Source organism: Meles meles, chromosome 15 (assembly GCF_922984935.1).
Source record: "Meles meles chromosome 15, mMelMel3.1 paternal haplotype, whole genome shotgun sequence".
Classification (NCBI taxonomy): domain Eukaryota; kingdom Metazoa; phylum Chordata; class Mammalia; order Carnivora; family Mustelidae; genus Meles; species Meles meles.
This window is the reverse complement of record NC_060080.1, coordinates 10,056,033-10,128,121: the sequence shown is the minus strand read 5'-3', so window position 1 is coordinate 10,128,121 and position 72,089 is coordinate 10,056,033.

Below are 72,089 nucleotides of genomic sequence, written 5' to 3'. Positions count from 1 at the left end.
AAAAAAAAAAAAAAACCCTTAGCAATAATTACAACAAACTCCCATAGAACTATAACAACCGATAGAATCATTCCCATCTAGAACTGCACTGGGGCCAATATATAGCAACTAGCTACATGTGGCTATTTAAATTTACATTAGTTTAAATTAAGTGAAATTAAATATTTACGTCCTCAGTTCTAGTAACCATATTTTAAATACTTGAGATCCATAGGGGTTCGGGGACTGTCATACTGGATAGCACAGATATTAAACATTTCCATCATCACTGGAATTTCTACTGAACAATACTAAGCTAGAATATTTATTTCTAAATTTTCTGTCATCTTTCATTGTTTCACAGAAATGTAAAATGAGAAGGCAAGAAGTCAAGTCTTTCATTTGACCTCTAGGTGCCTTCTCATTTGACTTCTCCAAGATGACATGCATAATTCAGTGAATAAAATGACTTCTCCAAGGCCACATGCATAACTCAGTGGTGGAGACAATGTAGGATGCATTCATTCAGCAAGGGTATATTGAGTGTCAATTTGTGAAGTTTCTTTGGCTGCATAAACAACTTTATCGTCTCATTGCAGAAATATAATAATTATACTTGGTTAAGCTTTGGGTAGGCTTGGGCAGTTAGCTTTGGGATATACTAAAATGAAAGGCTGCTAAATGAACATATGGTCAACTCACCCCCAAATTAGTGAGTAGTATGTCTGCTAGTTCCTGGTGGACTGCTCCAAGGTGGGTACTGAGAGCAGCTGTAGTAGCTCTATTGGTTGATGGAGACTTTAAGATCTCCAAATTATTACGTTACAGTCACCTGGGAATTATGGCATTCTTATTGACAAAATGCACATTACTGTTTCAAACATCAGCTGAAAATACCCAGGAGCAGGTTTTAATGCATGACGTATAATTTTGTGATTATTTAATACTATATAAAAATAACAACAGCAACAATACTACACTCCACTAAGATTATCTGCAAAGACCTCTGCAGTTGTGCATGCCAGATGAACTTACAGAATTGAAAAGATAAGGCAATATTTATCAGTTAGGTAGGTATCAGCTGTATTTCTCTTCCTTCATATTACTGATTTAGAAGAAGAAAATACTTCCTCAGACTGTGGGGAAGTATGCTAACTAGTATGAAGCATGCCCTTGGAATCAGATTCTGATTTAAATCTTTGCTTTGCCTTCTCCTATCAGTCTAACCTGGGGCAAGCTATTTACTTTTTCTACGGATTAAATGAAATCATATACCTAAAGCTTATCATACAAGTTAATTTAATAGAATATTTTGAAGTCTATATAAAGAACATATAATATTTTGGATATTCCATCTTTCTCTAAGGTGAAAATGTGGATGTCTTACATTTTCTAAAATTGTTCTCTATATGTTGATAAGTATTTAAGTATGTTTGATAATGTGCTTCTCATTCACCTACAGGGAGGAATGAGATAAAGTCAGAGCTCTCCTTGGGCACCTCGGTGGCTCAGTCTTGAGGTTAAGCATCTACCTTCAGTTCAGGTCATAATCCCAGGGTCCTGGCATAAATCCTGGCATCCTGCTCAGTGGGGAGCATGGCTCTCCCTTTCCCTCTGCCTGCTGCCCTCCTTGCTTCTGCCCTCTCTCCCTCTGTCAAATTAATAAATAAAATCTTAAAAAGAAAAAAAAGGCAGTGAGCTCCAAAGAAATGGGAGCTACTATGTTCACTTACTTGTGAAATTTATCTGAATTCAACAACCACATGAGGATTTCCTAAATATGCTAGAATTCTGAATTCGTTCATTTTTTCATGTTCCTCCAATTTATCTCTATCCATCATCCATTCCGCCGTTCATAATGTGTTTCATTTCCCTTCATCCTCAATTGACACTGGCAATGTTATTGATCTGCTTCTTCAATTTCATCTTCGAACGAAGTCCCAAAAAATCTTTTAACAAATTGTGTATCAAAAGTGCAATTTTTGAAAGAAGAGCTACTAGTGGTTGAAAGGTAGTGAAGTTAAAGAATATATGACTTGATTCCCAAAAACAATAAACACATGACTGGGAGTAACTTTAAAAGCAATGCCATAGATCAGTTTTGTCCCATCAGTTGGAGTTAGAAATACAGATCTTCCTCACGTCAGTTGTCATCTGAATTTACGACACACGTAACACCTATTACAAAAATGGCACATAATAGAGCAGAATGTAAAATCTGATGATACTCACATTCTCCCCTTGGAAAAACTCAAGTATGTCCTACAGTGACCAAGGAAAACTATACACAGATGTTTATGACGAAGATAGGGTGTCTAATCTTGGTTTCACAAATACAGAACTGTAGACCTAAAATGACCCTGATAGAGGGCAGTTGCTTTTAGAAAGGTTTTGGCTGCAAGGTTAAAAGAAATAGGCGTGCACCATGGGTTTTATTAGGAAACACATTAATTTTCCTTTTACACTAATTTTAAAAGTATTATTAATACTGCTGTTCTTTGTATTTTTAGGGTTATCTTGGGACAAAATTTATCCCAAGAATAGTGAAGAAAATGTCAAGCATTATGATCCCCATTTTCACTTATTGTGTGTGCGCTCGCTATTGTCACTGTTTTTGTTTGTTTGTGTTTGTTTCTGCTTATTTTTATGGATTCGAAGAGGTAAATCAGAATAAAACACCATTAAGTCATCAGTCAAAATAATGATTCTTTCCAACATTTTTTACATTGTGTCTTCACCCATGAAACTTTTTTTTCCTCTTTTACAGCTCCACATTCAAACTTTTAAAGCTCAGTCCCAAAGCCACATACTTAATAATAAAAATTGCCTAAGCAAATAAGACCCCCTCCTTAGAGCTTAGATTCCAGTCTCTCACACACCCAAGACACACATACACACACACATACACCCATATGTATGTTTATCTCATATTTGCTATTTTTTTCAGCCTTTCTCATGCCCTTTAATCTTACATAGACTGAATTATTCTGGAAGAAAAGAAGTATTAGTTGTTTTTGTTTGTTTGTTTTGGGTTTGTTTGTTTGTTTGTTTTAAATCTCTGAATACCCTTTCTAGGACCTTACATCTGAAAGATGTTCAGTTATTATTTACTAGAGTGGCCGGGTGGCTTAGTCCATTGAACACCAGACTCTTGATAGCTCAGGTCCTGATCTCAGTGTCAGGACCCTCTTCAGGCTCCATGCTCAACAGGAACTCTGTTTCTCTTCTTCTCCCTCTCCCTTTGCCCCTCCCACTACTTGCTCTCTCTCTTAAATAAATAAATAAATAAATATTTTAAAAAATGATTTACTGACTTAAAATTTTGAACTGGAAGGACTATCTTGCTCTTTTGGGTTAGTGGTATTTAAACCAATTTGTTTGAATGTACGCTGGTTGGATTAAGCCCTTCAAGATTTTTCTCTTTTTGGGAAGGAAAAAATGAAACAAGATGGGATCAGGAAGGAGACAAACCCTAAGAGACTCTTAATCTCACAAAACAAACTGAGGGTTGCTGGGGGGAGGGGGGTAGGGAGAAGGTGGTGGGGTTATGGACATTGGGGAGGGTATGTGATATGGTGAGTGCTGTGAAGTGTGTAAACCTGGCGATTCACAGACCTGTGCCCCTGGGGCAAATAATGCATTATATGTTAATAAAAATAATCAATAATTTTAAAAAAATTATTTTTTATATTATAATTAATAATTTTAAATTATAAAAAAGAGTCCTTTCTATGGACTCTTTTTTATCAGTTATATCAAGACTTCCTTCTCCAAAATGAATATTGATACCTAAAACATAAAAGAGATAATGAAATAACCACAGAAATCATACAGCCCATATCCATCAGAACCCAGTTATAAGGAATGCATGTATGAATTATTATTTTCTACATGCAACTTAAATGCCAGCTTTTACTGAGTAATTGAAATTGAACTTGGATTTGATTCATTTCTAGGTGTGTGTATGTGTGTGTGTGTGTGTGTGTGTGTGTGTGTGTGTTGGGGTAGCGATGGTGGCAGTTGATGTTACTTCCAAGATGCCAGAATAGCCAATACAAATCCAAAGGATTGTGTATATACACGTTATACCACATCTTCTTTATCCATTCATCTATCATTGTAACTTGGGTGATTCCACTTCTTGGCTATTGTAAATAATGCTACAGCTAATGCAGGGATGCATATATCTATTCCAATTAGTGGGGTTTTTTTCTCTGTGTGAATACCCAGGAGTACAATTATTGGATCATATGGTATTTCCATTTTTAATTTTTAGGAATATATAGCATAACATACAGAGCTGTCGAATCGCTACGTCGTACACCTGAAACTAGTGTGACATCACATGTCAATTATATTCAAATTTAAAAAGCCAAAAAACAAAGAAAACCCCACAAAGGATTAAATCAGTCATTTGATATGGTACACCAAATAATGATGATATTTCCAAATGACTAGTATGTTTTGAGATTTGGGTTGCTTAATTTTTTTTTTAATATTGTAAGAGCCATACTGACAAAAACTGAGTTCCAACTTCAAAATGAGTTTATATTCAGTCTTCCATGGCACAGAGTTTCCTAGGTAGCAAAACTGTATCTTTCACATAACTTTAGTATAATAATAACATCAGAATTTTCTATTGTCTGTAAAGTATTATCCGTAATATTATGACATTCCAGCCATTTCCTACCACTTTTGAATTCCTTTATTGTTCTTAATGAAGCCAGTGCAAGTAAGCCTATATAAACATTAAGGGTCTTTTCCTTTCACCAAATCAGGTGAGGTATTACTTTTCATACTTTAGGTTTTCTTGTGGTTTTATTTAAATGAGGTAAACAAAGATTAATATAAATATTTTTAATTTTTAATTATTTTTAAAATTTTAAGTAATTTTTAAATTATTTTTTTCTAAATAGATACTGATACAAAATCCTTTCTCTATAATTCTGAAATACAAAAACTCTGAAATCCGAAAGTTTGATTTTGGCAAAAAATGTTACAAGAAGTACATAATATTACAATCTTTATTCCACTAAAAATGAATATTTGTTTGTCTTTAGAAATATCAGTGTGTTGGGGTTCCTGGGTGGTCAGTCAGTTAAGCTTCGGACTCTTGGTTTTGGTCATGATCTTGGGGTGGTGACTGGAGTCCTGTGTCAGGCTCCACACTCAGTGGGGGGTCTGCTTGAGACTCCCTATCTCTACCCTTCCCTCCTGCTCATGCACTTGCATGCTCTCTCTAATTAATTAATTAACTAATTTAAAAATACCAATGTGTTTTGTTATGGTACACTGGTCCATTGTGATAGAATATATGGCATATTGACTATGTTATCTTCTAAAATATTTATATGTATGGTCTCAAACGTGTATCAATAAGATTTCAGATAAGAGTTCCAGAACCTACATAACACTGACCAGGTGCAAATGGATGCTAGGTTTCAGTGACTTTTCTCCTCAGCTCTTTCTTTTTTCTTGTTGTTCCACAATGACTGATATTCCAATAACCAATCTCCTAGGTAGAAGGGAATCTTGAGTTGCATTAGGGAATGTATAGATCAATAAATCCATATTCACTGGCATCAGGTATATCAACAGCTTCTCTGGTTTAGTCCCAACATGGTTTCTGAGGATCTCATAGGCAAGCATTCAAATGTCCCCGGTAAAGTTACTAGTCAGTGTAAACTTTAGTATCTCTACAATGGCTATCAGGCAGGAAATCATTGTGAATCAGTAATTGATGAGAATTTAGGTAAAATATATTTGCCAACTGTAGAGCTGTTTGGCATTAGTGGGTATCAACATCCTGCCCCATTCATTTGCTTAATAAGTATTTGTTGTGTATCTACTGGGTGTCAGTCTGTGCTAGGTGGTTGGCCTACAGTGGTGAACAGGGAAGCTGGTTTCTGCCTTCAGGAATCTCTATTCCAGTGAGACAACAGATCACAGGGAAGTAAGCAAACTGACAAACAGTTGAATTATTTATTTTTAATGAAATAAAAATAAAATTGATAAGCAAGTAAGGTCATAAAAGAGGTAGTTTGATCTGAATGCATGCATGCATTCAGACTGATCCCTGAGACGTGAAAATGAACCTACCCATTCACTTGAAGACCTTTGTTAAAAAAAAAAAAAATACTCCAGCATGAAGAAAATCACATGAAAAAAAATCCCAATATCTGAGGTTTCTGGAGGAGCTCAAGCAGCCATAATGTAGTAAATTAGGAAGAGAATTATTATGAAGTTAGGTTGATGCATAGATCTGATCAAGATGCTTGCAGGAGCCTTCTAGAATAAAGTACCATGCGTGATTGAATCTTATTCAAAGTGCAGGGGAATTACTGCAAGCTTAGGAGTGAAGAGGTTTAATTTATATGTTAAGTACATATGTTTCAAATGTTATATGAAGTATTGGTGGGGGATAAGAATGGAATCTGAGGGATTTAAAATTTTTCCGTAATTGAAATGAAGATGGCTTGGATTTGGATTTTTGCATGGGGGACAGGAAGTGATGTATTTGTTATGCTATTTGGAGGAGATAAAACTGAGATATGGTTTGGAGGTGAACATTCAAGATAATGGTGATGGATTTGACATGAGGGTCATGTCATATATATCAAAATGATTACCACAGTAAGTCTGCTTAACATCCATTACCACTTAAAGTTAAAATGTTTTTTCTCATGGAATCTTTTAAAATCTATTCCTTTAGCAAATTTCAAATATGCAATATCGTTAACACTAGTCACCATGTTGTACTTTATTTATTTTATTTTATAACTGGAAGTTTTGACCAATTAATTATATATTTTTAAATGATTTCCTCCGTGTTCCAAAATTTCTCTAGGGCTTACAATTGACATCTTTTTTTTTTTAAAAGATTTTATTTATTTATTTGACAGACAGAGATCACAAGTAGGCAGAGAGGCAGGCAGAGAGAGAGGAGGAAGCAGGCTCCCTGCTGAGCAGAGAGCCTGATGCTGGGCTTGATCCCAGGACGCTGAGATCATGACCTGAACCGAAGGCAGAGGCTTTAACCCACTGAGCCACCCAGGCGCCCCACAATTGACATCTTAAGTTATCATAATCTACTTCTGTTTTTTATTGACTCAGTTTTAGTGAAATATATTAACATTATTTCTATGGATCTCCACTCCCTCCTTGCCAAATTTGAAGTATGATTTTTATAAATATTGCATCTACTTATATTAAAAACCCCAAAATACATAGTTAGTATTTAATTATCACTCTAGATGATCTTATCAAAGAAGCTAAGATAAAAAGAACAACTCTTGGCTATTGTCTGCTGAAATCCAACAAGCCCTTGAATTAGCATTAACATGGAGTGTAGCATATCCCCTACAGTTAGGCCAAATAAGCATCAATTCCTGTTCTGCCACTTAATTAGTTTTGATGTGGTAGGAATTATTAAACCCCTTCGTATTTAATTTATTTACATATTGGAACTAATAGTAGTACTTGCGTCACAGGGTAGCTGTGAGGATTACGTGATTTAATATGTATAAATTGCTTAGGAAAGTAATGGGCGTGCAGTAAGCTCTCATTAATGTTAATAATTATTGTCATTTCTCACAAAAGTGAAATTTTCATGTTTCATTTTCTTCAGTCAATGTCATTATCATTCTTTTTTTTTTTTTGCCCATGCTAAAGACTTGAATAACCAGTGAAGCCTCATCTTCCATGATCTCTCAAATTTAAATAATCTGCCTTAATAATTCCTGCTCATCTCCTTCTGAGAGTCACTCCTCTTTTTCAGTTTCTCCAGGATCAACGCGGTCCTTGGACTATGCACCTAGATTAGTAAAATGGGTTCTTCCTTCCTGCCCATACCTTGTTCTTACTAGAGCAGTTATTCTAAAGAACCAATATAATTACACTATACTGTTATAGCCCCAATAATGGGTCCATGATTAAAGGAGCGAGACTGATATAAAGCGAAAGTCAAGCAAAGCTTTATTTCGCGCCAAGCATCAAGAATCTAACCAAACACTCCTGGCCGCACCTCTTACAAGAGAGGGCAATGCTTCTCTGTTTCACAGACTAGCTTTTAAGGGCAAAGGCCATGTGGTGGGGCCTGGCCACGCACAGGTGACCAATGAGATTGTAACACACACAGGAAACTCCACAGTGATGCTAAGTGACCAATTGAATTACCATTTACCCTGGTAGACATTAGAACCAGCCTATTACACCTTGATTAGGATTGGCACCAAAAAGTCTCCCAAAGGGCAGGGGTCCCTACTCCTTGGTAACCAGGGAGACTGGTTTCTGGGACTTGTTTTTAAGTAAATCCCCTGGGGGGAAGGGGAGCAGGGACAGTTTAAGAGTCAAACAAGGTTTTTGTTTAACTTTAATGAAAGTCCCTGGCTAAAATATAAAAATATAATAGGTCCTTACAATACCTTGCTAGTTTGCCATGTTTTTTTTTAATTGCTTACTGATTAAATTTTATGCTTTTTGATACCCAAGACTTCATAATTTGAGCCCAACCAGTTTCAGGATCTGATTACATGTCACTCTTCTCTATATAATTTTCAATTTTTGTTAGTTCCCATAGTCATGACTTATCACTAGAATAAAATAACCAGTATAAGTGTATTTTTTCTTTTCTCCCTTCTCTTTTATTTTTTCTTTCATTTTATGTATTTATTTTTTTAAATACAAATGCCATGTTTCTACCAAGATGCACTAAAACACTGAAACAAGATCTCCATGGTTAGGTATGAAAAATCCCTGATGCCCCTGTTGATCAATGAGTGTGGAAATGTAAGGACCTACTCAGCAGGAGGCTTTCATTAAAGTTAAACTGTCCCTGCTCCACTTCCCCCAGGGGATTCACTTAAAAACAAGTCCCGGAAACCAGCCCCAGGTAACAAAGCCTAGATACAAGGATGGGTCAGGCCTGGTGGAGACATCTGATCAGTGGGGGGGATGCATACTGTTTCCCTGGTGACCAAGGAGTATGGGCCCCACCCTTTGGGAGCCTTTTGGGCGCCAATCCCAACCAAGGTGATAGGCTGGGTCAAATGTCTACTAGGGTAAATTGTAACTTAATTGGTCACCTAGCATCACTGTGGAGTTTCCTGTGTGTGTTACAATCTCATTGGTCACCTGTGCGTGGTCAGGCCCGACCGCATGACCTTTGCCCTTAAAAGCTAGACTGTGAAACAGAGAAGGGTCGCCTTCTCTTGAAGAGTTGCGGCCCCAAAAGTTCGGTTAGATTCTTGATGCCTGGTGTGAAATAAAGCTTTGCTTGACCTTCTCTTTATATCAGTCTCACTCCTTTAATCACGGATTGGGGCATAACAGAAAACCACCATTCTCGTGTGACTTTTTCTCCAATGTGTCTGAAGAATATCTTCTTTGTCAGATGTTAATACAGATAATGAAGAAAATAACACTATTCTCAAATAACTTTGTGAACTGTTTCAACAACATAGAATTATAGAACTGCCTTTCTACTTCTTAATAGCAGAATATGTTCTCTAATTTTCTTTGTTTTTAGAATGTCAGGTATGTGCCATATAATTTCAAGTAATTTTCCATTTTATGTCGCTATTTAAGTCCTCATAATTTTAGGACACTGTACACATGAGAGGAAGGGCTATGTCCCAGTGATTTTTATGTGCCACCCTTGTCCACAACTTCCCTACATATGCTGCCTAATCAGTGTTCATAGAAAGAATTAAAAAAAAAAAAAATTGTGGCCAAAGCTCTTCAGGGCTCAGGAACCTAAAAGTTATCTTCTGTGGGCAGAGATTCATTCTCCTGTGTGTCCCCAAATGTCCCTGTTGAACTTTTACTTAGGGTATTAATTCTTTTTATTGAACCCCCTTTTACCTAAAGATAAGACATCATCATCACCATCATCATTTTTAAGCTTCTAGTTTTAATTCCAGTATAGTTAACATCCAGTGTTATAGTGGTTTCAGTTTTACCATATAGTGAATCAACAATTCTATACATCATTACTCAGTGCTCACCGTAAGTGTACTCTTAATCCCCTTCACCAAAGATAAAACAACTTAATGAATATTGATGGAATCCCTACTCCACCCCAATCTTCATATTCATTCACACGACTAAATACATTCCCTATCTGAAGTATATCTTCTGGAAACAACAACTACAATTAAAAGAATTAAACCAATCTCGTATTTTCAGAAACTGTAGCTCATTTTAGTGGGCATTTGGAGTCTTCCATAGCATATGAATTAATTCTGTGCATTAATTTTTACAGAATCCCCTCTTTTTCAAGGAAAAAAAATCAACATATTAAATTTAAGTCAAATTCATGGTAGAAGAGATGGGATGAATATAAATTATTTAATAAATATAATTTTTAGAAACATTTTTCTTTTAGGATTAAAGTTTTATATTAAGTATGAAAATTCTCTAGCCATAACAAGGAAAATTATGTTCTCCAAAATTTATGTTTAAAAATACTAAAGGGGTGCCTACGTGCCTCAGTTGTTAAGCGTCTCCCTTCGGCTCAGAACATGATCCCAGGATCCTGGAATTGAGCCCTGCTTTGGGCTTCCTCCTTGGCAGGAAGTCTGCTTCTCCCTCTCCCATTCCTCTGCTTATGTGCCCTCTCTCTCCATGTCTCTCTCTATCAAATAAATAAATAAATTCTTAAAAAATAAATAAAACACTTCAATGAAGGGGTGCCAGGTGGCTTAGTTGGGTAAGTGTCTGACTCTTGATTTCGGCTTAGGTCATAATCATAGGGTGGTGAGTCTGCATGGGGCTCCACAGTCTGCTTGAGGTTCTCTCTCCTCTCCCTATACCCTTACTCCTCTCAAATAAATAATTAAAATCTTCAAAAAAGTATTTGGACATCATCTGAACTTGATACAAGAATGTGTTTTTTTTTTTGTGGAGGGCAAAATTTAAGAAATAATCTTAATGTAATAATGCTGCATTCTCTCTCCTCCACTTTCCATGCCCCCCCCCCATTTCTGCAACATTATCTTTGAAGTTTCTATTAGTCTGGAGTCTTATGACTCATCTTAATGTAGTTTAATGACTATGTACTTTGTAGCAAATTAAACCGTATTAAATGAGAATTTTAGGATGAAAATAATACTTCCATTTAAAATTAGCACATCTGATTTTTACATATCCTTAAATCTCATTATAAAAGCTTCATATTTTAGTTCCATGTATCTCATTTGAATGTGGAACTACGCACATTAAAAATAGAAAGATTGCTTTAGAAACCAGGGAATTGGATATGTAGGCACAAATTTAGTAGAGAATTTAAAAGGCACAAATATTTTTGGCATTTATTGCGCGCTGTTGGACTGCATCAATGACTCATTAAAGTTCATTAAAATAATGCTGGAGTGTAATGAACTATTTGAATGTTCCTATTAGAGACAGGATACAAATATACAAATTTTGTTCTTTTGCTTTATTTCTGAGAAATTCTGGACAAGTGCAATTTCTTTCCCTAACATTTATACTATAAGTCTTTGTTAAGTAATAAAAGATCACTTTTTACTTATGCCGATTAATCTAATGGACAGAAAAAAATTAGAATTTACTATCAATTGCCTAATTTATTTATTGAAGTCACTTGGAATGATATTGTACTGCATTAATCTTTAGATTTTCTTTTATTATTTGTATTGATTGGTAAATAGAAACAGATTGTAATTAAGTAAACACTATACATCTTAATATATTTTTTAAAGTTTCCAAATCTCTTGTCCATTTTACAGACATATTTTTCAAAATTGCTTTGAAAAATTAAATTTTGGGGGGGGGATGAATTTCTGAATACAAAATAATACAGATTGGGGCATCTGGGTGGTTCAGTTGGTTAAGCACCCAACTCTTGGTTTCAGCTCAGGTCATGATCTCAGGCTCATGAGATTGAACCCCACATCTGGTTCAGGTTCAGCATGGCGTCTGCTTGAGATTCTCTCTCCTCCCCCCCCCCATTTGCAGGTGCACTCTCTCTGTCTAAAACAAACAAATAAATATAAAATAATAATAATACAGATAAATTGTTGAAGAACTGTAAAAAGTAAATGTGATAAGGAAAATGAAAACCACTTATATTGAAATTAGAATCTAATATACAAGATAGATTCTTATTATTGATTTTTTATTTTCATGTGTTTTTATATATTTATTATTTCTAACTTTTATTTGCTAAGTTAGTTGCTAATATCATGTTAATTTTCTGTTGGGATTTTTTTTTAAAGATTTTATTTATTTGGCACAGAGAAAGAGATCACAAGTAGGCAGAGGCAGGTAGAGAGAGAGGGGGGGAAGCAGGCTCCCCGCTGAGTGGAGAGCCTGATGTGGGGCTCAATCCCAGGACCCTGAGATCATGATCTGAGCCGAAGGCAGAGCCTCCCGGGAACCCCCTGTTGGGATATTTTTCATATCCTGTTTGGTAGGTTTGGTTCATGAAGCATTGATAGATGTAGTACCACAATTATTTCAATGTTTTGTTATTACACAGTTGATTTTGTGCTGTTGCCATTTTACAGTGATGAGCATGATGAACGACAGTACCATAAAATGGAAGACATAGGTAGTCATTTTATTCTGAGGTTTTCTTAAGACAAATTGCATCTGGATTCCTGTGCTAACTCCTAAATGAAAAGACTTTTACAACTTCTTTTATTTGGTTTCTTCATCCAAATGTTTTACTTTAGGTAAGTGCTTAAAATAAACAGATTGTAATTAACATCTCTTTATCACTATCAATTATGGTCACTGTATAGACAATGAAGAAGTAAGAGGAAGAGGAGGAGAGGAAGGAGAAGTAGAAGAGAAAGAATTCGCATTGCTTCATCTTTCCTCCCTAATATAAGAGAAGAAGGTGAGAGCTGAGCCTCCTGGTGTGGGAATATCTTAGAATATAGTCAGGTTGTGTTTCCTTGTTGTCGTGGATTCATTGCCAAGAACCCTTGTTTGGGATCAAGTGTTGGAAATGTTGCTGTGATGAACAATGACCAAACCTATCAAATGCTATCCAGATCGTATTTCATTCTGGCGATTATAAAACTGAATCTAGGAGTCTGAGGTATCATGGTGTCAAAGAAAATCCTAGAGCTAAGAATCCAAAAAGCAAAACACCTGGGTTTTAGTTATCAATTTGACATTACTAAGAAGTAAGGATGTTATTAGTCGGAAGAGGCTTTGGAGGTGATAGGGTCACGAGAGTGGTGCCCTCTTAAGCATCTCATCCCTTCTGCCATATGGGTACACAGCACCTAGGAATCAGAGTGGGTCCTCACCAGCACTGTGCCTGCCAGCACCTTGATCTTGGACATCCAGCTTCCAAAAGTGTGAGACATACGTTTCTGTTATTTATGAGCCACCTCATCTATGGTATTTTATCACAGCATCCTGAGCAAACTTAACACAGAAATATTACATCCTTTCCATAGGAAGTTAAAGATCTAAAATTCTGTGTTCAAATTTACTAAGGCGGTATCTTATCTCTAAAACTGCTTTGTGATGCATTCTATAACATTCGAGATCCCTTTGGCCTATTTTGGGAAAAAGTATCAGTAATATCCTGAATTCTCATTTATCGTGTTGCCTGCATAGCATTTTGATGGAAATAGAAGGAAATCCACTTGCCTATTAACCCTGGCAACACAAAAACTTCCTGGCCTAAATAAAATATTCAATTAAAGGATTTAATTTTCTTAAGATTTTCTTTATTTTATAGAAAATTAAGAATTATAGACTACTATATTTGGCAGAAACCCTAAAATCACCCATTCCGTATTGTAAGGAAGTTAAAAATCAATGTTCAACATTGCTTAATTATTATATTTGCAGTTATATTGGTGTCTTCTTTTGATAACCCAAAAATATAAACAACAGTTTATACAAACTATACAAACAGGGAGTAGTATATCCATATGATGGAATATTATTTGGCCAAAAAGAAAAAGAAATACAGCGATATATGGTACAACATAGATGAACCTTTAACATGTCATATTAAGTGAAAGAATCCAGTCATAAAAGACTACATCTTGGGTGCCTGGGTAGCTCAGTGGGTTAAGTGTCTGCCTTCGGCTCAGGTCATGATCTCAGGGTCCTGGGATTGAGTCCCTCATTGGGCTCTCTGCTCAACGGAGAACCTGCTTCCCTCTCTCTCTCTGCCTGCCTCTCTGCCTACTTGTGATCTCTGTCTGTGTGTCAAATAAATAAATAAAATCTTAAAAAAAAAGACTACATCTTGTATGATTTCATTTGATGTGGAACAAACAAATGCTCAAATAGAAATAGTAAATTAGTACTCACCTAGAGATAGGGAAATGGGGATTGACTGCTAATGGCATGCGTTTCCTGTTTGGGCTGATAGATAGGTTGTGAAATTAGGTTATAGTAGTTGTTACACACTAAGACCTCTTTTTTTTTTTTTTTTTTTTTTTTAAAGATTTTATTTATTTACTTGACAGAAAGAGATCACAAGTAGGCAGAGAGGCAGGCAGAGAGAGAGAGGGAAGCAGGCTCTCTGTTGAGTAGAGAGCCCGATGCGGGACTCGATCCCAGGACCCTGAGATCATGACCTGAGCCGAAGGCAGCGGCTTAACCCACTGAGCCACCCAGGTGCCCCACACTAAGACCTCTTGAAGTATATACTTTAAATGGGTAAAATATATGGCATATGAATTAAATCTTGATAAAAACACCCAGGTCCCATATGTCGCTTCATGATAGTATTGGTGTCTTACTTTTCTAGTTCATTAAATTATGTTTGTGTGATTAGTAAAAGTTTCCATGGAATAGCAGTCCATGCAATTAGCCATCTTTATTTCACTTCTAGCTAAAGGTATTAGAACACAGAAGTTTTACTTATTGAGCTCTAGATTTTAAATGATTGGAACAGATTCCCAACTTTGCCACTTAGTGGTAGAAACTTAGATGTATAACTTAATCTTGATGAGTCTCACTTTTCTCTGAAGTGAATATAATAATAGCATCTAATGTCTAAGGGTATTTTCAGAGTCAAGTGAAATATTAAGTGTTTTGCTTATGGTGAATACTTAGTACCAAAGAGAGTGATGACATTTCAACATCTTGGACTAAAGATGATTAATATTTGCTTCTCTGACCCTCAGGTTTTCTTGTTGTTTTCATTTTTATGAAATTGAAAAACAAAGTATCTCCCAAATTATAAATACTATGGACCTCAGGGGATGATTATAAAATAGGGCAAAAATAAGAAAATCTGGGGGAGAAGATTACTGCAGGACAATGATAATTAACCTACTAGGGAATAAAGTCTCACTAACTAGCTCTCAAAATACCTGACAAAGGTATGAAGACTGAAAAGATGCATAGAATAAACTAATTGATCATTATTCCCCATCTTGATTTGGAAAGCCAATTTTAAATATTCTGCTCATCCTCATGTAAACAACAAACATACATAAAAACTTAAAGGAAAGGTGCCTGGGGAGCTCAGTAGGTAAAGCCTCTGCCTTAGGCTCAGGTCATGATCTCAGGGTACTGGGGTGGGGCCCCACATGGGGCTCTCTGCTCAGCGGGGAGCCTGCTTCCCCTTTTCTCTCTGCCTGCCTCTCCACCTACTTGTGATCTCTCTGTGTGTGTCAAATAAATAAATAATGTCTTTAAAAAAAATGTTAAAAAAAAAAACCTTAAAGGAAATGTTTCGTTTTTCCTAAGGTATAGATTTTCTTTTATTTTAGGCCACTTCCTTCTATGAATGATATTCACTTCACATCCAGAAAACTTAGGATTCCATGTGTATAAGCTTTATCCATTTAGCTCTAATTTTCTCCATGACTAAAATGAACGCTATTAACAGACCAATTAAAAGGATAAAGTTCACCAATGTATAAATTACAAGCGGCTGAATTAATATTTCCTTCAGGATTTCAACAAAGTACCAGTTTAAGAGTCAGACTCCAAGGACAGATTATAATTAAAATACCTGTTTTTTCCGGAAACACTAAGCTAGGTTTCCTTCTCTCAAATATGTGTTTAAATACATTGATATTTTTTAAAACATTATGGTAGGATAATGTCTATCCAAAGGACACTGAAACAAATGTGGCACCAGGACAGAGAAGTTCCCCGCCTACATTCAGGAAAAGGGGGATACCCCTCTTCATTGAGGATGCCATAACAATTTATAGAACATTTCTCAAACTCACCTACTGAATTCAAATTCTTTGTTTTTAAGCTATGGAAAACATCAACTTTTGAATTCTTAAACTTTGAGGTTAAATTTTATTATCAAGCTCTTCAATCCTTTTTCTTTTAGTTTTTTCTTTTTATTTAAATGATTTTCATCTAGTTCTTAGGATTATAATGCTTTATGTCTGTACACACTACTTCATCTCCAGGAGTTCCCCTGTGACTCAGTGTTACCACTAGTTGGTAATCAATATGCCCAACTACCTCACAGATTCTTTATACATAAGGGGATTTATTAATAAATTCCACAGGAAAACTGAAAACTTTTAATTTTTATGAAATCCAATTAATCTACTTTGGTTTTTTTGTTTTTTGTTTTTTGTTTTTTTATTCATCCACTGCTTGTATTTTGGGTGTCCTGTATAAGAAACCATTACTTATTCCAAATTCGTGAAGCTTTATGCCTATATTTTCCTCTAAGAATTTTTAGTTTTAGTTTTAACAGTGGAGTATTTGATCAGTTTTGAGTTAAATTTTATTATGGTGTGAGGTAGACCACAAACTTCATTCCATTACATGTAGATCTTGAGTTCTCACAGCACAATTTTTGGAAAGACTATTGTTCCCAAGTGACTTCTTGGCCCACTTGCTGAAATCAGTTGACCACAGATGTATAGGTTTATTTCTGTACTATTAATTCTATCCCATTGATCTATATTACTGTCTTTTCTACTATCCGACTTTATCAAGTTTGGAATGGGGAAATATGAGTCTTCCAACTCTGTACTTTTTAAATAATAACATATACATATTATTTTATACAATTTCTTTTTAAACCAATTAAAAGGAAAAAAGAAATGCATTTTTTACTATCACTGCTAATCACACAATATAATCAGTGTCTTTTTTTAATATGAATTTTAATTACTGTAATCACTGTTTTGAGTCAAAAACTTTCTAGTTAAAGATGGCCTTTAGTATTCCTTTTAAAGCTGTTCTTAAAGCAATGAATTATCTCAATTTTATTGATCAAATGATATTTTTATTTTGTCTTCTCTTTTGAAAGTTAGTTTCACTGTACAATAGAATTCTTAGTTAACGGTTTGGTTTTTTTCCTATCAGCAGTTCAAGTATGTTATCACATTGCTTTTCTGGCCTGTATGTTTTCTCACAAGAAGCCAACTTTTTTTTTTTAAGATTTTATTTATTTATTTGAGAGAGAGAGAGAGCCAAGCAGAGAGAGAGGCAAGGAGAGGGAAATGTAGATATAGACTCCACATTGAGTACAGAGCCCAGTGCAGGGCTCTGGGATCAATGTGGGGTTCAGGATTTGATGTAGGACTCAGGACTTGGGGCTAATTCCAGGATGCTGAAATCATGACCTGAGCCAAAGTCAGACACTTAATTGAGCCACTCAGGAGTTCCAGAAGCCAACCCTTAAATTTTGCTGACATTCCTTCCTTTACACATGACAATTTCACCGATCATTCATGATTTTCTCTCTCTGGCTCTTAGCATCTTTACTGCGATGTTTCTGATTAGGAATCTCTTTATGTTTATCTTATTTGATATTTATTGAGCTTCATGTTTTTAAAATCAAATTTGGTAAATACTCATCCATAATTTATTTGAATTTTTCACCCTGCTTTTTTTTCTCTCCTGTTATTCTGTTATTTCTCTCCTGTACTCTCATGATGCTTATGCTGATGAAATTAATGGTATACCTTGATAATTTGTTTCTTTTTCTCCATTCTACCCTTCTCCCTGTTTTTGGATTTTATCATTTCTTTCTTTTTTTTTTTTTAAGATTTTACTTATTTAGGGGTGCCTGGGTGGCTCAGTGGGTTAAAGCCTCTGCCTTGGGCTCAGGTCATGATCTCAGAATCCTGGGATCAAGCTATGCATCAGGCTCTCTGCTCAGCAGGGAGCCTGCTTCCTCCTCTTTCTCTGCCTGCCTCTCTGCCTACTTGTGATCTCATCGTCTGTCAAATACATAAGTAAAAAAAAAAAAAAAAATCTAAAAAAAAAAAAAGAAAATATTTTACTTATTTATTTGACAGACAGAGATCACAAGTAGGCAGAGAGGCAGGCAGAGAGAGAGGGGGAAGCAGGATCCCTGCTGAGTAGAGAGTGGGATGCAGAGTAGAGAGCAGAACCCTGGGATCATGACCTGAGCTGAAGGCAGAGGCTTTAACCCACTGAACCACCCGGGCACCCTGGATTTTATAATTTATTTCAAACCATTTTCAAGTTCATCAATTCTTTCTTCTACCAGTTCATTATATTTTTGAGCACCTATAGGGAATTTTTCATTTCAGTTATTTTGTTTTAAAATTCCAGAATTTCCAAAGTCCTTGTTTAAAATAATTTCTAACTCTATATTGATATTTTCTATTTGGGTTGACATTGACATCAAACCTTCCTTTTCTTTCTTTCTTTCTTTTCTTTTCTTTTCTTTTTTTTTTTTTTGGATATTCAATTTTTGTTGTTGTTATTGAGAAAAAATTTACATACAGGGAAATCAAAAAGTGTTAATTAAATATACAATTTGACAAATTTCCTTTACTTCTATATGTGTGCTTTCCTTTAGTTCCTAGAAAGATTTCTGATGGTTGCTTTGGGATCTGTGTTACATCTGACATCTGGGCCCTTTCACAGGCAGTTTGGGTTGTCGATTTTCTGTTTGTTTTTCTTTCCTGTGTATAGGTTCACAGGTTTTTGTTTCTTTTCGTCTATGCATTTTGTTGAAACCTGGACATTAAATATAGTGTCTGAACACTGTTACCTCCCTCCCTTCTAGGGCTGATTGTTTGTTTGCTTATTTGTTTTGTATCTTGGTTGTACTATTTTAGTAAAGTCTTTTTCTCCCATAGTGGGGAGCCTGCGGGGTCACTCCTCAGCACACATACACTTGGGTGTGTGTCACCCAGGATTTTCCCTCCGTTTTTCTGTTTTCTATGTTAGGTTCATTTGCTGTTTTCTCTGTCTGGCCCTGCACTGGTAAAACTACTACTGTGACAGAATTAGGAAGGAGAGAAAGATTTGAATAGACCTCAATAACACTATAGACTCTCACTATTTTTATCCAAGGTTCATTAGTTTTTCTTGCAAAAATCCTTTGTAATTTGTCACGCCTTTGTTCTATTTTCAGAATTCTGAAAATACTGTTCAGTTTAGAATTATGGTTGCTTCGATTAATTTTGTGCAGTTTTAATACTTTTGAGTCAGATACTTCCTAAATTCCTTACTATATCACTCCTGAAGCTCCACCTTCAAAAACACATTTTATAAACCCAGTATATAATCCCAGTATATATCTTCTTGTGTCTTGTTTCCTTTGTTCAGCATAACGTTGAAAAATTCCATCTGCATTTGTAATGTAACTGTAGCTTTGCTCTATGTAAGATTTATGAAAATTTTAACATAACCAGATGATATTTTAATCTTTTTTTAAGATAGATACCATATATGGCATCATCTAAAATAATGTATAGGTTTTGGAGTCACTCTGTTTATAATGACAGTTACTCTTCACAAATTAAGGAGAAAATATATTGCTTTGTCTTTACTTGTAGCCTTTTATTTATTTATTTATTTATATATATATATATTTTTTAAGATTTTGTTTATTTATTTGACAGAGAGAGATCACAAGTAGGCAGAGAGGCAGGCAGAGAGAGAGAGGGGAAGGAAGCAGGCTCCCTGCTGAGCAGAGAGCCGGATATGGGGCTGGATCCCAGGATCCTGGGATCATGACCTGAGCCAAAGGCAGAGGCTTTAGACCACTGAGCCACCCAGGCGCCCCGTAGCCTTTTATTTAAAAGCAATATAATGCAAATAAGCAAAGTGTTAACAGTTGTTAAAATTTGGTGGTTGTCTATACTAATTGTTTTGCTAACATTTTTTGCCAGACTGTATGTTTGAAAATTTTACAATAATGATAAAACTTGAACAACCCCAGATAAAATACTTAAAATACAAATAGCATATTTATTCTACAAAGATACTATACTTAACCTCCCCAAAATGTGAAAATCATGTGTGAGTCAACTTCATATCCTTTCAAGAACTCAAAACGTGATAGCCTAAGTTTCATTCTTTTCAACTTTCTATCCAAAATACAAGTGGACACACATATATGCACACACACACACACACACTCATCCCCTTGAAAACCTGGTCAGATAACTGATAACCCTTTTCTTGCACCTCAATGAGGCAGCTAGACAGTTCTGAAACATGAAACATGAATTTGGTCTGACATTTCAGAATAAATATCACAAATAACTTCATAGGATAGAAAAAATGGTTTTCATTTACCTAGTCTCTAGGAAATTTACTACAGAAATGATTTTCTCAGACAAACAAAGAAAACTTGCTTCTTTTGATTTCACACATATGCAACATGAATAAAGACCACAAAACACAGTTTTTCAGAGAGATGATTCAAGTAAGATTTATAAATCTCTTTTTCTCACCTTCATTCTTTTCCTTGGGCTCCGATATTTCCTGAATTACTAGGAACCAAAATTCTGATTTCCCCCCACCCACGTTGGGTAAGAACAATCATAAGCTAGGTTGTCTCTCGGGATTTTTTCCCAGAGTAGGAGGAAGTGAATGAATTCTAAACGTGAAGATAAAACCATATCCAGCTAGACCATATGGGAGAAAATAAACCAAATTTGATACAGATCTGTGGGACTAGAACAGACTAAAAAACCTAGATTAAAGAGCCAAATTCAGCCAGGCTGGATGTACAAACATACAATATAATCCTTACTCCATTTTCCAATCCTTATTCATCTTTGTGTTTTCTGCTTAGTTTTCATAGGAAATCTTCCCCAACACTTACTAGATGAGCTTAATGTATACTTCTGTTTACTCTGCCAGTTTCTTATATATCTTGCATCCTAGCATTTATTACACTCTATTTTTATTGTATGTTTGTTTTTCCATCTTTCCATTTAAAATATTTACTCTGTGAAGTAGATACCATGTGTCTTCAAAATACAGGTCAGTGTTTGCTGTCTAAAGAGCTCTTACCGTATGTAGTCAACAAATATTTACTGAATCCCTACTATGTGCCTCTTATTCTCCTAGGTACTGGGTAAACAGTTCCAGGTCTAGCCTTTAAGAAACTGGCGGCTTCCATGTTCAGTCCCTAGAGCCGTGACTCACCTAAGATGTCTGACCACATGGCTAGAGGGATAGGTGCAGCCACTAGGAGGCACCCTGAGCCATTTCAGCCACTCCAACTGCATAGCCAGCCAGGGCGTAAAGATGCTCTGGGTAGTTGAGCTCCAGTCAGACCTATTCATTCAACAGCACATTGCTCTGAAACAACTCTTCCTCAGTGAGCATGGTCCAACTTACATCTAAGAGTGAATAGATGGGTATTATTTAGTATCTCTGTTCTGTGGGGTTTCTATATGACGATAGATACCAGAAACACCAAATCCAAGGAGGAAAGGATTAATTCTGCTGGAAGGAATGGATGTAGAGAAATGAAGGCAGGATTGAGAGACATGTAGAAGATGAAAACACCAACGTGGTGATTAAAGGGACCGAATGGTGGAAAATTCTGACTTACTGATTTTACATGTGATGAAAGATAATCACACTGGCTGAAATGTAAGAGATTTTTTGTTTCAATTTAGTCAGTCACCAAAAATATACTTTTCAAACAACTTTATTGGGATTAAATTCATGTAAGATAAAATTTGCCTGTTTAAATTGTATAATTAAAATTTTGGTTCATTTACAGTGTACACCCATCCCATAACCCAAGTGTAGAACATTTTTATCTCCCCCAGAAGACCAATATTGTTGCAGCCATTGTGTAATCATATACCCCAATCTTTGTGCAACCAATGATGTACTTTCTTGCTCTCCAAATTTGTCTATTATGAACATTTCATATACATGAAATCATATAATATGTGGGTTCAATGAGTTGTTCCTTTCATTTGGCCTAATGTTCTCAAGTTTTACCTGTGTTGTAACATGTATCAGTACTTTATTCACATTCATTGCCAAATAGTATTTCAAGTAATATTGTTTGAATATACAATAGTTTCTCCTCATCCAGAGGAGATATGTTCCAAGACCCTTAGCAGATGGCTGAAACTACAGATAGCTTTAACGCTGTATATATATATAAGGAATTTTTTTCTACTCATACATATCTATGATTAAGTTTATTTTATAAATTAGGCATAATAAAAGATTAACACCAATAACTAATAATGACATAAAATAATTATAATACTATGCTGTGATAAAATGATATGAATGTGCTCTCTCTCACTCACTCTCTCTCTCAAAATATCTTATTGTACTGTACTTATCTTTCTTCTTGTGATGATGTAAGATGATAAAATGCCTATACAATAAGATGAAATGAGACAAATGATGTAGGCACTGTGACATAGTGTTAGTTTACTCTTTCTGAAATTGTAGATATGCAAGACTCTGCTGATTGTTACATTTTTTTTCTTTGGGAGTAGACCCTTACTATGAATGGCCAGAGCTATTTTTCATGGTTTCAAGCACTTAAAAAACTCAAAAAGTAGAATTTTTTTAGGGTAGCAAGTGAGAGAGTTTTGTCAGCCAAGGGAAACTATTCATCTCCTCTAAAATCTTGGCAGGTAGGCAGTAATCTGTGTCTATGTGTGAGACAGACATTGGGGGCAATCTCAATTATTGTTGTAACATATTTTCCACCCACCCACGCATCCCTTTCCTCAGACCAGAGTTCTATTTGGATAAATATATTGGAAAACTGCTGTTTCCAAATAACAAGTGAGTCTTTGTTTATTTCAGACAGAATATTCTACCATAAAACTTGTTGACAGGCCTATGGGCAAAATAAATAAGTTTATTAGAGCTGAGGATAGCAGAGGTGTTCCTGATCTTGTAACAACTCAGGAGTCAATCCTCTGGATTCTGCTGTGGTGAAAGCCTTGACAAGGAAGAGCAGGGACACAATTTGGTTTTCTAGAAACAGAGTTATTTCCTGAGAGTGTGAGGACTGTCTGCTGGGCTTCCTCACACCTAGCATTAGAGATGTTCTAAAAAGGAAAATATTGAGAATGAAAAATGTCAAATTTCTTATGCATAATTTTATATTAATCTTCTTATATTTAAATGTTATTCAGTTGTGTGGTGCAATACACACACACACACACACACACACACACACTTACATAGAAGCCATGAAATCAAGAAACTGGCTTGTAGTCCTGGCTGGAGGTCTCCATCTTGGGCACAGTCACGCTGAACACAATAAAAATAGAAAGTAATATACTTAAGAAAACCCAAATATGTAAATAGAATTTGAGTTTCAAAAACATAGCGATGGCATTTGAAAGTCTTAATTAAATGACCTATAGAGAGAGTATTTCTTTTCTTTTCTTTTTTTTAAATATTTTATTTTATTTATTTGTCAGAGAGAAGTAGAGAGAGAGCACACAGGCAGGCAGAGGTGGAGAGAGAAGCAGGCTCCCTGCCGAGCAAGGAGACCCTGCCGAGCAAGGAGACCATGCAGGACTCGATCCCAGGACCCCAGGATCATGACCCGAGCTGAAGGCAGCAGCTTAACCCACTGAGCCACCCAGGCGTCCCTAGAGAGAGTATTTCTTAAAACAGAAAGGCAAATCAGGAGGCTACTCCCCTCCTGAGCTCTGGGCTCTCCATGTTGCCTGGACCAGAGAGACTAGATGGAGGGGGAATATCTTCCAACACAGTCAAGGGAGGGTGACGTCACGGGAGCTCAGAAAAGATTTTCAAGAAGAAATCAGTCGTTGGTATTAATGCTGCTGAGAGCTTTTAATGAGGACAGAGATGTGATCATTAGATTTGGCAACCTGGAAGGCATTAGTGATGTGGACAAAAAAGAGTTCAGTGAAGAAATGAAATAGAATTCTAGTTGCAGGGTATTTTTTTAAAAGATTTATTTATTTATTTTAGAGAGGGAGAGAGAACATGAATGGGAGTGGCAGAGGGAAAGAGAGAATCACGAGCAGACCCCTCGCCGAGTGTGAAGCTCAACCTGTGGCTTGATCCCAGGACCCTGAGATCAGGACCTGAGCCCAAACCAAGAGTCAGAAGCTACCAGTTTCAGGGGATTAAAAAAGACCAGGAGGAAGGCCGTGGAGATAATACCTATACATAGTGATTCCTGTACAAAATGGAAAGATTTGTGGTTCAGGGGGATTTTTTTCTTTTTCCTCTGATAGGATCAATAGCTGTGGGGGTTGACAGTAGGTTTCCTCTCATGCAAAGCCCATCAATTTTGAGTGCACAGAGTACATTTCTGTCAGCCCCTGGCCTCTTTCAGCACAGAGGAGCGTGTCCCCTGGTGCTGCATGTTCAGAGGGTGCTGGTGGGTCCGGCTGGGTGGTCTTCAGAGTACGTTGCTACAAACTCTTGGTTGAGGACCTAAAATCCTGGCAAGGACACAGGTCCACAGGAGCTAAGTGCCACTGCCCCTTTGGGAAAGCTTTCTGTGTTCGTGTGGAGGCTGCCAACCTATCTCCATACGTGGGAAATATTTTCATGTTGCATTGATGCAAAGCGTAGATAAGTTTTATTTCTTCCATCAATTCAATACCAGAGAGAGCTCTTTGTGCCAATAGGGTCAGTGGAACCAAAAAGCAATTTCCAAAGTCAAAATATTGAGTCTTCCGTTCTACACCTTCTCCGTGTTAAACAACCTCTCCTTCTTTCCTTCCTTCCTTCCTTTCTTCCTTCCTTCCTCCCTTTCTCTCTTTCTTTCTTTCTCTTCTTTTTATGGTTACTCCTTAACCTGACCATTGCTCCAACCCAAAGCATCCAAACCACATCACTACCATTCCTCCATCTTGATTTCTTTTTTTTTTTTTTTAAGATTTATTTATTTGACAGAGAGAAATCACAAGAGAGGCAGGCAGAGAGAGAGGAAGGGAAGCAGGCTCTCCGCTGAGCAGAGAGCCCGATGTGGGACTCGATCCCAGGACCCCGAGATCATGACCTGAGCTGAAGGCAGCGGCTTAACCCACTGAGCCACCCAGGCACCCCTCCATCTTGATTTCTTATTCCCACTGATCCTCCTTTCACTCCTTCCTGACAGTCCTTGTTTTGGTGATCATTGCCTCCCTCAGTCTGTTTCTCCTTGATATTTTAAACCAATTTCCCAGATCTCTTTTCATAGAGCAGCCTTGAAGGCTTTGACGTTCCCTTTCTGACTCTGTCATAAGGAAGCAGGGGGGTGGCTGTGGGACATATGCTCTACACATCTCCTTGTTGTTATCGAGGTAGAGACGTCCTTGGAGCGAAGTGCCAGGGAACATGCAAGTTTCTGCATAGGTGATCTCACATAATCCTCACAAAATCCAGGGAGGAAAATGGCAACATTTTCATCTACAGAAGAAAGAACAGACTCAACTCTTTAATGCCATGAGACCAAAGTTAAAAAGCTTGTGGGTACCAGACGAGAATTCAAATCCATGTTGTCTAATTACTTCCCTGTTTACTTCTCCCTATTTCAACAGTGTTTTCCAGAACTATGTGGCCAGAATGTTCATTTACAGAGATATCTTCTTATAAAGTGAGCTTTTCACCTGTCTGGCTGTTTCTCCCAGTGCCACACATCTGTCAATTCTCAGTTTGGGCTAATCTCTCTGCAAACTTTTCTGACACCTACCTTGAGACTACATCACTTAATCCTTTCCCTAACACCTTATCTTCTTCTTACTGAGAGGTACCATGATTGTAATTTGTCTGTGCCATCCATGGAGCATGGGTTAAGAACAAATGAACAGATACCCAAGTACTTGGAGAAAGGGATGAATCTTTAAAAATCTCAGACTGGATCATGCATATCAACTTGGGGCGTCTGCACCTGTAAGCCAAGACCTGCCAAGTTAAGGGGTCCCGAGGGAACTATTTCCCTCTGACCCTACAGCAAGGGTAGCAGTGCCCTCTGACCCTGGGTTATTTTTACATCATGAGGTCACACAGGAGTGAGATCTTGCAGGGTCTCTGCCTGCAGCCCCTTCTCTGTGCCCTGCCATTTCTGCCTCTTTGGTCACCTCCCTCCCTCTCTAGGAGCAACTGAGAAACCCTCCAATCTCTTAAAGTGAGCACCGCCAATTTTCCCAGATGCTATTTGCTCCTTCTCAAGACTTCTGCTCCCTTATTACTGACTCTTCCTATGGTTCTTGAAGTTCCCTGGGTCCTTAATATCTGCCACTTTCCCCTTTTCAAGAATCTCCATGCTGTCACTCACACGTAGTACCATCTTGTCTGAAACATTTTACCTCGGGCCCTGAAGCTGAGAGTGCCTCTCTCGTAACTGTCTCTGTGAGTGATTTCAGTCTGGCTCTGGCTCTGGCTTGGCCAGGTCTTTCTCCATGAGGAAACAGCCTCCTTGAAGTTGACAACCGGTTATCTGACAACCCCTGAATCAGGGGAATTAGGGCAACAAGGCACTTTGTACTTTAATAAGTTAAAATTCTGAACCCTTCCAGCCTGGCCTTTGTCAGATGGCTCACTGTGGAACGCGAATAGTCTTCAGGTCAACTCTTCCCTGCAGTGTTTAGGAGTTAAGGTTTGCATTTCAGACATTCGTGGAACATCAACCCTCTGCCCTTTGTCTTTGCCATTCCTCCGGGAAGCATGGTTTCCGTTGGCACATGTCTGTTTTAAGAGCATTGCGTCATACATACTCTATATTCAATTGAGACCTTAAGAATATTCTTGTGTTGTTTCTAGAGTTGGAGACCTCCTCTACCTCTTTTCAATATCTCAAAGGCTTAACCACTGTGATCTTTCCCTCGTTCTTAGGAGGTAGCCCTGCAATCCTTTTACTGGTAGGTCTCTGTCTCAATTTTTGAATGAAGTCAACTTCTTGGACGCAGTAGTAAATGGTGTTAAGGATTGTAGGAATGGGGTGCATATGAACAGGAAAATGTTTGGGGGAAGAATATGGATCATCTGATGGGCTGTATTCTCTACTTTGATGTGGAAAAGTCACCCAGCAAGGCATCTCTTGCTATTAATTAATGATGGCCCACCTCAAACAGAACCTTAGCTCTTCCAGGAAATTATACATTACTCTCAACAATGTATTCCCTGACTGAACATTCCTCTGTCTTTAAAGTTTGACTGACCCATCTCTTCTTTCACTGTCATTTGATGGTTAACTCCTTAACAAAGGGTACATGACCCATTAAGTGGGAAATCTCTCACCTTTCATTTACTAAACACAAACCAAGCTCTGTGATACTCATCCTGTCTTTTTTAGTCTTGGTGCAATAGATCAGTAATTCTCAGACTTGAGCAGGCAGCTGGAGGGCTGGTAAAATCACTCATTGCTGGTCTCCACCCTCAGGGTTTCTAACTCTAAAACATTCCCAAGTGGTGATGATGACGCTGGTCTACAAACCACACTTTCTGAGAACCACTGTGGTGGAGAACATATCCCTCATTGTCTGTGACACAAAGCCTTCACCTGTGCTCTGGGCTCCAACCTCTTCCCACTATGAATATTATCAAGATATTTATCAAATAATGTCATTCTTTCCAACTCCATAAAATTATACACATACTAAAGTTTGAAACAAACTTTTCTATGAACCCATGCCCTTCTAACTCTCTCTTTCACAGCTTAACTTCTTGAGAGGCCTTTCCAACTTAATGTCCACATTTATTTATTTCCCTCTTACCTTTCAACTCATTGCAACATGACTATTTCCTCCGTCCACTCAAATGAAACACACCTTGGTAAATTCATCCAAGACTTCTAGTTTGCTAAGTTTAAAGAACATTTTTTTTAAACCTTTCTCATACTGCTTTTTCTATTTTTTTCTATCATGCCATGCACTTCCAGTTTAACCCATGTGAAAACAACACAGACAGCTGTCCCCCCTTCCTTCTTCCTTTGTGAATATCTTCACAGGCTTCTTCTATATTTAGCCATTAAATTTGAGAGTCCTAAAATCTTCCCCCAAGCCTTCAACTCTTCTCTGTAATCTCTTTCCAGACAATTTCATGCTTCCCCAAGATTTTAATTACCACCTTGATGCTGATTACTCTCAAACATACCCACGCAAGAGCTCTCATGTGTTTTTCCTTATATGTATAGCTAAAGGTCTACTGCTTATCTCAACTTGAATAACCATATGCACCTCAAACACAACCCTAGACCCCACTGTCTTACCCTCTGCTCCTACTCTGCACAACAGATTTGCTTCATCCACATTGTTCCATGTATCTCAGAGCGGGGCTTCACCATCCAGTCAGTGATGCAAGTTATCCACCTAATTGCTATCTTTAATAGCTCATTCTTACACTGTGTTTTCAGTTCATCATATACTCCAATTAACTTTACATTTTTTAACATTTCTCAAATCGTTCTACATCAGTATTGATAGAATTTCAACTTCAGTCTTTACTTCCACAGGTTTTGTTTTCTTGTGTTCTACAGTCTGATAGTAATTTTCCTAGTATGAATTTTCATTCATCTTGCTTAGAATTAACTAAAATTCATAAATCCTAGGACTGCATGTTTTGATCAATTCTAGAATATAGTTATTATTTATTTGTATATTTCTTCTGTATATTCTCTCATTCTGGATTCTGCTTAAATGTATAGTGGAATCTCTCATTCAGTTGTTCCTTTTTTTTTTTTAAAGATTTTATTTATTTATTTGACAGAGAGGGATCACAAGTAGGCAGAGAGGCAGGCAGAGAGAGTGAGAGGGAAGCAGGCTCCCTGCCAAGCAGAGAGCCCGATGCAGGGCTCGATCCCAGGACCCTGAGATCATGACCTGAGCCGAAGGCAGCGGCTTAAACCACTGAGCCACCCAGGCGCCCCAGTTGTTCCTTTTTTTTAAGATTTTATTTATTTATATGAGAAAGAGAGGTAGAGCAGGAGAGCACAAGGAGGGGAAGAGCAAAGAGAGAGGGAGAAGCAGGCTCCCCACTGAGCACAGAGTCATGACTCAGCTCAATTCCAGGACCCTCAGATCATGACCTGAGCCAGAGGTAGACACTGAACCAACTGAGCTACCCGGATGCCTCTCAATTGTTCTTTTGATTCTAGGACCCAGTTATACTGTGTGTGTGGCACAGGCTATCCCACACCGTAAAGTAATGCTAGGGACACCAGTTGGGTGTTATACAATTCAATTCAATTCAACTCAGTTCTGACACTATCTACTCAGAGATTGCATCAGGTTCCACAGGTTAAGGACTCACTCCTATAAGACTGTCCCCCACAGCCTCAGATGCCAGTCACAAACCTAGATTGTCACCTGTGCTTCTGACCTACTGCCTTTGTATCAGAAGCTCCCAAACCCTCTCCTTAGGTTCAATTAATCAGCTAGGATGGGTCACAGAACTCAGAAACATTTTACTTACTAGATTACTAGTTTATGATTAAAGGATATAACTCAGGAACAGCCAGCTAGAGGGGATGCACAGGCCCAGGTGCATGGGAAAGGGATGGAGCTTCCAGGCCCACTCTGGGCACACCAGTCTCCATATATCTTCACATGTTCCCCAATTTGGAAGCTCTCTGAACCCAGTCTCTTTAAGTGTGTATGGAGGCTTCATTACCTAGGCTTTGATTGGTTTAATAACTGGCCATCAGTGATTAATTTAACCTCCAGCACCTCAGATGGGGGGACTGAAAGTTCCAACCTTCTTATCACATGTTTGGCTCCACCGGCAACTGGCCCCCATCCTTAGGTGCAGTCTAAAAGTCACCTGATTAACAGAATAAAAGACATCTTTATTGATCTCATCATTTAGGTAAACCCAAGTGTTTTAGGAACTCTAAGGCAAGAACCTTAGATGAAGGCAAAATATGAGAAATATCCTTTGGTCATCTCTGAATGACCACATTTGTATTTCTTATAGATTGTAACATTGCAGTTGTCTATTTCTTTTATCCCTCCCCCCAATAATCCTTATATTTTGCCTTTGATGTTACATTCTGAGTTATTTATCCTGTTCTATACGCTGGTACACTAATTCTTTTTCATTTACGCCTAATCTGCTCATCTTGTGACTTTAGTATGCGTATTATTTCAAATATTAAAATTTTAATTATTAGAAGTTCTGTATTTTTTAAAAATATGCATGAAGCCTTCGGATAGCTTCCTGTTCTATTATTATCCTCTTATTGCTTATACGTCTTACTTAAATATATTGAAATTTTAACATTTTTCATCTGAGAAATCTGCTTTGTATAGGTTTTTGAAATGTATTTTGTGATTATATTCATTTATTTTTGTTCACTATCATTCATGAAGGGGTTTCTACTTTGTTGATCTGCTGAGCATTTTTAAAAATTATATGCTTGTATTTAATATGACTTTAGTTTTAGATATGGTTTTAAAATGTTGACTCTGGATAGGAGTTGCATCCAATTCTATAATCACTATGGCATTGCTAGCCTGGCACTTCTTTAAACTTAATTTTCAGTATTCTGTGTGGGGGGACAGGGCACATTGTTAATATGTCTTCAGTTAGAAAATCCAGCCTGGGTTTGGACATAGGAATCTCAAAGAATTCTCTTAGGAATCCTGTTTTCTTCTTATTTAACTAGGTAGAATATTGAGACAGGTGCACATCGCCTCTGTTTACATCTGCATTATAGAGATTTTTTTTAAAGCACTTTCCTTATTGTATTTCTTGACACCAAAACAATCTTTGATACCTACCGAGTGTTCACTAAATACTTGGAGGATAAATATTTAATACTGAGTAGTCACCACTGATGCAGAGAAATTGGGTCTCAATTGCTTGCAGAAGGAATGCCCTGATGCCAAGGGCATGGAGACTTCACAAAACATCTCAGAGACTCAGTCTGGCAGGCTTCAGAGTCAGAGGCTTTTTGCCATCTGAAATATTTATGAGTGGCTATCACAGCATATAAATATGTACAGAAAGTTGGCTATGGATAATAAAATATAATGGACAAATCTACAGTTTGATTAGAAGAAGTGAATACATCTATCTCGACTTTTCTAAAGCAGAAAAATGGATCAGTACCATTAGTAGAGTTTATGTTAGCGGACAGATAAAAATCAAACAGGCAGATGATATCGTTTATGATTAAAAAGTAGTTTTAAAATATCAAAGTCTTTTCCTGTTTTAAAAAAATACAACACCCCCAACACACACACACACACACACACACACACACACACACACACACACACACACGAGTTCCTTAAAACGAAGTCTGTATTAAGTCAATAGTCAAACTCATGCTTACTGTATGATACTAGAATTCATAAGTTGTGTTAAATTTTTAATAATTAGGAAACCCATTTTAGAGTAGTTTACATTTTTTTCAAATTTACCACTCATATCAACCCAAAGATAAAAGGTCAACCAATATCTCTATTTTTACCATGGATGTGACTGGGACTTCTAGAAATTAGGAAACTGTACCAAGGTCACACAGATATTTCAATGTCTAAGTTGACACTCAAATCTATGCCTGACTCTAAACTCATATTCTTAAACTATATTCTATACTGAAAACTGTGAAATGGAGAAACGTGATCACCTTCTGCAGAATTTTTGCAGAATCCCAGTATAAAATGAAAACGCATTGCAAAGGATAGTCAACACAAACCCATTGCTTTTCTACGTATAAAGAAGAGCTGATCAGGAGCTCCTGGGTGGCCCAGTCGATCAAGCATCCAATTTTTGATTTCGGCTCTGGTCATGATTTTGGGATCCTGAGATCAAGCCCCACTTGGGGTTCTAGGCTCAGGGCTCCATGCTCAGTGGGGAGTCTGCTGGAAATCCTCTCTCTCCCTCTCCTTCTGCCTCTCTCGCCCCCTCCACCTTCCCCTGCTCATGTGTGTACGTGCACGTACACTCTTTTTCTCTCTAAAAAAAAATCAATCTTTTTAAAAGATCAAATAAAAAATTAAGAATGGCTAGTTAGAAGGACTTTCAGAAAGAAAACCATTCACAATAACTATATACACATACAGAGAAAAGACAGTTTTCATGAGAAAAATACTCCAAAATCGTATGGAAAGATGAAAGATTGTTAAATGACAGATTCTTGAATGTTATAAAAATTTTTGAACTTATCAAATAGGAGCTTTCAAATTAATATGTATTAATATTTTTGGCCTATTTCTATATAAGTGTCGGTACAATCTGACAGAGACAACTAGCCCTGAGCATTTAAAGCAAAGGGATTCAATGCCCAGAATGAGTTACAGGACAGCTAAGACAGCCACCAACAGGAGAACGGAGAGTTGTAACCTGAGGTTGGCAACAGGAGTCCACGTACCTGCTCTCAGGTTGGAGCATAACAGGAAGGGGTAGTTTTAGGGGAGCCGGGGAGTCGGACACCTCTGACAAGCCAACAAGTAGATCCACTGGTAGTTCAAATGCTGCAAAGCAGAGAAGGAGGGGAAGAGAATCAGTCAGAGAAAGACAAATGCCATATGATTTCACTTATATGTGGAATTTAAGAAACAAAACAAACAAGCAAAAGGGGGGGAGAGAGAAATCAAGAAACAGACTTTTTTTAAAAGGACTATTTATTTGGCAGAGAGAGAGCACAAGCAAGTGGAGAGGCAGGCAGAGGCTCCATCCCAGGACCTTGGGATCATGACCCAAGCCTAACTCAGCTGCTTAACCCTTTGAGCCACGCATGCACCCCAGGAAATGGACCCTTAATTATGGTGAGCAAACTGATGGCTCCCATTGGAGAAGTGGGCAGGGCTGACCTGGGGGATGGGAAGGGGTGAGCTTGCCATGAGCAGCAGGCAATGTATGAACATGCTGAATCACTACATTGTGGTACACCTGAAACCAGTATTGTGCTCAATGTTAACAAACTGGAGTTAAAATAAAAATTTTAAAGGACAAAAAAAAAATTGCAGCCTGCAGTGTGGTACTCTGTAGTACAAACCCTGCGTGCTTTTTGTTTTGTTTTGTTTTTGTTTTGTGGTGCAAGTGTCTGACTTAAGCTTTGATGGCTGAGGCCCCCACTTCAAAGAGGGGCTGTCTGAAATCAAGAAGCACAGCGCCAGCCACAGGACTGGATGAAGATCCCGCCTGCCGCCCCCTCCCGCACCTGCCCGGCCACCTTTATTGTCAAGATACCGGTTGATTTTGATAATTGACCATTTGGGTCACTTGCTTTTTTTTTTTTTCCTCTTCTGTTCTCATGCTTTAAATTCCTGCTGTTATGTTTTAAATTCACCAAAAAAGATGAACCCATGAAACCGTAGGCTCCCATCCTCAACCCGGATTAAAGTAGTACCTCAGGCCTGTGTGCGCTCTCTTTCTCTCTCTCTCTCTCTCTCCTTGAACTCACTGTGTGGCCCCAAGTAATTTCCAGGACTTGTAGTAACGCTCCCCTACTCCTTTTCTTCTTCTTCTTCTTCTTTTTTTTCCCAAAGTATTCTGATGTTATTGTGGAAGATGTCTTGGGAACCTCAGAAACAAAAAGGCCCGTCCGCCACGACCCTGCTTATTAATAGACTGACAGCCGCACCCTGCAGAATGCCTCTTCCTGGACCCTGAATGCAAGGCAAGCAGGAAAAGTCCACAAGGTTGGCAAACCACTTCCTTTGTTGTATGATTTTTTTTAAAGATTTTATTTATTTATTTGACAGACAGAGATCACAAGTACGCAGAGAGGCAGGCAGAGAGTGAGGGGAAAGCAGGCTCCTTGCTGAGCAGAGAGCCTCATGGGGGGCTGGATCCCAGGATCCTGGGATCATGACCTGAGCTGAAGGCAGAGGCTTTAACCCACTGAGCCACCCAGGTGCCCCTGTATGATTTTTCTTAATATGAATATACACACATATGTAATTGTCAACATTCAGCATCTACGATTGAATGTCCTTTGTGCCTTAAAATTATTGGAAGTGTTCTCCTCTACCATAATCTATTTTTATGAAAAACGTCTTTTTAATGATTATCTTTTCTCAACGTATCTCCTTTAAAAAAACAAAAACAAAAACATTTTAAGCTTTGTAATAATTTTAATGGGTAACCCCCGGGTACAAAAACTTTGATTATTTTCTTACTGATTAACGAAGGATTCTTGGGTCTCAAGTAATACATTTGTTAAGGCTTTTGATAGGTTTTGCCAGATTGTCTGTCATAAGTATTATAAAAATGTCCACTTTACATTTTAAGATTTTCCTCCGAACAATCCATAAAGGACAAGGAAAGCAGCTTCTCCTTCTACATATCTCAGAACTTTGCACCATTTAGGGGAAGCTTCTCGTCAACAGTCTCTCATCTAATGCATTGTACATCTTGCCTTCATCATCACCAAGACCTCGATATGGCGGAACGATTTCAGGAATGGCATTTAAACCTCATCGTTTGGAAAGACAGTTGATAAAAACGATGCCCTCTGGATGGAATTCACCTCTTGCTCTTCTTACTTGCCTTCCTGCTAAAGATATGTGAGTGGGATTAGAAACCGTGATGGGCAGTTTTATCAATTTTTTCCGTATCTAGCAGTGGTCAGTGAGAGTGCTGTTTGCACCATATCCAGTGGCTACAGTACCCCATGAATAAATGTGGTCGTTCCTAGAGTGAAGGTAGGAAGCAAGTTCCAAAAGTTTTAGTTGCCCAAGATTACATATTTAGTTTAGCATTAATATTAATATTGTATGAGTGCTTTGTACCAAACATCATATGTAATCTTTCCACTCCCCTGCAGAGTGTTATCCTCATTTTACAGACATCAAAACAGAAGTTTGAAAATGTTGAGAAACTTGCCTGAGGTTAAGCAAAGCTAAAAAGTAGTAAGCCGGTTTCCCAGTTTGTATCGTTTTTCTTCAAATTCATGCTGCTTCACATGGTGTAGATAACAGTCACCGATAAGTGAGGATTTGCATATATAATTTATGATTTTATATTTAGTTGCTCCATTGTGCAATTCTGTTTGGAGGGAAAGAGCAGAAAGCATGGAAGGGTATCATGAAGTAAGTGGATAAAACAGAGTTTAATATAAGAAGAAATTCTATATTCCATGTCAAGATGTCACTAGCATTACTTTAGTTCTAAATATTTTCTTTCTTCTTAATCCTATTGAATCCAGGATTTAAGTAGTACCATAAACGCACATTTAGAGATGCTGGTCAAGGGTGAATTTTCTTGCCCATTGTCTGTTTCATGCCAAATGTTAGGTAAGGTCTCTAGTTTTGTCACATATCTGTTTAGAAGTCTTTGTCCCCTTGCTAGAAAGGAGATTAATTTTTTTAATAAAAATATTATGGATTCATATAGATGTGTTTTTAATTATAGCTTACCTTTCATTTTCTGTGTGCACTTGGTCAAAATATTTAATCTCCTTGGGCCTTAGTTTTCTTTTTGAAAATGTCATGGACTTAAAGATAGCAGAGCAAATCCACTATTACTCTATTCAGCATATTTCAAACACATAAAAAACAAAACAAAACAAAAAAACCAGAATAACTTAAAAGAAAAATTCCTAAAACGATACCACAAATTATGAGTTACTTCTGCAAATTCTCCTCATGGTTTTCTCAACATGAGGAAGTTTGCTGAGAGACAACAAACATTTCTCACACCTCCCATAGAATGGGATGTGAATAAAAGTAAGGGTCTCCATTAGGAAGTGTTGGTCCAGTAAATCAAGTGACTGGAGCAAAGATGTCTGAGACTCAGCAAAACATGCAATAAGAGTAGAATATGCCTAGGGGGTGCCTGGGTGGCTCAGTGGATTAAAGTCTCTGCCTTTGGATCAGGTCATGATCCCAGAGTCCTGGGATTGAGCCCCACATCAGGCTCTCTGCTCGGTGGGGAGCCTACTTCCTCCTCTCTCTCTGCCTGTCTCTCTGCCTACTCGTGATAGCTATCTGTCAAATAAATAAATGAAAATAATCTAAAAAAAAGAAAAAAAAGAGTAAAATATGCCTCAAACAATCCATTGGCAGAAGCAAGAGACCTGCAATTTAAACAACGGTACCCCCATTTTCCAAGACCTTCTCGTGACTACTTAAGGAGAGGTAGCTTGACTGGAATTGAGGTTGGTGTATCGGTCATAGTCAGTCAGGAAAAGAGAAACTACTCTTTGTGTTCCTGGGCTTTAACACTGGAGAAGTAATGTTGCCATTGAACCTAGGTTTCAATAAAGCTGATTCCTTTAATTTTGAATCTAGAATCTGATGGATTCCTGTCTCACGTTGAGGTCTTTTATCCATTTTGAGTTTATCTTTGTGTATGGTGTAAGAGAATGGTTGAGTTTCATTCTTCTACATATAGCTGTCCAGTTTTCCCAGCACCATTTATTGCAGAAGATATGAACAGACATTTTTCCAATGAAGACATACAAATGGCTATCAGACACATGAAAAAATGCTCATCATCACTAGCCATCAGGGAGATTCAGATTAAAACCACATTGAGATATCACCTTACACCAGTTAAAATGGCCAAAATTAGCAAGACAGGAAAGGAGAACCCTCTTACACTGTTGGTGGGAATGCAAGTTGGTGCAACCACTTTGGAGAACGGTGTGGAGATTCCTCAAGAAATTAAAAATAGAGCTTCCCTATGACCCTGCAATTGCACTGCTGGGTATTTACCCCAAAGATACAGATGTAATGAAAAGAAGAGTCATCTGTACCCCAATGTTTATAGCAGCAATGGCCACGGTCGCCAAACTGTGGAAAGAACCAAGATGCTCTTCAATGGATGAATGGATAAGGAAGATGTGGTCCATATACATGATGGAGTACTATGCCTCCATCAGAAAGGAAGAATACCCAACTTTTGTAGCAACATGGATGGGACTGGAAGAGATTATGCTGAGCGAAATAAGTCAAGCAGAGAGAGTCAATTATCATATGGTTTCACTTATTTGTGGAGCATAACAAAGAACATGGAGGACATGGGGAGATGGAGAGGAGAAGGGAGTTGAAGGAAAATGGAAGGGGAGATGAACCATGAGAGACTATGGACTCTGAAAAACAACCTGAGGGTTTTGAAGGGGTGGGGGTGGGAGGTTGAGGAACCAGGAGGTGGGTAATAGAGAGGGCATGGAGCACTGGGTGTGGTGCAAAAAAATGAATACTGTTATGCTGAAAATAAATAAATAAATAAAAATAATAATTAAAAAAAAAGACCTTGGATTTGTTTTCCTGAAATATTTGCGCTGTAGCAATATAGCAGAGCTGTCAATTTTTTAAAAATGCCTTTTTTCTATCCATGCTTAAAGTGGAAATCTTCAAGTCCCACACTTGTCACTTTATCCCCTAAGATCCTCAGAGTGTTCAAAAGCAGCCTTCCCACTCCACAAAACTTGTACATTTTGCTTCTACTGTAAGTTTCTAAAATCTATATGGTATTGTCAAATCTTACATTCCATAGGCATTCAATTCCAGGCAACTTCAAATAGTATGTTAAGAACTGTTTACTGATTGGGGCACCTGGGTGGCTCAGTGGGTTAAAGCTTCTGCCTTCGGCTCAGGTCATGATCTCGGGGTTCTGGGATCCAGCCCGCATTGGGCTCTCTGCTCATCAGGGAGCCTGCTTCCCCCTCTCTCTCTATCTGCCTCTCTGACTACTTGTGATCTCTCTCTCTCTCTGTCAAATAAATAAATAAAATCTTAAAAAAAAAAGAACTGTTTACTGATGATTATTTCTGAATGTAAGGCTCATAAACAGTTCTTTAACTTTTATCACATCATATCGTATCATCAGAGAAAATTTTCTTTCCCTTTAGCAGAATTCCCAAATACAAACTATGACTATAAACCCATGCCTAAATAGTAGAAATAATCACATTGTAGTGATCCCAATAATCGCATTGTAGATCCCAATAAATGGCATCTACATTTCATAGCAAGTAAGTGCCATTAGCTATTCAAATGACTACACGTTTATTTTCTGTGAGGTCACACTGGAAAAATATTCTCTGTGAGAAAAGGGACTTGATCTGTTTTACTAATTTTTTTTATATATGTGGAAGCCAAGGATAACACTGTATTCTTTATCTAACACAAACCATGTGGGTTTTGTATTGTTTTTGTTGTTGCTTGTGATTTTATTAAAGCATGGGGCCAGGACCCATGGGCTGAAAGAGCTGCCCAAAGCCATGTTTGTTTGTTCGTTTGTTTGTTTTACATTTCTTGATCCATTCCCTTGGCATTGGGAAAATGATTTCATTTCTCTAAGTTGGGCCCTTTTCTGTAAAATAGCAATTTTAATACCTGAAACTTAATAGACACAACTGACAAGTACTGTGTGAACATAAGAAATATACATATGATTCATTGCATCTTCACTTAATAATTGGTTTGTTCAGTCTAAGCCTTGAGGCCTGAAGTTGGCTTCTTGGGTCATATTATAATCGTTCCTGTCTTGTCCAATTTTCTGCTGACCCAGTTCTTTACCTACATTTGTTTGTGAACCGTTCTTTCCAGGCTGCCATCTGTTATACTTCGACCTCTTTAAAAGTTTCATGCATAGATAACTCAGCAGTGGAGAGAAACATGGACACAGCTATCTACATTTTGCATTCATTAGGTATTTACTATGAGTCAGACCTATTTTAGCATGAGATAGATAGAAATATTTGACACATATATATTATATTTTAGCATTATATATATTTGCTCTCATTGGATTATAGACATTATATCTATCTATATCTATCTAGATAAATGTATAAATAATATACAACATTTCCATAACATAATCTTTTGAGAATAGGGTCCCCCGGGTAAAGGTTTGTAAGTAGAAAGGTGGAAGAGCTGAAATTTTCTGTCTGTTTTCTTAACTACCAAGTATACTGTCTTTTTTAGGTACTAAAATTGATTTTCCACATTTTATATAATTTATTTTCATATAGAAGCTATGTTTCTTCAAACTTCTCTTATTTTCAGTGACTAACTGTTTTACTCTTTTCCCTTAATTCTGACCTTGAATTTCTCTAGAATGACATACCCCAAATTCCCTTCTGCTCCACAAATTTTAATCACAGGTAAGAGGCACATTTTCCATGAGTTCCTGGTCCATGCCACCTTTGTCCTTGTTGATCAGGAAAGGAGTCTGAGACATCATTCTTAAGTCATTATTAGAATCATCCCAAGAGGATCTTTGGTTTTCTCTGGTCTGGTCTTACGCCTTTGCTCTCTGACAAACCCAGCTATTAAAATATCTCTAATAAACCTACTTTTCTCAGTAATTGAATTCAAGGAGTCAGACTCCCGCTAAACCAAATTCATAATTTCCTTAGCCAGATGACACTTATTACTTCCCAATGAGAAAATAATTGTCCTTCTCAGGAGAACCTCACTGTAGATAAGCTATACAAGATGTCAAACCATGATCCCAAGTTGACTGGGTGAGTACAGAAGTAGATCAAGAAGAATCAAACAGTGGAGATGAATGGCTTAATGACATGTCAGTAAAAGAGCCTGATGTGTCCATGTCTACAACTGATAACCGACTATTGTAGAAACCAAATAGGGGGAGTGAGAGCTATCTAGCCCAACACCAGTGCTTTTCTCTCCCTCATTTTATGTCCTCTGCTGAAAGATCCCTTTTTATAGAAACATTGTTTGTTTAGCTTTCCCTAAACTAAGATATTCACTGGGCTTTTGGGGAGGTCTGTTTTATCTTTGCTTTGTGATTGAGATAATGGGTCTCTAAGTCTTTAAGAGAGCTTTTGCAGCACTAGGGTGAGATTACTGACTCTGTGCTCATTGTCAGTCCATTACCCCTTCCAAGGTGTCATTTACCAAATACCAGATGACATACTTATGTTGGGTATCTGGCTGTTTTTCCCGAATCCCACGGTCTAAAATGATGCATTTCAACACAATGAAATATTTGCAGCTTTGGCTCTTTCTGGATAAGGAGGGGTGATTTTCCGTCATAGTTTTGGCCCCAATTTTCTGAGCCTTGTGGCAAATTACAGCTATGTTTGCAGCTCACTTTCTCCATGGAGAAAAAGGAGATTCAACCAGATAGGCTATATCTATTCTAAACTGACTTGTGTAAGTCAACTTGGTATCCTAGGGACTCCTTCAGGGAATCAGAGTCAACATGACAATTTGATAATAATTAAAATAAGAACAAATAAAACTGTGTCTGCTACCCAGACAGGGTAAGTATAGAATCTTCACTAAACAGACAAGAAAACCAATGGTAATGTGTGATTTTTCCAAAGGTGGCATTGTTTGAAGAAGGACCACCAGAATACAAATTGTCTGATCCTAAGGACCTTGTCTCACCATTATATTCCAAAGAGTTCCTCCTTCTAAGATCAAATGGAATAATTTGGACACATAAATGACTACAGCATTAATCCCATCCATTTGCTCAAATCAATAATCAGATATTTAACTTGTTCAATTCTTTTTAGACAATAACACAGTCTGAATGTTCCAAAAGCTAAACCAAGAAAGAAAGAAAGAAAGAAAAAACAATTTTTAAAAAATTAAATGAAAAATATTTCATATCCCCCATAAAGACTTGAGAAAATATAATGTTTCTGCTGAAAAGAAACTCAATACATTTCAGATTCAGCCTGTTCTTAGACAAAGCCTGTTCTTAGAGAAAGGTGTTGTCCATCAAGTGATCCGACATTACCAATGAGAACACAGCCAAAGGACAAATTAATCTGACTTTTCTAAGAGTATAAAATCAAGTAATCCATATGAACATAGGAAAAAACATCATTCAGTTATTGATGTCAAATAATTCGGGGCACCTGGGTGGCTTAGTGGGTTAAAGCCTCTGCCTTCGGCTCAGGTCATGATCCCAGGGTCCTGGGATCGAGCCCCGCATGGGGTTCTCTGCTTTGCAGGGAGCCTTCTTCCTTCTCTCTGTGTCTGCCTCTGCCTACTTGTGATTTCTGTCTGTCAAATAAATAAATAAAATCTTTAAAAAAATAATAATAATTCAATTGATATGGATGTTAAAAACATGGGGTAATTAAAACTACACATATTCCACATCTTAGAAACCGTCAAATCTTATTTATGTTTGAATAGTAACATTTGAAAAAAAAATTAAGTCAAAGTCAATCAGATACTAACTGGAGTAAATAATTTTCTATTTAAAAAAAAAAAAAAGGATCCTGAAAGCTTAGAGTAGTATTTTGCAAAAGTTTTTTTTTTTTAAAGTCATATTTTGTGTTTCCAAGTGGAAACTGTTGCTTATAAACAACTTTTTTTTTTTTTTTTTTTTTTTTTTAAGAGAGAAAGAGCACAAGTAGGGTAGGTGGTGAGGGACAGAGGGAGAGGGAGAATGAGAATTCCAATCAGGCTCTGTGCTCAAGGTAGAACCCCACATGGGACTCCCATCTCACACCCCTGGGATCATGACTTGGGCTGAAATCAGGAGTGGGACATTCAACCGACTGAGCCACCCAAGTGTACTAAACAAGCAAATTTTTGAAAAATAGAAAGATTTGATAATAATACAACATAAAGTTTATAAAATGTTTTAAAATGTTTTCCATACATTCTAATATGGTCCCTAGAACAAATATACTAAGTAGATGAGGAAAGTGAGACTTCTTCCTGATATGGAAAAAAGGTTTTCCATGTCATTCTTTGCTGTGATTATGCATTTAGCTGTAGACATTCTTAGCCTTCTGGTCAGAACACTTAATTCCTAATTATAATTCTAGAACCAAACTACAGATAGTCCTTTGTGAAGCCTTCTTTGGATTTCCCAGAAAATTTATTATATCTGCACTTATTTATCATCATTTCATGCAAATTCAACCTCTTATTAATGTATCACACTGTAATTATTGTATTAATATTTTTATATTCATTGATACCACCCCTGCATCCAGAAAGTAATTAAGTTAGTTTATGCAAATGCATTGAATATAAAACTTTAGAACATTTGAAGCATGGAAATGGCAAGTAAAATAAAAAGGGAAGTGATGAAAAAAATGCTACTAAAATAATAATGAAAGAAAACTTACTATAATGACCTAATATGTTTGCTGAAATTGGGTCACAAATTATGCTCATGCAGTGAGTGAGAGGAAAGATTTTTTTAAAAAATCAATTATGTAATTTATTATATTCAAAAATGCAGGGGAAAAGTGCTCAGGAAAAAAAAAAAAAGAAGAAGAAGAAGATCCTTTGTAGGAGTGAAAGCAAAATTTCTCTGAGCTCTCTGGCACTTTTTTTGGTTTTGTGTCTCTCTCACACTAGATCCAAACTCTGAGTTCCTTGAGGCCTGGGTGAGTTCCATTTGCCTATCAGAGAAGAGATTGATATTGCTAATTGTCTCTCCCTCAGTGCAGCAGAGGTAACAACCACCCTGTAAAAAACCCACAGCTGACTTTAGCAAGACCCGCTGATCTCAGGCTGTCCCTCTCTTCCTCTTTAGTACTAAATTCTCCTGTTCTGTATGAGGGTTCCTTGACTAAGGACTTTACATGAATTTTTCTTCTTTGCTTGGCTCCATCAGCTTGACTCCTTGATTTTTCTGTCTACTGAGCTTCAGTTTCACTCATGGACGCTACCATTTATTTATTTATTTGAGAGGCAGAGAGACAGATAGACAGAGAACAACAGGGGGAGGGGGAGAGGGAGAGAGAAAAAAAAAAACTTTAGCAGACTCTTTCCTGGGCTCAAAACCTGATGTGAGGCTTGATCTCAAGACCCTGAGACCATGACCTGAGCAGAAACCAAGAGTTGGATGCTCAACCAACTACACCACCCAGGGACCCCCAGGGACATTACCTTTTAGATAACACTTGGCCTTAAACCAAATCCTCACTTACCATGAGCAGGGCTAGATTATGACAAATGTCTATGAGTAAGTTCAGCAAAGTGCCATACTCCTAGCAACTAGCCAAATGCTCATCATAATACTAGACATTTAACAAAAGGTGTTGGCCATTGGTTCTTTCTTTTTTTTTTTTTTAAAGATTTTATTTTTATTTATTTGACAGAGATCACAAGTAGACAGAGAGGCAGGCAGAGAGAGAGAGAGGGAAGCAGGCTCCCTGCTGAGCAGAGAGCCCGATGCGGGACTCGATCCCAGGACCCTGAGATCATGACCTGAGCCGAAGGCAGCGGCTTAACCCACTGAGCCACCCAGGCGCCCCATTGGTTCTTTCTTTAAAAATTCTGTGAATGCAAAGAAGAGATTATTGGTGAATTTTCAGTGACATATCATTGTTATCATGTTCTCTTTGAGGTCATATGGTCATATTTCATTTTTTTCTTCCTTAACATATCTGTTGATGTCTTTTCTACTTTTTTTTAAACTGCTGTTTCTTAATGAATTTTAGGAGTTTCTTACATACTATTTTAGTACTTATATTCAATTAAACCTATTGCATTTATCAATGGCTTGTCTTCTTACTTGCTCGAGGGTATCTTTTTTCCCTTTGATGGATCAGTTTTCCATTTCAATGAAGTCAATTTTATCTGTCTTTCCTGTATAGTGTTTTCTGTATCCTGTTAAAGAAACCTTCTGTTCTGAGAATAGTTATTCTTGAAATTAAACGTACTGCAGAATCACCCAAAGGGACTGTTAAAATGAAAACTGCTAGACGCCATACCCAGAGTTTCTAATTCACTAGGTTGGGGTGGGTCCTGAGAATTTGCATTTCTAACAAGGTCTTCATCCAAGGTGATGCTCTTGCAGTTGATGATCCAGAAATCACCCTATGAGAAACTCAGTCTTAGATCATTAGGATAAGTTTCTACAGTACAAAGCATATTTACATTTAGTGTGTTACTCAGTTGGGTATCTATTTATCGTTGGTGTGAAGTACACATCTATTTTTTGTTCCTATATGTATACCAGTAGTCCTAGCAATATTTATTGATTGGATATGTATTATTCCCTAATTTGAAATGTCATGTCTGTGGATGAATATATAAATTCAAAATAAATATAGGTATCAATATATATTATAAATAGAATCTCCCTAATTTTTATGAATATTTTATATTGGACTTTTAATCTATATTTATCAGTGATACTGTTTTACAATTATATTTTTTAAAGATTTATTTGCTTACTTTTAGAGAGAGAGAGAAAGTGTATAAGCAGAGAGGGTTCAGAGCAGAGGGAGGGGAAGAATTTCCAGCAGACTCCCCACTGAGTGCGAGCCTAGCATGAGGCATCATGACATCGATTCCATAACCCCAAATCATGAACCAGCTAAAACCAAGAGTCAGACGTTCAATTGACTGAGTCACCCAGGCACACCTTCAATTCTTCTTGTATTCTCTTAATCCTATTCTTATTTCAAGGTTATGTTTTTCCCATAAAATGAATTGAGTAAATCGCCCTCGTGTTCTAAAAAGTATTGCATAAGAGAGAAAAAAATCTTCTTCTTGAGTAATTATTAAAACTCTATATTAAAAATACAATTTTAAATAAAATAGATTAAAATTAATGTTCAAGAAATCATATTGATAATAAATAAATAAGGAAGACAAGGGAGCTCTTACAGAAAAGACTAGAAAATCATCATTAGAACATTACAATAATAATTGCTTCAGTGTAACCCATCAGTGGATTCTATAGTTCTTGAGTAAAATTTTGAGGAACAGGACTTTTGTGAAGTCTAAAATTATCTCAGGTACTTACTAATTATGACTGGGAACATAGTAACTTTACAGAGGAGAAAAACAATATGCTCAGCCTTAAATAAGTGATCAAGATAAATATCAGTAGGAAAAAGCTATATTGACATCATGTACTTCCTGACATGACAGAGTGAGAAAGGCACATCACTTTGCTGGACTAGCCAAAAATGCATAAATCCAACCTTATTATGAGAAACATCCAACAAATATAAATTGTGGAATTGTCTCAAAGACTTGATCAATATTCTTCGGAAATGTCAAGGTCATGAAAAACAAGAAATAATTGAGGTACCTTCATAGATTAGAAGAGAGTAAGGAGGCATAAAAAATATGAGACACAAAAGTACATTAGCAGAAAAACTAGCAGAATCTGAATAAAATTTGGTAATTGATGTACCAATGTCAATGTCTTAACCTTGACAAGTCTACTATGATTATGCAAGATGTTAACATTGGAGAAAATCAGATGAAGAATATAAAGAAATTCTGCCATACTTTCATGTAAGTTTAAATTTTTCTGTAAGTTTAAAACTATTTAAAAGTGGAAAACTTAAAAGAACAGCTGTTTTATCCAGAGGTCTTTGGTGAGGAAGAATTTTGGTTACCATTTTAATCACTTTTTTAAAAATCCCCTCTTTTGACAACACACAGTTTTATTTTGAGGTAATTTCCATCTAACTGTGGGGCTAAAAGAACCATACAAGGAACTCCCACATGCCCTTTTCCCAGGTTCACCATGGGTTAATTTGCCACATGTACACTCAATAATAGATATAATTACTTTTTTCTTCTCCAATCTACCGTGTTCTTAGAGATAGCTCTTAGGTCTCCCATTACGTTTATGGAGTTATGTAATTAGCTTTATCCAGCATCTCACATCTCCTTTGTCACACATCAGTCTCAAGGCCACACATCTCTTTAAGAGAGCCTGCACAATGTGGCTTTCACCACGAGTAGTGATGAAAAAAGTGTCAGTCTCACCTGTGACTGTGGAAGGGAGAAAGCAGGTAGTGGTGGAGAACAGCCTTCTCTTCTATGCAGCTTTGTTTCATTCCTTCCCCTCTCTGTAGCGCAAACCCCACAGCACCACCATCCTGGTACCAGAGGTGGGGAACTGACATAGATGGAGAGGGAAGCAGGAAATCTGTGCCGCCATCTTCCTTTTTATTCTACCCAACAAATAGGTCTTTTATCTTTCCAAAAGCCTGGTAATTAATTAACTGTTCTGGTACCAAGCACTCCATTCAGTGGAATCACCTGATTAAGTTTCAAAGGGTAATGGATAATCCCTTGCCTTCAGTTCTAAGTGATCAAGCTAATAGGAAAGGCTACTCATAATGATGGTAATAATATTAAAAACAATAGTAGTAATTTACATTTATATAGTTCTTACTATGTGCCACACTTTAAGTCATTTATATGTATATATATTTATTTAAACTCACCAAAAGCTTATAAGCTAACTACCAATGATCTTCCCATTTCACAGGCAGAGATTGAAACATTTAGATAATGGATTCCAAGACGCATCCAAACCACATTAGAGGCAAAGCTTCCAACCTAAGCTCTCCATCTAGGTCTAGATCCTGAGCTTTACCTGTAATGCTGTACCATCCCAGAAAGTCAGAATGTGCAGAGATTGGCCAGGATATTGGGCTGATGCATAGATATGCCATGCTGAGCATCTTCTCATTTTCTTGGGATGGAGAATCACGGAAGGGATTATAAAGGGCAATTTCATGATAAATTCTGCATTGGTGAAGAATCACAGCACCAGGGGATAATGACATGAATGTTGTCCCATCAAACATTACACTTCATCGCATTTTATTTTCCATTTTCAATTAGACTCAAAATGGAAAAAAAAAAGTTGTGGCAAAAGTGTGCAAAGTGGATTTAAATGGGGGAAAAGTCTAGAGGCAGGGTTATACCAACAGTTCAAACAAGATATCAATGGAAACAAATTTCATGGTCAAGTGGGAAAGGGCTTAAGGAGTGCAGATGAAAAAAGCAAATCAGAAAGTGGTAGCAAAGAAGAAGAAGAAGAAGAAGAAGAAGGAGGAGGAGGAGGAGGAGGAAAAGTAAAAAGGAAAGAAGGTGGTGGCAAATTGATATAATGGTTAAGAAATTTGCTGAAGTTCACACACCATGTGCTGGTAAACCAGCTCTCTGGGGCTGCGGAAGGGGCTAGAACCATGATGTGCGGTCTGTTAGTTTCTGTAATGTAAACATGTCCATCACGGTTAATTTTAAGATATCAATCTAATAAAATTCAACATGGAATTGGAAGAGATGCACATGATGGGCTTTCAGAAGAAGGCTGGTGGGTGTTGAGTGCAAGCTGGATGTGAAGCCAGCTGCCATGACGGTCACGGTTGCAGATGTCATCTCTTCAGCCCTGTCATCCTCTGTGTGATGTAGCCCTGGCACTGAAGTGGGTGGTTGCCACAGTTACAGGCTTACGAATGAGCTCAAGTTCTCATCCTTTCTAAACTTCAACTTCCTCGTCTTCAAACTAGGGTTAATGCCTACTTCAGGGAGTTATTTTGAAAATTAAATTATAAAACACCAATAGGAAGTCCGGTGTTTGGCACAGTGAGTCCCAGGGAGCACATTTTAGTAGTATTATTGTTTCTCTTCAGGAAGCAGGAGAGGATAGAGATCCTGGAAGAAATAATTCAAGTAGCCGGGACTATGGAGGACCCAGGTGATGAAGAGCATGGAGTCTGGAGCTACCGTGTTTACACCTGAATTCTGGTTAGATTACTTGCTAGTTTTTTGACTGTGGGCCATTTATGAACCTCCCTCTGACTCAAGTTCCTCCTCTACAAAATGGAGGTAACGACAGTATCCACCACATCAAAGCATAGTGAGAAGCCACAAGTTAGGGTGATAGAGTGAACCTAGAATGGCACCTGGCACAGAGTTAAGACTTTATACACGTTTACGTACTTGTTTTTATTTGAAATCAATGACAAGCATTGATTATTCTTAATATAACCTATTCAAGACAGGGCTTCAATTTCTAACTCACCAGTGGCCATTAAAAAGGTAACTACTGCTTTTCTGGGTGAGGAGCTGAGCTGAGCTGAGACATGCTGAAGACAGGAAGGAAAACTCACATTTTTTAACAGAATCTAAGAGTGGAAATTTGGACAAGAGAACAAATATAAATGTGAAATTTCTGGACCAAAATACATTTTAAGGAGTCATTCCATGACTCTAGGACCTCAAGGATACATCAAGAACACAAAGAGAATCAGAGTGGAGGAAAAAGTATTTAGGATCATGCAAAAATGTCTTTGGAGGAGGCCACAGCTGGACTCTACATCTCTTCCCTGGCCTGAAAGGATGCAGTGGGTGCTGGGTCAGCTCCAAAATTTGGGGAGCTCAGTGCAAAGTGAAAATGCAGGGGTCTCATACAAAATGCAAGAAAAAAGTTATTTCCCTTTCTTTTTCAGTCCCCTCCTTGATTCATTATAGGGATTCACATTTGCTATTTAATGCTGCACTCCCTCGGGTATAGGGATACACCCATGTATGTGCAAGTGAGCCCCAGGGCTCTGCCCTACCCCCCCCCCCCCAGGCTGTACTTGAAGTGCATGTGTTAAAGTCTGTTCCTACAAGCACCCATGCATAGACTCCTGCTGGGGTCAGAGAACCCACGTCAGGGAGGAAGGGAGGTGGGGAGATGTGGCACCTCGCTTGAGTGGGCCCCAAGCCCCAGTGTGTAGTCCATTATCCTATGTAACTTCACTTACAAAACACAAAGAAAAAAATTAGCAAGCATTTCAAGAGAGCACTGACCCACAGACCATTGCCTCCTATGTATGGAGCTCTGTTTTAGCATGGTGCCCTGTGCAACTGTACTGGTCATGCATCCATGAAGCAGGCCTAAGAAGGTGTGTGTGGGAAGAGGTCAATCTCCTTCCCATGGAGCCTACTGGGTGTGTGTGTGTGTGTGTGTGTGTGTGTGTGTGTGTGTGTGTGATTAGGGGTTGTCTACTTCCTTCCCATCAAGACTTGTGAGGATATTTTCTTGAGATTCCTTGTCTTTGGGAGAAACTGAAACTAGCATCGACCCATGACTGATAATTCCAGAACAAACTCTGGAGCAGGAGAGGGGTGCTCAGAGGTGACCCAGATCTTGAGGTGCCAAAGTCAACGTGTGCATCTTATACTCCACCAGTGGGCCACGTGGACAAGAAAACAAGGGTAGGGCCATTCTCTCTCAGAAAGGCAGATCTTTGGGGAATTCAGCCTCTGTATTCCTGAGCCTGAGGGAAATGCCCAAGTGGGTAATGAGGAATTTCAAGCAGAAGTCTGGGCTGCAGAGAAGTGGGAACCTGAAGGAGAAATGTTCTGGGGATGGACACTTCAAAATTACCTACAACATCTACTAGAGAAAGTGTCATCTTCCAACATCTCCCAGCATCAGCAAGGTCAAACCCAGCCTACACAGGAAACATATGGTCTGGTTAAAAGTGTAGACTCCAGTCAGGTTCTGTGGAATCAGATCCTGGCTCTGACATTCTTGAAAAGGCAAGAAAAAGCTGTGGGGCTTATGCAAACTATTTAATTTGTGATCTCTTTTGCTTCAGTTTCCCCTTCTAAAAGGTAGCTGTAATGTTCCAGTGACTAGACCGTGAAAAAGTATTGGTCAAATAAGATCTTTTCTTCCTCCAAACTCCTACACACTCTTTCTGAAAGCTTTTAAAACATTCTCATTAAGTAATATCTCAGCATTATTAGGAAGATACTAGTTCAATTAAAAAGTGTAACAACCATAGATTCTTCTCTTGCCCTATTTTTGTATCTGGAAGATGATAATCCCAAGGCTGTGCCTGTGTGTGTGTGCATGTTTCTGTGAGTGTAAATCAGGATTAGTAAAGTATAATTTAGGTACAGAAAAATCACCCTTTCTTAGTACATGTTTCTGTGAATTTTGTCAAAAGTATAATTTTATGTGACCATCACCAAAATTAGATATGAACATTTTCACTACCTTTAAAGTTCCCACCTGCTTCTTTGCAGGACCTGGAAAGTATGAATGTGCTGTTTGTATTCACCACTGGCAAGTACAGATCAGATTTCTGACCCTCTTGTTTCGGCTTTTCCAGAAAATCACATAAATAATCATATAGTAAGTAATCTTTTTGCATCTGGACTATTTGACTTAACGCAATGCCTTTTTGATGCATTGTGTTGCACGGATGTGTCCGTGCCTTGTTGCTCCATCCCACTGAGCGCCATCTTGTTGGATAGATGGACACTCACTGGGCTTTGTGACGGAGTGATCACAGGACTCTGTTATCTAACCCTGTGAGGAATCTTCATGGTATCCACCCATGTTTCTATCCAGGGTTAGAGTAATATGACCCTTACTGAAACAGACAAATGCAAAGGACACTTTCATTCTAGTCCATGAGTTGTACATTCATCCTAATGCTTTCCCAGCATTATTTTTTTAAGATTTTATTTATTTGAGAGAGAGAGAGACAGAGAGACAGAGACAGAGTAGGGAGAAGCAGAGGAGGAGGGAGAGGGACAAGCCAACTCACCATTGAGCATGGAGCCCTACACAGGGCTGGATCCTGAGATCATGACCTGAGCCAAAACCAAGAGTCAGATGCTTCACCGACTGAGCCACCTGGGTGCGCCTGACAGTGTTACTTTATATTCTATGACTTCCCACGTCCCTGGAGCTCATGGAAGTTATAAACTATGCAGGAAAGGCCAGAGATTAGCCACTGCAATGGTACCAATCAAGACCAACCCTTCAGGAGGTGAAGGCATTCTGGAAAATACACAGTTAAAAATGAAAATAGTGGTAACCATAATTTACCATTATCAGGGTTCGCCATACGTTTGGCATTATACAATTATTGTTCCTACTCTATAAAGTTTGATCTTAATGCAAATATTAAGCATAAACTTGTTTAATATATTCCAGTTTTACAAATGGGAAAATTGGGTCTTGGGACTGTAAGGTCACATTGCTGAGATGGCCCAGATTGAAACGAGAATTTGTTTGGTTAAGAATGTTACCCCTCAAGCCCTTTTCCATTCTACTGTTTTCCTGCCAAATAGGAAGACTGGGACTGTTTATTCATGCCATTGCTTTTTTCATAGCATCCCTTTTCTTCTTATGGCAAAATAGTAAAACACAGCCAGAGCAGAAGAAAGCCAAAGGGAGAGGCACCTGGGTGGTTCAATCATTAAGCATCTACCTTCTGCTCGGGTCATGATCCCAGGGTCCTGGGATCGAGCCCCACATCAGGCTCCCTGCTCAGTGGGAAGCCTGCTTCTCCCTTTCCCACTCTCCCCTGCTTGTGTTCCCTCTCTTGTTGTGTCTCTCTCTGTCAAATAAATAAATAAAACCATAAAAAAAGAAAGCTAAAGGGAAAAACACGTAGTGGCTCTATATCTACATATGCAGGCATATATATATATACACACAAACGCATCTATGTTGTACATGAGTCTATGATCACATACATATATGATCATAAAATCTTATACATCTATGATTTTTATCCTATATATTACATTTTATTTTTTGTCTTGAACTATTTTTCAAAGCATTGGGATACAAATACTTAGTACATTCATACTTGGATACATGGTAATTTTTTTTAAATTCACAAAGAACGTTTGGCAGAAATTTATAAACTATAGAGAATGGTCTGTTTCACAACCTCTCCCTCACTGCCCATTTCAGTATTAATTCTAACGTTCAAAAATTGATTTTAAAGCTGTTGTAAGCAGACAAATAATCAGTGCTCAGCACCCTGTGACCTGAACATTAGTTGGCGTGATACCCTTCGCTTCTTATCTTGGATAATGCTAAACACTTCAGCTCGAGGTGGGATTTTTGTACACTTCCAACTTGTCCTCACATACAACCCCATTATTCCTTGACGGAGTCAACTTTCATTTCTGAGAGAATTTAAAGTCCTATTGAAATTGTTATCACTGGGCTGTGGTCTGTGATAATTGATCATGTTTTATTTTTATTAGGTTACTCCAACTCAATACTTCCTTCCAAATATTTCTGTATCCTATAAAACATACAGATGGAAGGGAGGATGTTCTTTTATTAAACACATTTTTTTGTGAATCTTTTCGTTACTGTTCTTGGGGGATAAGTCATAAACTAGAAACAATATGCTCTGTGGAATTTATACTGTGCTGTCTGTATTAGTTTATCTGCCACCAGGAATTGTGCACATTTAAAAATAAAAATGAGATAAAATGAATCTACTGACAGCAAGGTTCCCTATTTTTCCCTTTGATAAGAACTGTTAGAATAATTTAAATTAGGCGGTAAATCGGAACGTTTATCCTCACATCCCAAATACTCCTAGAGACTGAAAGTTCCTTGTTCTCCAAGTTTGCATCTTTGACCATTCACGTTCATCATGTTAGATGTTTCCTAAACTGTAAATGTGTAAAAAATGCATTTTTGCTTTCAATAGAGTTAAGTTATTTATTATTTAAAATGCTAGGCAAGATTGAGCAAAAGTTTCTCCTACAAAAACAGCTCAAGAAAGTTAAAGAGACAGAAAAGTTGCATTTGAATATATTTTGTGCCTTTGAAGAAAACAAATCTTCACGCATCTGGGGACTGAGGCCTGTTCTGTGGTGCCAAAGCAACCTGATATAGGGGTTCCCATTCTGCACCGGCCGGGGGAGGGAAGCGGGGCGGAGCTTGGAGACCTCTAGCTAGAGAGCAGTTTCTTCATCTGGCTAATAGGTTTAATGAGTGTTATCCTGTGCACTTTATAGGGCAGGTTTGAGGCTTACATTTTTAAATTTATTATTATTATTATTATTATTGTTTTTTAGATTTTATTTATTTATTTGACAGGCAGAGATCACAAGTAGGCAGAGAGAGAGGAGGAAGCAGGCTCCCTGCTGAGCAGAGAGCCGAATGCTGGGCTCCATCCCAGGACCCTGGGATCACAAGTCAAGCGGAAGGCAGAGGCCTTAACCCACTGAGCCACCCAGGCGCCACAGAGGCTTACAATTTTTAAAGTATGATAAATATTTGAAAGTAAAAAAAGAAAGTCTGTAAGAAAATGTGAGCATCATTGAGTCCGGGGATGTTTTCCTGGTTTTGTCTTACATTTAAACAAGCATAAGCAGATTGTTCCTGTTCGGACTGATCTTTTGAACATTGTCCAGTAGTGACCATCGTCCCTGAAACATGAATGACTGGAGAACAGGTCTGTGCCCTGCACTGGGAGCTTTCTGTTTTGTCCAAGTCTCTTCCCCAAGAGTCCCAAGTTCCTCCTCATAAATGAAGAGGTTCAATTTCATTTTCACCTAAGAGCTGTCTCATCTCTGCTGAAGGGTCTTTGACTCATAAGCCTGAACATTACCACCAACCCCTGAAGTTGGTTGGTATTCAGCAGTGGGAAGTCTTGGTACTAACCTCTTGGACTAAATTTAATGGGGAGGAATGGTGGAGAATTACAACAACCAATAGTTTAGCTGTGTGCTGCTCCATGCGTGGAGCTGTACTCCGACTCCCTTATTCGCCCACATTCGGAGGCAAGTATCGACATTTCTGTGGAAAGGAGACAAAGCTGAGACTGAGGCTGTGGAAGTGGCTTGTTGAAGGTGACACACACAAGGGAGTGGTAGAGACTGGAGTAAGCAGAGAAGATAGGTCTGCAGTTGACATCTTTCTCTTTGTCATGTTCCCTCCTACTGCTCCTTCGTTCACCTCTATTGTAGAATCCCATTTTTGAAAGGATTTACCACAACTTGCAAATAGTCATTTAATTTTCTACTCAGACACTTCACAGAAATTTTGTCTCCAGTTATCCTAACATTCTAGCAAGACACATATTGTACCCCGTTTTTGACTTGAAGAAACTAAGATTCCACTAGATCAAGGAACTTGCCCCCAAATTACATCATAGATAAATGGTGACACAATTTTGATATAAAGTCATCTGACTTGAAATATCATGTTTATGTGCTGGGCCACATTGCCCTTCCCAGAGCCCACTTGCTCCGCCTACTGGCTGGTCTCCTGCATCCCGCTCCGCCCATTGGCTGGGTGTCCTGCATCCCGCTCCGCTCATTGGCTGAGTGTCCTGCATCCCGCTCCGCTCATTGGCTGAGTGTCCTGCATCCACCTCAAGCTTCCTCAACAGTGTGGAAGATAGTAAGGAAACTGCTGTGGGGTTAGACGACATGGCCCCACTCTTGTTCCCCATCTTTATTATCAGGATAATGAGACTATCTGTCACATACGGTTTCTGAGGAGATTAAACGAGTCATATATATGTAAATCTTTCCAACAGTGTCTGACATATACTAATCACTCAATAAATGATAATTATTATCTTAATGATATCATAATTATTTTTTTCTTGAAGAATTAGTACCGGGGGTAAAAAAAAAAAAAAAAAAAAAGAATTAGTACTGGGGGTAATTACATATCTATTCTTAAAGATAGTTTTTCCCCCTTTTAACTCTATTCACTAAATAAGACCTGTAATAGTTAATTTTTAATATGAACATTTTTAAAAGATGGTTCTTTTTATAATTTTATGCATTTCAAAATGGATTATGTTTCCAATTTGAACAGTTACCTTCACTGATACCATTAAATATTAAATATATTTTACAAATAAATATGTACCTTTGTATGATATTCTTAATCATAAAACATTCATTTTGCCAAAAATAACATTAAGTATTAATACCATCAGTAGTCAATATTTAATATATGTGCATCCTACCTAAAGACGAGATTATTTTCATGAAATATTTATAACACTTTTCACCTGTTCTGTATGAACCATGTTAGAGACCTGGAAGTTAGAGTTGTCATCTATTTCTGGAAGGTCTGTGGAGACACAGCTGTATGTACTGAGTCACAATCATCCTGCATTCCTTTTTATTCAACTTTCAAACCTTCAGCTCTAAATATCCCTGTTTTTGCACCGATGTAGAGGTTCCTTTGCTAGATTCATCTAGCAAAATTTGTCAGATGATCCTCTGCATTCCTGTAATCTGCTGAACTTATTTGTAATTATTCATTATTTATATAATAATTATTTATTATTTATTATCAGTTATATTTCTTTATAATGATTCCAGCACACATCATGGTAGATCATGCTGTATTGTCAATTCTAAATGCAATTTTTTTAAGTACTTGTTTTTATATTTTAACATCTCTGAACTCAAGACATGTCTTTTAATCCGTGCCATCTTATATTGCTGTCAGTTAGACATCAGCCATTATGTAGGTGTCATGATCTCTGCATGCACAAACATCTAAAGCAACAATATTAGAATTTAAGAGAAATGCCCACAATTGAAGTGTGGACACATGTTTAGCCCCTAATATCAAATTGACTGTAAGGAAAGGATGAGAGAGGTACAATATCAAAAGTTTTAGGCAACACTTACAAAGAAGGAGCCGACGTTACAAATCTGGCTGAATGGCTCTCAGTTCTCATGAATTATTTTAAAGAATTTAGTAACACCAATCAATACTTCTGTTGAGCATAGAGGGTGGCATTGACTGGGTCAACACAGGATTGACAGCTCGGTTGAGAAGTGACTCTAAGGGATCCGACTTCAAATGTGAATAAATTTTAAGAATAATTTAACCAATTTTATTTTGAATAACTCTTAAATAGCTCGCTCAATAGGGATAAAGCAAGAATTCCACGTGAGAAGGGAAATGTCAGAGTTGCATTGGCAGCGTTTTGTATTTCTTGGTAGCACCAGACATAATGGCACATGCTATGGTCAATAGCATCTTAGCATCAGTGAACAAGTATCCAAACATCTGCTCCTCCTAAGAAAATGTGTTCCTCCAGGTCACCTTTCCCCCACCATGTGATACTCACTCTTGCATCCAAGTACTTTTTTTTTTTTAAAGATTTTATTTATTTATTTGGCACAGAGAGAGATCACAAGTAGGCAGAGAGGCAGGCAGAGAGAGAGAGGGAAGCAGGCTCCCCACCGAGCAGAGAGCCTGATGCGGGGCTTGATCCCAGGACCCTAAGACCATGACCCGAGATGAAGGCAGAGCCTTAACCCTCTGAGCCACCCAGGTGCCCCCATCCAAGTACTTTTGACACAGAGAGAAAGGCATTAATCAAATCTAAGAATAAATATGTGAAATTTTGTTTTTGTGTATATGACTTGTCTCCTTTAACTGAGGCATGGACTCCTTAGGTCATTCTTTGATTTTTGCATTGGGAATTTTTTGGGTTCCTATTGTGTCAGACATTAAAAATATAGGGGGAAGGGTGCCTGGGTGGCTCAGTGGGTTAAACTGCTGCCTTCGGCTCAGGTCATGATCTCAGGGTCCTGGGATCGAGTCCCGCATCAGGCTCTCTGCTCAGCAGTGAGCCTGCTTCTCTCTCTCTCTCTCTGCCTGCCTCTCTGCCTACTTGTGATCTCTCTCTGCCAAATAAATAAATAAAATCTTTAAAAAAAAATACAGGGGGAAAAACCATTAAAATGTAGATCAAAGAGCCTATGATTTAGTGAGTAATCACATACACAGAAAGATACACGAGAGCCTGTACTGAGTGCTGTCACAGGGATGTGTTCACGTTTCAGTTCGAGCGTACAAGATGGTGAAATAAATTCAGCCTGGAATTTTAGGGAAGATTTTCTAGAAGGGCTTAAGCTGCAACATGGGTGAGCTGGATGAGTGAAGTAGGGTGGTCCTTCTAGACACATGGAGCAGTAGCTACAAAGCAAAGTGAACAGGAAACCACCAAGAGTCCAGTACGACAGAGAATCAAGTGCCTGTGTCCAGGAAGTGAGAAGCCATATGGGATGTAGCTGGAGAAAAAAGAACAAGTTCATGTAAACTTTTATGCCATGATAAATCTGATAAAGTTACAATTCATAAAACTATTCCACAAATGATATAAAGCAAAAATGTGCACAAAGTTGACTCCCTATTAATAAGGGGAAGAGGCTTGTGGGCTAACTCATGGTCTGAGTGGCCAGTGCCTGGATGGAGCTGCTGGAGGGATATTGTTCTGGAAAGGCTGATGGAATGGATGAAAAGTCTGGGAGACAAAATGGCTGGGATTGATCCCCCCGATAATAATTCATTGTACATCTCCCCAGAGACCATTCCAATTTATTTGTTTATCCATTTGCTATTTTCAGTAACTTAATATCATCGCTCATCTCCAACATATGGGAGTTTGACCCTGGAGAGAACAGGTAATTTATTTTTGAATTTGAGTAGAAGATTAAGAAAGGGGGTTAGCGGTGTTGACATTTGCATGCTGATAAATATGTCAGTAAACGGAGGAGAAGTTCATTACCAGAACATGATCCTTGAAAGTGTCATATTGACAATGCCGAAGAAAATCACCGCTGCATGAACCAGGAGTCAGCAATCACGTTAGGTTAGTTAGACCACAGCAGAAGTCAAAGACCCTTCCACATTTATTTTAATTCATTCTCTCTCCGTTATTTTCTCTGGTCTTCATAATAGAGGCTGGTATTTACATGTTGATCTCCCCATTAGAAAACAAGCCCTTTGAATCATGCCTCAGCTGTTAATCAGTTCTGTATTTCCCCTCAATGTCATCTCTGCAGACAGTGTTAATATGATAACTTTTGAAATTATTTGGATTTGTTGCCGTCTCCTTGTAGTTGAACCATCTAACATGTCCTAACTATATGAACGTGGATATGATATGTTATTATCATGCCTGGTGTAGTTATTTTACCCGGTCCTTATTCTAAATATGCTTATCAAGATACTTTTAAGTATGTCATGACTTAAGTATAATGTATACATCATGATTTTAACGGCTTTGGTGTGGCATCATATGTTTATTGTCTACTTTTTTTTTAAATGATTTTATATTTGAGAGGCAGAGACAGAAAGAGCAGGAGCAGGGGAAAGGGAAGACTCCCCACTGAGCAGGGAGCCCACTGGCATCTGCGGACCAGATGCCAGTCTCGATCCCAGGACCCTAGGATCAGGACCTGAGCAGAAGGCAGGAGCTAAACCGATGGAGCTACCCAGGCGCCCCTGCCTATTGTGCTCTTTATATTTTCTTACATGCCAAGCAGAGATTGCTTGCTGGTCAACAGTCTCTCTCTCTCTCTCTCTCTCTCATCATTCAGGAAGTCTATATTCCTTATTTCTCTAGCATTCGGTTTTGTGGCAGCTGGTTTAATGCAGGTATACACAACTTCCAGGCTGGGTCCATTAACATCAGACTCAGTACTTGGAGGCAGGTGCGCAGAGTCTTAGAGCCTTAGAAGTCGGGTGCTGAAGAAATGTTCCGTGAGCCTCAGTGTATTGTGTGGAGTAGGACATGAGTCCACACACCTGCTGATCAGGAACACCCATGTCACAAGGTTCCATGAGCCAGAGTCAAACTTACCTTCAACCACCGAGGCAATGGCTGGGTTTGTGAGAATAGCGAAGGAGCCCTTACCCACACTGCTGAAAGGCTTGACTGGAACTAAAAAGCCAAGGAGACCCAGAAGAACAGCAACCCAGCTTGCCAGGAAGGAAGATCGGCCAATCCCAGGAGAAGACAGGAGTCTAAATCACAAATACACAGAGCAGAGGCAAGTCTGGTGCCTATGTCCTGTGTTGTTGAGTATTGTGTAGGACACGTGGATTCAGGGCTTCAAGAAAGCAAAGTCTCCTTTGTGTGGGTGGCTGATTCATGGTTCAAGCACAGTCATATGGAACAAGATGAAATTGTAGAAACAATTCCAGCCTGAACCCAGAGAAGAGGACTTGTTTAAGAGTAACTCAGAAAGGGGCACCTGGTGGAGCCCTCAGCTGAGTTCTGACTCGGAGTGTCAGCTCAGGCTGTGAGCTCAGAATCCTGAATCGACCCCCACCTCCAGTCCCTTGCTGGGCTCTGTGTTCAGTGCAGAGTCTGCTTAAGTTTCTCTCTCCCTCTCCCTCTGCAGCCCCCTCCCCGCTGTGTGCTCACCCTCTCTCCAAAATGAATAAAATAAATCTTTAAGAAAATTTTTTAAAAAGTAACTCAGAAAATCAAGTTCCCTGTTTACCTGGCTGAAGCTTACCATTGCTATCCAATTCCAGAGAGAAAATGGAGTACAACCTGAAATTCAGATGGAAACTGGATCCGGTCATGTTGGACAGAGGGAGAGAGGAAGAAGTCAAGGAGGTTTGCATGCAGCCCCAGGGCACTGGGGCTAGCTTCATGCACACTGGCCTCGGGAAGATGGCAGAAGACCATTGTCAGACTTTGCCCTTGGCATCCTGACCATTGAGTCTTTATAGGCCACAGACTGGGAATAGCAGGATGCACAACTGTTGGCCTTTGAAAACTTAGATAGGCAAGCAAGACAGAGAGGAATTGACCTGTCGAAGCACATAGATGGAATTTTATCCATTCAAGTATTAAATATCCACAACTTTGATATAAATGGACTTTGTATTATCTGCGAGATACCATTAAGTCGATCCCACTAAGACTGGCTTTTATTGTAAGATGTGTTTGAAAATAATCAAAACCCATCATACGGTAAGGTCATACAATGGGTCATTCTATTAATCAAAGATTACAAGGTAATTATTTTTATAGTTAGAGCAATGGGAGAGAAATGGGATAAAGTAAAAGTCAGAGCCAAATTAAAGGTTTAGAAATGCAATCTTAGAATGTTAAATGAAGCTGAAACAAAATAGAGCTGAAATAAAAACTGGTTCCCTAATTGTTAGAAATGAAGGGGGTAACATAAAAATCACTCTAGGTAAGTCTAAAGCTACATGTCCTCATGTGGGGGAGGAGGGAAATAGAGGAAAACTCTTGCAAACATTGCTGTTTCCCTCTTTAACATTACTGAACTGAGTACAGTAATATGATATACATACTCTGGAATAACCTTGTCTTCTGGAAAAAATAACAGGACCCTGGGACAAAAAAAACAACAACAATGGATACTTATGAAAAATACAGTACAATTCAATATCGATACAATATAATATCAAGACTAGCATCATCAAAAATGTAAAACTTGTAAAAACTGAAAAAATGCTAGAAAATATAGTGGATGTTTCCCTTGAAATAGAAGTTGATGCTCCAGGTGCTAGGGGACTATAAATAGTTGAAGCTGCTAAATCATAGAGAGAAGAACAAAGTGTACACAGATTAGGGAGAAACACACAGGAAGAACTTGCAAGGCAGGACAGGAGTCTCCAAACTGAGTCGAAATAAGAAGTGAGGGGCACAAACACTATATACAATAATCCCTTTCTCTGTGGCTTCAGAGTGTGATAGTCAGCTGTCTCGGTGTACTTAGTATTTAGCTGTTCTCACTTGAATGGCATAAAAGTATTAATGTAATGGGAAAAATGTGAATAAATCAATTTGACTTCAATGTTATATTGACCTCAATCCCCTATATACTAACTGGATATGAGACAATTTGTATTCCAGAAACATGCATTGGAGCAGAATAGACTGTAAGCCCACTAATACATGCTTCCTATTGCGAGCATCCAAATTTTTCATTGTTAGATGTAACTCATGCACCCACACATTTTAATTTCACATATTCTAATACTTTGAAATCTACGACAACGTACCAGTAGACATAAAAGTGGTCTTGGCTCACAGAACAGCATATGCAATCACAGGACCTGGAAAAAACCAAGGCATGATTGATGCTATAGAGATCATCAGTTACAGAAAGGGAGTGAAATGGAAGGAGTCCAGACGAAGTTGGTATAGGAGCATTCTGTAGACACTGAAAAACCTTGGGCGGTTTCTGCAAAAGGAAGTGATGTGACTGTCCCAGTGGTTTAAGATGCTGGCTCTGATGGCAGAATAGACGGAGGGACAGTTAGGGGGCTGTTGCCATCGTCAGACGTGAAGCAATGGTGAGTGTGAAAACCAGAAAAGTCTCAGGGGAGATGGCAATTTAGTGACAGACAAAAGAGATGTGGGGGAGACTAGAGATCACAATTTAAGTCATAGTCCATTGGGACTTCTTAATCTATTCATTATGACATAAAAATTCCCTGTTTTCAAGGAGAAGGCTGGTTGGGTAAAGAAAACAAAAGGGACAAATTGTGCTGAGTTATTAAACAACAAACTCCTACTAAGTGCTCTGGATTCACAATTTGTAATGCAATTTCTTCCATTACTTTTTAAATATTTTTTTAATTTATTTGAGAGAGTGTGTGTGCATGTGTGGAAGCACAAGCAGGGGGAGAGAGGAGGGAGGGACAAAGGGAGAAGTAGACTCCTACTCAACGGGGAGCCCAACACGGGGCTCCTGATCTGAGCCAAAGGTAGACCAACTGAGCCACCAATAGGACCTGCAATTTCCTCCATGATTAACACCATAATCCTAGAATGGAAATTCTTAATAATGCAGAAAGCTCTTAAGTTTCTCCAAAATATTTTGTGACATGAGTAGCCATTGATGAACATTGCCTAGATCCATTACCCCATCAGAAGTTGCAAAATCGTGATACATCAATCCTTCACTTTTCATCCGTGATACTTCTAGAAACAAGAAACTTCCTATAATTGGGAAGATACCCCACTGCACAGTTCATACAGCTATTGTATTGTATTGTTTATGATTTATTGTCTTTTTATCTCTACTTTTTATTTTCTAATCTTTTTTTAAGGCTTTATGTATTTATTAGACAGAAACGGAGAGCACAAGCAGGTGGAACAGCAGGCAGAGGGAGAGGGAGAAGCAGGCTCCCTGTGGAACAGGGAGCTCAACTCCAGGTTTGGTGGGGAGGGGTTCAAGGCAGAGCTCAACTGGGGGCTCAGCTGGGGGCTGGGTCCCAGGACCCCGGGATTAAGACCTGAGCCAAAGGCAGATGCTTAACAACTGAGTCACCCAGGCTTCCCTTTTATCTCTTTTTAAAAATAACATGTTATTTCTCCAGCATACTTAACATGATCAGTTTTTTTTAACTGTCCTTGTGGATTCATTTTAAATGTTTTCTGTCTCATTTCATTTACTCCTCACTTTTTTTTTAAAAAATCTTTGGGTCAACAAGAAGTTTTTTGAAATTGGTTTCCAAGACCTTTTGACATGACCTTTCTACTCATTGACAGCTTCTGGAATGACAAGGTGATCTAGATTTACCCTGTGTTTATCCTCACTCATTTCAGAGGGAAATGACATTTTAGAGTCTGAACCAACTCTCATTTAAAAAATAAATCATTGAAAACCACATTTGAGTTGGTACTATAGCTCTGTTAACTCTAAGTTTTCTACGATATTTATTTTGCTTGATAAAAATGCAAAAGTAATGTGTAGAACAGTACTTCTTGGATGGAAAAGTGAATTGCATTATGGAGCTATGCTTGATGCTTTTATTATTATGTAAGTCAAAAACTTATCTCATTATTGAAAAACGATGTGTTACAGTTTCCACTACCACCTTTTTCCCTGTACTTTGAGCCCAATATTCTGTATGATAGCTGATAGGGAAGATAAGGAAGTCTCATTTTCTTTCTTTCAAAACAAGTAATATTTAAAATCTAAAAAATTTTTGGTAGCCCACTCAACTTGCAACAGGTAAATTATCTGGGTAAAGAAGCCCCTGGAGGGGGGAAAAAAAAGTAGATACTTACGAAGTAAAAATATCATAGATTGGGCTTTATGTAGTTTTCCTTTTTGAGTTTGTTATTCATGTTAAAACAGATGATAGTAAAATACTGATATGCTTATAGTTCAAAATTCACAGAAACAAGAAATCATCAAGTATCTTCTAAGCGCCTGCTAATTATACAAATGTAATGCAGATAGAGTCTTGTGAAATATTTGTGTGCTGTTATGAAAAGAAATTATAAATGTGGACATGTGAACAAGTAATTATGCTCCCTTGTTATGGAGAAGAATAATTTATCATGAACTGATTATTCTTGCAGGTATTTTCAGAGTAATTTCCAAGTAATAAAAATAGTGCAAGAATATTACAGAAGTGAAAATTAACCTCAAATAAAGACCTCCCGAAAAGCAGCTGGAGGTCTTTCCTAATTCAAGTGCATGGCCAGAGGTTATCAGTACACAAATAGTAGACACTAACTAGTTGGATTTTTTCAAAGCAAATATTTTCCTGGGCTGGCACAGTAGAGATACATATTTTATGCTTGGGGCATGGATAGAATAGGTTTAAGATCAAGTTGATAGATTGTTACGTTGAGACACTGCAGATGGCCACAGGATTTTAATGTGAAACTTTAGGATAAGAAAAGCAAAATCAAGAGTGTTTAAAATGCAATTATCATGAACTCAGAATCTCAATTCTCACACCCTCTGCTAAAATGGCATAATATGATTTTTAACATTACCAAATTTGTATGTGACTCAGCACTAAAAGAGAAAGCCCACACCCAAGTGTCGGACCATCAGTAATTGAAACTGTGCTTTCTTTTGGGGAGAAATGTTCATTTTCTTGCAGTCCCTAAACACAAATTGAGAGAAGTGACTGAATCCCAGTTTCACTATTTAGGAACCTGACAGTGTTCTCAAAATGACCTCCAGATTTAAATTCTCTAGCTATACTGGTCAAAAGACAAGATCCTTCTCCCCCTCCCCTGCCCTTACCTATACTCACTGTAACATTCTTTTAAAATAAAATGGAAATGGAATATTTTGCTTTCCCCTCCATTACCAGTTGTAAAGCGTGTGCAATCAGAACAAATCAAGGCATGTTAGATGAGTGGGCAGAGAAAAGCTCAGCTTCTGCTTTTGCAAGCGCACTGACTTAATAGTCCTCCCAAGTCATAGCTTACTGTGAATCGGTAATAAACAAGCCTGCAGACAGCTCTATTTAAAGTGCTAGATGTACAACATGGAATCAGAATTCCAACATTTGATTTTCATCTCTGCTTCTTCCAGAAGAATATTTCTGGGAATGTTTCTTAACTGTTAGGGGCCTTTTTACTCACCTGTTAAATGTGCATCAAAATATGTTCCACATAGAATTTTGGTAGCTTTTGACACTGGGCTGAGCCCAATGGCTGACGATATAATTTATAAAAATATTCTCTGGGATCATCTTCCTGCTCCCTTCCAGGGTTCAGATGAAGAAGGCTTCATCTCCTTCACTTGCTATTTCCCCTGACCAATAATAGGAATAACAGTAGTTATTATTCTCTGGGTACGTATGTTGTGCCTGAGTGTTCTAAGGGTTTTGCATGGGTCATCTCACTCCAATGGAAGGTTCTGTTATTATCCTCTTTTTACAGATAAAAAAGCTGAGACTCAGGGAACATAAGTAGCATATTCAAGGTTCCCCAGTGTTAAATGAGAAAGCAGGGCTTGGATCCAGCAGTCTGAGAGGAAGTCCTGGATCTCCACATTTCAGTATCCCACCCAAACTAGGGGGTGTTCATTGCACGGTGCACTCCTGTTTCTTCATGTTTACTACCCTCTGCTGTACTTCTCTACCTGCCTATTCCTGTCTCTAATCCTCACCTCCTCGAGGGAATGGACCATTTCCATGTCCATCTACAAGACATGGCACATAGAAGGTACACAATGCGTGTTTTAAAATGAAACAGTGCGTGTGCAAGTTTAGCATGAAATATAATTTGATAAGAAAGAGTTGAAGAGCAAAACCCAACAGACTGTCTCAGGAGCGGCAGGTGATGATGGTGTACATGGCAGGGAATAATAAAAACACTACCCACGAAGGAACCACGGGAAACTACTTTGAAAGCTATCGACCTTGTATGCTTCTGCAACATCCTCATTAGAGGAAAACCTTGGTAGGGCAGGCATGTTTTCTTATTTATTGTTTTATTCCTCATGCCTAATAGTAGAGAATGTTTTCCAAAATGACCTAAAATTGAAGCATTTCTCTTTTGTTCAAAATTGGGAACAGCGTATCATGCCCAACCCTGGAATTCATATATGTATAGATAGATTTTGAGAAGTTGATACTAAAATGCATGTAAAATGATAAATGTGCCAGAACAGTCAAGGTAATTTAAGAAAGAATAGGAAATTTGGCTTTCCTCCCTACAAATTATATATTAAAATGTTATGTCAATTAGATGAGTGTGATGTGGTATAGGTTTATTTGACCAACAGGTCAATGAAATAAGAGATTGGGGAATTGAATTCATGCATATATAAAACTCATATATAATATATATGTAATAAGTAATATAATATCTATAAATAAGTACAATTCTGAATAGTGAAAGATTGTTGAATAGATGTCCTTGGATTAGTTGGGTAATCCATTAGGTAAAAGGGAAATCAAGTTAGATTACTCCCCATAACAAATTCTAGATACATTAAAAAAGAATGTGTATAAACAGAACAAAACTAAAGAAAAACAAACCAATAAATAAAAACCTGGAAAACTGTGATAATAAAGGTAATATGTTCTGCCCTAGAGTTATCAGCGGACACAAACTTCTAAATCCCATGTGTTCTGTTACTTTTTTATGCCTCACAGCACATGGTATTATACCAACATGGGAGGGATCTCCTTAAGTCATTATTCATTTTGATACTCTCAGAGTGAGGTGAATTGAAATAAAATGATCATTCTCGGGCGCCTGTGTGACTCAGACCATGAAGTGTCTGCCTTTGGCTCAGGTCATGATCCCAGGGTCCTGGGATCAAGCCCCAGATCAGGCTCCCTGCTCCATGGGGAGTCTGCTTCCCCCTTACCCTGCTGCTCCCCCTGCTGTGCTCTCTCTCTCTGTCAAATAAATAAATAAAATCTTTGAAAAAAATAAAGTTTACTCAAATTTATCTTTGGGTTTGAATTTTGTTGCTCTGTTTAGACCTGATACAAGTTGGTCTGTTGGGTTTTAGGATGTACTGAAAGAGCTAACTGTTCTTTTCACCTTTTGCTCTGGCCTAGATGATGGGGCAGTATACTTTGGACATTATCAAAACTTAGGAATGAAACTCAAGTTGCTGCCAGCAGCCTAGGAGGGAATGCCAAGGCATAGTTTCAGAGTGGGTTTTGTTTGGTTCCTGGGGAATGAAATATAAACTATTATTAATTTCATCTGCTTTGAAACACAATCACATTTCAGCAACTGAACCACACCATCTTTTGTGCTTCAGTTAACTCAGATGATATGAAAAAATCAACATGTGTATTTTTATTTTAGCATTAATATTAGGCATCATTATAAACAAAACCATGGGTGTTCACAGCAAAAAGTTTAAGCAGCAATTAATGAAAGATAAATAAAAATCGAATACATTTTGGAGGATAAGAAACATCTGTAGCTATTTTAAGGTGTAGGATATTATTGGATATATTGATCTGAAATATCTGGGAGAAAGATTTGTTGGCTAAATTTTGCATGAAATATTTGCATTTAATAATAATCCTATTGTCTTGGAGGTCTACTTTCTATTTATCTCTCCAGGTTCTCCTTAGTGGTCATGAGCTCCCCTACGCTAGGGTCTGGTAGCACACCTGTAATCACATGTCTCTCCTGCCTCATCAGTTTCTCTTTATTGGCTCCCTCCTAATAGCTTATGCACATAAATAGAAATCAATCCTTATTTGAGTCCCAGCAAATATTCTTTACTTGTTTACATGGAAAAAATAAACAAAGTGTCTCTAGATGTTCTCATGTCCTGACCCTTCCTATTCTTTCGCCACTGGATCCATATCACTGTGCAGTTTCTAATCTTATCATGGTTACCAATGACCTGCTTGTTGATATACCTATTCTGTACTTTTCTCACTTGACTTCATAGAAAAATGTCACAAAGTGATCACTTCCTCTTGGCTTCTGCATTTCATACAGCATCTGATTTTCCCTTCCTTCAGTGGTTTTTCTGCATTTGATTTTTTCTTTTTAAAATTTCCTGACTTTGCCTCCCCGCATTACCTCTAAATGTTAAGATATTTGAGGACACAGGACAGGTCTTCCTACTTTTATTTATCTACAAATTATCAAGTAACCGTATTCAGACTATGGTTCTCAAATATTCATTTCCAACCATACTACTTCCCTATAACTCCAGGCCTATATTCATGTATCTTCATGTAGATCAATCTGCCTTTTTTAAAAGATTTTATTTATTTATTTGACAGAGATCACAAGTAGGCAGAGAGGCAGGCAGAGAGAGTGAGAGGGAAGCAGGCTCCCCTCCGAGCAGAGAGCCTGATGCGGGACTCGATCCCAGGACACTGAGATCATGACCTGAGCCGAAGGCAGTGGCTTAAACCACTGAGCCACCCAGGCGCCCCTCAATCTGCCTTTTTAAAATAGCTTCTTCTTTGCTTCAGTTGGTCAAGCCAAAAACTAGAATTCTCTCTTTCTCCATGGGCAATCCATCTGGAAGCCCTGTGAACTTTATCTCCAAAGCATATGTTGAAGTAGACTACTTCACTCCAATTCCACTCTACCGTGCTGCCCAAAGCAGCTGCCATCTTTCATTAGGACCTCTATGATAACCTCCTAATCCTTTTTCTGTATTCATCCCTCACAATATACTCATGACATTCATTCCCTTAAACCTCTCCAACAATTTCAAAACTTAGTAAAAACCCTAACACTTTTTAAAAAATATAACTAGATGTTATTTTGCATATCATCTTCTTGAGGTAGCCTTCCTGGTCATTCAATCTACAGTGCTACCTGTTCACTTGTTACTGTCTCACTTTACTTCCACTTACACTTACTCCTAAGAGCATTCTACACTTTCAGTTTGTTTGTTTGCTTGTTGCTTGATTGTTCTCTTTGTTCACACAAGCACGAAACTCCATATGAGATCCGAACCTCGCCCCTCTTGTTGTCCCTGGATTTCCACTGACTTAGAAAGACATCTGACAAAAGGTTATTGATGAACAGATATAATTTGAAAGAATGAGTAAATTCACAACTTTTAAAAAGGATGTATTTATTTTAGAGACAGAGAATGAGACAGACAGAGAGGAAAAGTGAATGGGGGAGGGTCAGAGGGAAAGGGAGACAGGGAATCCCAAGCGGACTCTCCGCTGAGCAGGGAGCCCAGTATGGGGCTAGATCCCAGGATCCTGAGATTATGACCTGAGCCAAAATCAAGAGACTGATGCTTAACCTATTGAACTATCCAGGCAAACTTAAATTCATATTACTATTTATTTGTCATCTCTTCCTCCAATCTTTGATCTTCCTGAGAACCTGTGACTTACATGATTCAATCTCTAGTAAACTCTGTGTAGCAGGAGGAAATCAATATATGAATGAATGCTTGAATACATGACAAATCTCTAACATGGCCTCTATCATCAGATATCTCCATAGTTCTGAACAGTGAGATCTAACTACAAAATAACCTAGATTTATAGCATATGATTAAGAGAAAAGAATAGTAAAGAATTTGGAGGAAAAGTGACTCTTTGCTTTTACCAGAGAACTGTTTATAGACAGGAATTGTTGACAAAGGGAGTGGGTAATATCTAAATGAGTATAGGGAAAAGGATAGAGTTCACAGATGTGAAGAAGCAAAGAGGGAGTGGAGACATTTGGGGCCAGGTGGATGATGGCACAGGCTGCTGGATCATGGCAGAATGTATTTCCCAGGTGGTTTGAGAGATATTTCCACCACATCTTCTTACATTGTGACATTAACATTTCTTCCAAAAAATAATGAGCTATTTCCCCTACTCTTGAAATTGGACAGACTCTTGTGACTACCTCAACCAACAGAGAACAGTAGATCTGATGCTACTTGAGTTCTAAGTTTAGATCATAAGAGCGCCATACACATTACACATGTACTTTGTTCTGTTGGATCACTCACCGTTGGGGCTCAGCAAATCATGCTGTAAGCAAGCCCAAACAGCTACATGGAAACTCTGGTATAGTTGTTCTAGCCAACCATCTCTGCTAAAGCCAGTATTAATTCTTAGATGCTACATGCCTCAAATATTTGCCAATGGGCGGCAGGTTATAAGGAAATTTAATTTTATTTACATTTCTTTTTGCCTTTGTTCTCCATATAACTACTCCATCAAAATATAGTGATCAGACTCAATGAAAACATAAAATGAAGAGCATCTAGAAAGATACACAATTTGCATCTCTCCCCAGCAGTCAACCAGAATTCCAAGACCACTCTGGCTGAGACTGAACAGAATAAAACAAAATAACAACAATAAAGAAACTATGCTCCATACTTTGGGGGTTCAAAAATTTCCTGTGGGAACACATAAATGATTTGAGAAATTATGGGGTATAATTTTAAAATTTTACTCTATGGGATACTTGGGAGATATTTTGTATTGTTGGATGTTTTCAGATTTGGATTATTTAAACACATATTTGTTTGATGACCATGTTTTGGTAAAATCACTGATCTGGATAATACTAAGGTAAGAAATAGGAAATGAGGTGCCCCTATGCACCTGGGTGGCATAGTTGGTTGAGTGTCTGCCTTCAGCTCAGGTCATGATCTCAGGGTCCTGGGATGGAGCCCCGCATCAGGCTTCCTGCTCAGTGGGGAGTCTGCTTCTCCCCTCCACTTGTGATCTCTCTATCTCTCTCTCAGACGAATAAATAAAATCTTTAAAAATCTTTTAAAAAATGAGAAATGAGAGTCCTTACCTTGTGTATGAGGTGGCTGTGGGGAAAATGTAATTGAAGTAATATTCTTGCACATTGAGGTGATTTCCAGAGGCAACATGAAAGAGAAGCCTGGGAGCCTGAGTAGGTTATGAGTCCTAGCATGTTACCAAAGGTCAATGGCAAGGTTGAAAATATGAGCTTAAAAAAGTGAATTCTTCTGATTCTCTGCTGAGTTCTTCCTTCTAGAGTGTTATTAATAGTTCTCACTGACAATAGAACTGTTCAACTCTTTCAATTAAAAAAAATAACAAAATTGGGACACCTGGGTGGCTCAGTTGCTTGAGCATCTGCCTTCAGCTCAGGTCATGATCTCAGGGTCCTAGAATGGAGAGCCTCAAGCTTCCTACTCAGCAGGGAGTCTGCTTCTTCCTCTGCCCCTACCCCCTGCTCATGCTCACTCGCTCTTTCTCTTTCTCTTAGATACATAAAAACAAAAACAAAAAAACAAAAACAACAACAAAAAAAAACCTTTTAAAAATTTAGGGGTTCATCACTGACAACTCCTTATCTATAAAGGAGATTAAGGAATTCCCACTCCACCATTCCATCCCTCACAAGAAGGGCTGTCACTGGGGCCAAGGACTAACTTGAATATTAGTGTTAGGGACTTGAGCTTTCAGGAGAGTGATTAAAAGTTCAAAAGCTCCATATGTCTTGAAACATTCACCCTTTTAATTTGATCTTTTGGGTGATATGTCACACTGCTCCTACTTTTTATTTTCCCATCTGTGATACTAATGAGTTAAAGTGGGGCTGGGCTCTATTTAAAAAGCTAAGTGGAAATTAAAGGAGAACTCCAAAAAGGCAAAGTGGGAAGGGTTCCAGTTAAGTGACTTTAAAAGTCTGAGGCCTCACTAGGCAATAGTGTATTCCATTATTTATTTTTATAGTCTTCAAACTAAGGGATTTATGAAGTCAAGCATGGAGACCAGTATGGCCATATTAAACTGTTAATTTAGGGTCTGTGTGCTTGGCTCAGTCATCCTTGAGAAGATGGCTAAATAAATACATAATACATTTTGTATCAATAACTGATACAAAACATTTTATCATTTATACAATGCTTCTACATCTGTTTTTACAGCTGCTGTCAGGAAAGTCTATGATTTATAAGTTATTCTCAGTTTACAGTTGAGAAAAACGTGTTGAGAAAGTTTAAGAGACATACCCAAGGTCACTAAACTGACCAGAGATCACAAATTCACAAAAATCAGCTCTTCTATTCCTTTATTTTATGTTTTTTTTTTTTTTATGTTGGAGAAAAGACCAATGTGGCAAGTAGACAAAACTGCCACATATAAAAGTTATATTTACAGTAGAAATGTGATAGAAATTACATTTTCAGGCAAATTGAAAACTAATACATATGAAGACGATCCTGTATTTTAAGTCAACAGCTTATTAAAATTCTTAAGATAGAAGTGAGAATCCTTACATGCACTGTGTGAGGGTTTCCTAGGTTAAGTTAATCATATTTATGTATTGCAATATTCAAAGTTCTCAAATTGCCCACAAGTAATTTAATACATCTGACCTGAATGGCTGCAAGCACTGCCAAATGCATTTGTGAATTTGCATTATCATCTAGAATATAATGTTACATAGAGCCAGTCCAAATATTGATTGTTTTATTTTGTTGGTTTTTTTTTTTTTTTCTTTCTACAATTCCCTTTGAATGTCAAACAGATGGCCAGATTTGGGTTAACAATAAAGACCTTTGAAGTGTTAGTTAAGAATACCTTAAAAGACTTAGGATATCCATTGCTTTAAAGTATACAATGTAGTAAAACAAAACAAAGAGTTGTTTTTCAAGAATTCTCCTGAGTTACCAACCTACCCTAGTTGTGTACAGTCTATCACATACAAGTTTAGAACTCAATTAAAAAAAAATCTCCCTTCCAAAGTTTTGTTGTGACACTGTTTCTGTAACTTCCTCAGCCTGCTGTGCAGAGAGGAAATATCCAAGGCCCATGGTTTTATTAAGTTATGGAGAAGAGAGATAAAAATGAGTAAAATTAAAGTGGCTCCAAAGTGTGAGGCAGAGAACTGGAGATAAGGAAATTATGGAGAGAAAGAGTTATAGGAATCTACAAAAGTTCTCAAGTCATTGTCTGAAACTTCACAAGACTAGTCAAAGCACAACTGCCAAAAAAGAATGATTGCAGGTAGATATTAAAATGAACAGTTTCTAGAATTCACCCAGAGGAAGGGATCATTTTAGCTCTCCCCAGCCAGAGTGCAGAGACCTCAGTGTGTACTTGGGCCCCAGTAGAAGCCCACGTTGGATCAACCTCAGTACAAAGGATAACCTCCTTAGTAATATGGAGTAAGACTGCTAACAACTTGTCCTGAAAAGCTTTAGAAAGAAACCTCAAAAGAATATGAGAACACAAACCCACACTCTTTTTTTAAAAATTTAATTTAATTTAATTTTTTTCAGTGTTCCAAAACTCATTGTTTATGTACAATACACAGTGTTCCATGCAAGACATGCCCTCCTTAATACTCATCACCAGGGTCACCCCAGCCCAACCCCCTCCCCTCCAAAGCCCTCAGTTTGTTTCTCAGAGTCCACAGTCTTTCATGGTTTGTCTCCCCCTCTGATTTCCACACACCAACACTCTTTAAAGTAATGCAACCAACTAAAGCACTTAAAAAGATACCATTTTACTTATCCATTCATCCGTTGAAGGGCATCTTGGTTCTTTCCACAGTTTGGCAACCGTGACTATTGCTGCTATGAACATTGGGATACAGATGGACCTTCTTTTCA